The sequence below is a fragment of the Akebia trifoliata genome, chromosome 3, assembly GCF_017979445.1.
Source record: "Akebia trifoliata isolate Shusen 1 chromosome 3, ASM1797944v1, whole genome shotgun sequence".
Taxonomy (NCBI): Eukaryota; Viridiplantae; Streptophyta; class Magnoliopsida; order Ranunculales; family Lardizabalaceae; genus Akebia; species Akebia trifoliata.
In genome coordinates, this window is record NC_141377.1 from 33,025,001 (window position 1) to 33,097,089 (window position 72,089).

Below are 72,089 nucleotides of genomic sequence, written 5' to 3' on the forward strand. Positions count from 1 at the left end.
TCGCATTTTGATCGCATTTTCCACATTTTTCTTTGGATGTATTCCTCCATTCTTCTCTGCCTTAAGATAAAGAGAGAGAAACTGGAGGGGGAGTGTACCTTTTTGGATTTCCTTTTCTTTTAACAAAGAGGGAGACTAATGGATCAAATTGATGTTAATTCGAAAAGAATCAGAAATTTATTGGATATCTAAATTATAATCTGAACCCAAAATCCAAAATCCTAGTTCGATTCTTATTTTTTTGGGATTAGGTCAGGTCAGATTAGACATCGGATAAAAATTAGATCATTGCCAACACTAAACCTTTATGCTCAAATGCTTTGTATGGCCAACACAACACCCGAGTCCCCTTACTCACATACTTTGACATGATCGTGGTAGAGTTGATTCGACTCGCTTGAATTTTGAGTCCACTCATCTATAAACTTGTTTTATGCCTTGTAGGGTCAACTCAGGGACACATTGAGACAATTTGGTAACTTGACCAAGGTTATATTTATTTTTTTAGGGTGGAAAATGACATGAATGTAAATCTTAATTTTAAGACATTAATACTAATTTTAAAATATTGAAATTAATTTTAATATATAACTAGTAGGTGGGATATGCAAATGCAAAAGTATAACAAAAATTACAATCTATGCGTGATTAAGTTTTTTATAATTACTTTGAAATTTATTTAAAAATTTTAAATAGATAATCTAATTTCACATCATATTCTATCGTAACATATTATAAGAATTTTTTATAAATTAAAATATTAATGATATTTGGAAGATAACATATAAAAAGAGATATTTTTAAGTTTACAAGACTAGGGAGAACATAAGGGGCGTGGAGGATTGTAATTTTATGTTGTAATGATTTTTAAAAAAATATTATATAAGGTAATTCTGAAGATAACGTAATTAAGGAGCTTGAGTGTAATTTTATATGTTTTTAAGAAAATGACCCTTATGATCATAAGGTTAACATGGAGGCATTTGTCATCTTCCACCCATTCCGTCTTCTCTCATTATATATAATTAATATATTTATGAGTTGGATTTGTTTGACTCAAGAAATAACACACGATCTTGATTGTGTAACTACAAAATCCAATGGTTAAAAAACCAACGATATATATTATTGAGATCCGCATAAAATCCAACCATAAGCGGTCAAGATCATGTGTTATTTCTTGAGTCAACAAAACCTAACTCTATATTATTTGACTTAATCAAGTTCACTTAACTTTGTGGACCTCCGAGTTCAACCCATTGACACCTCTATGCCTAAGCATACTTGTGATTTGTTAAATTTTTTTTTTCAATTACATCATTATAAATACTTCGGTCTACATGCTCAAAATTATTTGAATTAGTGAGTTTTAATTAATTAAGTATAAGTTCCCTTTTTCATGGGCTATTGCTATAGTTCGTGAGTGGATTCGGAGTCCATTGTAAACAATATCTGATCCAAGGATGACAAATGTGTTGGATAAATGTGGGATTTTATCCTAATGTTTTGAATGAAAATGAAAGTAAAAGTAAAAGTAAGACTTAAGTGGTTTGTTTGTAAGTTGTGATGTAAAATTTTAGTCTTACGTCAGATAGAAACAACTAAAAAGTGTAGCTCTTATATTGAAGCTCTCATATAGTGTAATAAGTGTGAGAGAGATATGGGTAAAGCCCACACACACGTGAGGGCCTATAGGTTCTAAAAAGGATTTGGATCCATTGGTCTGAAAAATCTTAGTGCGTGTGCGCGTGCACGTGCGATGCGCTCAATTTAAACCTCACGTGGGTGCGTGTGAAAGAAAATACCCATTTTTGCTAAAATTTTGAACTCAATTAGTTACAACTCGTGACTGTTCTATGACACACAACCCAAGCATACTTTTCAACAGTCTTAGTGACTGTCTAGAAAGATACTTCTAATTCTATAAATTCTCATTTGTTATCTCTTTTACATTCATTCAATTTTCGAGTTCTTATTTGCATAGTGTTCTTCTGTTTTCAATTGTATGTATATACTAGGAGTGCTGTCTTGTACGTGTGTGGAGCGTTGTATCCTGGGAGACAAACGTCTAAAGACTGTTAGCGCTTCACATGGGTGAAATCTGTTTTAAGGCTATTGTGTCCAATACAAACCTGATTCATTTCAATATTAAGATAGTATTTTACGGTATTTATAATTTATTTTACATAATTTGTTGTTTATTTTATCTAATCTTACATCACAAAAATAACAAAATATTCAATCATAAAAGATAATGTGCTCTACGAATAGGCCCATGATGGCTTCAAAATCTACAATGAGAACTTGATCAAATCTAATGGTTAGGCATCATCAATTAAGAGAAATTTTTTTCTCTATAGAAGTGTTAGAGGGTGGACCAAAACGTCAACTAGCCCAAATACTATCCAGTGGTGTGTGATGAATATGTTTTTTTTGTTACAATGTGGGAAGTGTTGTTGGATAACCATCCAACTCTTAGGGTATAGGATTCTAACAATTTAGAGAATGAAAGACACTTAGGACTTCACAAAGGAGAATAGTGACATTTAAGGCCTCTATCGATGCAACAAAAAAATAGTCCACTAATCTAGAAAGGGTTTTCTCATATTCAAATAAGGTCAAAAATTATATCAAATGATTATTTTGGAGCTTCTTTGTTTTTGTCAAATAAGTCTACTATTTTGATGATTTTTCTCATGCAAGAATTAATCTATATGCAACCTTGAGTCCAAGTTTAACTCAAGTTCCTCACATAAAAATTGTGTGAAGCACATAGAGAATGGGATGCCATTAAAGGGGATGAATTTATTGTTTTTTAAATGCAAAAGGTTTGATACTGACGTAGGACAACTACAAAATTTCCCCTGGAACATGTTACTGGTGGTTTGATTTGTGTTCTGCATTGGATATCTTCCGTTGTTTGCATGAATGACGTTTGGTCGTCATGTAATAATGTTAATTAGTCAAGTAATCAGCTTTAGACTTACATGTGAGAATTAGTTGTCAGATTCTAGCTCAAAACCAATTGATACTAAGTGGAGTGGCCCAACAAATATATGAAGTCGTGACAACCAATTCACATATTCGATGTGAGATAATTCTAGTGAGCTAACATTAGTTTACTAGTTCATTTTACCTCAAACGATCACAATTATGAATGTAATTTGATGCTTCATTGAGAAGCTTATCATTGGATTGCTATGTGTCCCATTAAATGTCAGTAGCTAATTATTGAATTGTTGTGGTGGGAACCACACATTCAATACACCTGAATAATTTTGGTCCTCACATTGTAAGTTTTATATTAGAAGTTTAAAGAAACTTCTTTCCTCAAGTTTTATTTTATTGTTTTTATCCCAACAAAACCTAAACAATGTCTAGATTTTCCATCGAAAAAACTTTCAAGCAAGCAAAGTAGCTTCAAAATTTTGAAGGAACCCTAATCCTTGTATTACACGTGGCGTATTCAAGGGCTATCTCAAATATTGATGAAAAAGTAGGGATGTGAATTAAATACGAAAAGTCAGGTGTCACAAGGCGAAGAGGGTTTTTTCAAAATTTTAAAGCGGGATGCCTGCTTCAAATTCGGACTCATTTTTTACAAATAAAAAGAAAGGACAGGTACATGATCTTTTCTTTTCTAATTATAATTCACAATCTTTTAAATAATAAATTGACTTTAACACCATAATAGAAATATGAAAGAGTTGTACTAGAATAACATTTCGGGAGACATCATGGGAGATATTGTTGGCGTAGATGTGTGTCAGAACCATAGATGATTGTCATCTCGATACAAGTGAAAAGCATTTATGATTCTGTGCACACTAACGTCGTCGCCAATGATGTCAATTTCAATGTTACTTATGAAAACATCCAAGATAACTCTAACTACTTAATATAATTATTATTGGATAGAGATTCTATTGCCTCACCAAATTTTACTAACGTCACCCCAATTGGTAGATCACACGTGCTCTGTTTTAACGCACGTGCTAATTATCACACGTGATTTGGATGGGGCTGAAAAAAATTGGCCGCCCTCTCTCTCTCTCTCTCTCCAAAAGGGGCGAGAGGGAAACAGACTACTTCTCTTTCTCTCTCCTCTCCAAACAAGAGAAGAGTAATAGAAACAGCAAATAAAAGATTTGATCTTTCTTCTTCCTTTCTTCTCTTATAGTTTTTCCCCAAATCAAAAAAATCATCTAAAGATGTCTATATCCGTCCTTCAAACAACTCAAAAGATTAAAGCTCCAAATCCTCATCAAATCCCTAACAAAACCCTATCATCCCCTCATCATTCTTCTTCTCTCTCATGCCCCATAACAAACCCTAGCCTCCGATCCATTTCTCTCGATGTTTCCAGAAAATTTCAGAAGGTTCCCATCATTTGTTCCTCTTCTTCTTTGGTTGATGGAGACTCCAAAGCTAACTTAGAACAGTGCTTCAGATCCTCTCCTGATTCCAATTCTGGTTCGTCTTCGTCTTCGGCGTCTTCTGTTATGTACGCGCCTACCATGAAAGGACAACACGGTGCATTTGGAGCAGTAACCCTTGAAAAATCAAAGCTTGACATTTCGAAACCCCAGACCAAATTCACTCCTGAGGTTGGTTTATTCTGAATTATGAAGTTTTAGGAATTGTTATTGTGTTTGTTAATTATATTTTACTTTTGTATCAAAGTTTTAATTTTTGGGGAAATTTAAGTTAATTAGTTGGTTAGGTCGAATTCGTAAAATTGGAAACATTTTATCAATTAGTAATCCCTAGTTATGTGAAATTACATTGAACAGTAGTATTTCATGGCTAGAAGAAGTTACGCATTGTAAAAATAGGATTTCTTAAAGATTTTAAGATTGGATTGTGAGCAATAATTAATGATTGATGAAGTATTATGCTTCAGGTACATAAAATGCCATTCTTTAGAAAGTTTTTTCAGGTGCTATGTCATTGGCGAGAGTTAGGTTGCGCTATTAATTGGGATGCAAATGAGTATGTGAGATACACTTTAAAACTGAATTGTTTAAGTTTTGGTATCAAGAGAGTAAAATAATATTATTGTCATTAAAGCCTTATCTCAAAGCTTTGGGGTTTCCTAAATGAATATTATTCCTCCATTGAATTTTGTCCAGAGCCATGCCTTTTATTGTTAAAAATGTTTTCATACTTGCTTTCATTATCTCCTTCCATGTTCTTTTGGGTCTTCCTCTTTCTCATTTAGAACCTTCAACTTGAATACTTATTCTAATTAGGGTTTTAATCGGTCTTCATTGAACATACCCAAACCATCTCAGTCAACTCTTTTACTTTATTGCTTATTGGAGCTACACCTATATTTTCTTTTTCTTTTTCTCTTTTTGGTTTAGTGGATGCATTCATTTCTCATTTTATCTGTCCTAGTGTCTTCACTCATCTATCTCAACATCCTCATCTCTACTACGCTCAATTTATTACTGTGATGCTTCTTAACCATCCAACATTCAGTTCCATAAAGCACAATTGATCTTGTTGCCGTCTTATAAACTCTTCTTTTTTAATTTGATTGGCATCTGTCTACCATATAACACACTAGAAGTGCATATCCACTTTGACCATCCAACTTTGATTATGTGGGAGACTTCTTTCCCAATCTCTCGATCCTTATATATTATAGACTTGAGATAACAAAAGTGAATGCTTAAGGGTATTTCTAGACCATCATTTTTTATGGGTCACTCCCCTTCCTGGGTATCAATAATAAATTTACACTCCACATACGTGGTCTTGGTCATACTTATTACATAGCATTTGACTCCAACTCTGTTCTCTATAATTTTACCTTTGTGTTGATTCCTCCAATCTCATTAATTGATGCTAAATCATCGACAAATAACATTCATGAAGGTACGTACTTTTGAATATGAGCAATCACCTTCCAACAAAAAAAGAACATGAGCAATTATTTCAACTATGAGGAAAACAAATAGAGACTCAAATCCGATCCTTTATGTAAACCAATTGTAGCTGAGAGCTTGTTTGTCTCATCTTCATCCATTGTCACACTAATCACAACCCTCTTGTACATGTCCTTAAAAACATGAATCTATTCTTGTTTACCCTAGTAATATGTGTATTGGTATTCATATTTTGGTTCGTTTCAGTTTCTTTCTTACTATAATTCTAAATGTTTACTTATCCGAAAGAAAAATAGGAAACAATTTTTTTTAAAAAAAAGAAGAATTACGCACGTGTTCATTGCTGGGTATGGTACTTGGTAACTGTCTATTTAGTTTTTTCTCCAGTACCACTTTATGCGAATCAGAGTGAAGTTTACACTTGAAGTGGATGACGCCATCTTTGAATTAGGTTATTCAGTTGTTTTTTGTAAGTCATTCAGAAGCACACTTACCTGGTTTATGTTTTTGGAATACTGCAGACTGCAGTTGGGGGTGGGGGTGGAGATATTGGGAAGAAAAATTTTCATGGCGGTGGTGATGGGGGTGATGATGGTGGTGATGATGATGACTACTTTGGTGATTTTGATGACTTTGAAGAAGGAGATGAAGGTGGATTGTTTAGAAAACGGCTTGTTCATCAAGAGGTGTTTTTTCAATTCCTTTTTTGTTCAAGAAAAGATATGTATTGTCTTCAAGGAAAGCATGTTTCTTGAGTAATGTGATGATGGATTGATGATTTTGATGTACTTTCCAGCTTTTTGATCGTAAATTTATAGACGCAGTCTTGAATGAGTGGCATAAGACAATGATGGATTTGCCTGCTGGGCTTCGACAAGCTTGTGAAATGGTGAAGTCATACACCAATCTACTTTTATTGAAGACATATATAATGACACTTGACTGTAATTTGACTCCAGGGTTTGGTGAGCTCTGCACAAATAGTAAGGTTCCTAGCAACCAATGCCAGGCCAACCACTGCGAGGTTTATTTCTCGAGCTCTTCCAGAAGGAATCTCGAGGGCTTTCATTGGCAGGTAAACACATGAAAATCTTCAAAATCAAATGCCATGGTTCATAAAGCCATCAATGAGTTTACATGTACATCTTGATGTACTATATCTTTGTCCAATAATCTGCTAATAAGAATATGCTATATGGAAGTTTCTATCTATGTAATAGTATCAAACAGTCTAGTAATTGAAGAATATGTATGACCTAAAGAAACCTTCTCAAGGAATCAGCACTCAAGGGAAACTTTCTTCCAATGAAGGAGAGTCAACTCTACTACAAGTTCATGGAATCTACAACATGATATAATCATCATATCAGGAGCAGGAAATCCAGCAAAAGAAAACTTCATTCATTTTGTTCCACAAGGCAGCCATAGATATGTTGTATAGCATTTCCTAGCTCAACTTTGATTCAAATCTATAATTAAACCAATAAGTTTCCAAATAGAATACCTTGTAAACCTCCCTACTTATCTGTGTATTTGATGTAGGTTGCTCCCCTAGGTTTAACATGAATCATGTTAGAACTTCAATAGAATTGCTCGTTTGAAAATAAGAAATGAAATAACTCACAATAATACCGGGGGGGGGGGGAATAGGTATTTTGATTAATCAAGTTTAATTTAAAAATAATAATAATAAAATAATAGCAACAATAGACAAACAGAATTTCACAAACAACATCCAGTAGCAAAGTTTAGAGAGATGCAAACCACACAAGAAGCACAAATTTATAGTGGTTCGGTGACCTCGGTCCCTACTCCACTCCCAGAAAGGTCAAAATCTTGAGCTGATGTTTTTTATTCAAAACTTTCGGATTACAATTGCTTACATAGAAAAGCGACCGCACCACTCAAAAACTATGCTAGGGACTTTCACTCAGGCCGTTCAAATGATTTCTCAACCAGAAATCTTTAATGGAGAATATTCAATAGAGCAACTTTCACTCTTTCTTTAACTCAGAATATTACTAAGAGAAGGATCATAGAAGAAGAAAGAACATGTGAAAAACTCAGAACAATATCTCTCAGATCTATAGAAAATTTTTTTTTTTCTTTTTTACTTGATGAGAAGCTTTGAGAGTTCTTTCCTATTTATAGAAGAGAATAGGAGATAAGGTTAGAAGAAAAATCCTAACTGATTAGAATGAAATCTAATTTGACGAAATTGAAAGATAAGATAAATCTCAAAAGTTATGGTCGTTTGAAATAGAATCTGAAAAAGTCGTAAGACAGCTTCTAAGCGTTCGGTCGACCGAACGAGTGTGGGTCGACCAAGTGACCAAATTCAAGAGCTATGAGACTTTTTGGGTTCGGTCGATCAAACAACCTCGATCATTCGAGTGAACATAAAGCGAGGTTATCAAGTTTCGGGTTCGGTCGACCGAATGAACATAAAGCGAGGTTATCAAGTTTCGAGTTCGGTCGCCTGAGAGAAGAAAAGAAGGGACTAAACCACGGGTTCGGTCAACCGACTAAGGACACTTACACACTAACTTGAATTTCTAAAGTCCAAATTTTGACGAGAGTTGAACTTGGTCTTGACCTTCATTCTTCGTGAACTTGAGTGTCTTTTTCACTCTTGTTGAAACCTCCTTCACACTTGATCTTAAAAAAGATTTAACTTTTTTGAAACCTCCTTAGAGCTTGATCTTCAAAATAATTAACTTTGACGAACTATCTTCAAGCTAAGTACATACGATCTTAGACATTGATCGTTTACAAAAACTTACAAGAAAATCAATTTACATGAATGAAAACAAAATGTGTCTACAAAAAACATTGTCGAGATGGATGAACAACTCACAACGTATAGACCTATAATTTTCTTGAATCTCTTTATTCAATCTTATGATTTTCTATAATTAACTATGCCCTTTCAATAAAATCTTCTATTTATCAAAAATATAAAAATAAAATTATATAATCAAAACCAATAAATTTCCAAATAAAATACCTTGTAAACCTCTTACTTATTTGTGTGCTTGATGTACATGGCTCACCTAGATCTTTTTTTTTTTATATCGATAAAGATAAATTTATTGAAAAAAGAGAGCTAGGGGGTCGAGATGACCAATCCAAAAACAAAGAGAACCGACAAGAAAAAAGAAAAAGACGAAACAAAAGAAAAGAAAAACAAACAAGCGAATGACGAGTTACTCTCGCGGCAAAGAAACAAACCCTATCCCATCGCACTAGAAAATCTTCAAAGAAGACCCCTTTAAATTCCTTGTGGAGTTTACTCTAAGAGAACATGACTTCCAAAATAGAAAGAACTAATTCTCCATTGTAGAAACTTTCCCCTAAAAAATGCAACGATTACGATCTTTCCAGATACCCCAACAAATTGCAAAAGGAGTCAAGAACCAAAGAATCCATTTAGAAGTTGAGAATGATGTTCCCCAAGCCAACCACGATTTCAAAGTCAACTTGACTAAGTTGGGAAAACAACCAACTATCTCGAATAAAGACAAGAAGTGTGATCAAATGTGATTAGCCACCCGGCAATGAATGAATAAGTGATCCACTGTTTCTGTTTGGGTTCTACACATACAACACTGGTTTGGTGAGATAAAGCCTCTTCTTATCAATTGGTCTAAAGTTGCGAGTCTCCCCAAGGCCGCTAACCAGATGAAAATCAAAATCTTAGAAGGTATCTTACCATCCCAGACAAAAGCATGAGGGAAAACTGTTGTACTACTTGGAGCCATACTAGCCATACTAGCATACATAGATTTAACCGTAACTCCAAAGTATCTTCCTTAGACTCCTTTGATGTGCTATCCACTTAATGATCTTATTTCTAGCTGATTCTAGAATTGTAGACACTCATCTTCTGAAGTTGATGTCTTATTTGTCTTTTCTTCAACCTGTTTTTGGATTGATGGTATCATAAGTTTTGATTTTTCATGGTTATACCTTAAGTAGATATTGTCTGCCTGAAATAACACGTAGATGATTCCATTTTGCATCAAACGTAGCTTGTACATGTGAGATCCAATCTCGATCCAACACAATATGACAATCTTTTAGAGGAACCACTTTTCAGTCAGCACCATGGTTAATTTTTTTTTTTTACGGAATTGAACGACGAAACCTTCATCATGATATTCACAATAAATTTGATCTTCAACATTTTGAAAGGTAAAAATGCAATTACAATTTTTTTTTTTTTTTAATAAAGTAAATAAAAAGGGTTAAGAATCGAAGAAAATGGTGTTTCAAAACATCAAGAATTTAAGAAAGAGGAATTAAAAAGAATATTGAGAAAATAGGATTATTGAAGGTTTCTTGATGTAGTTAGAGGATTCTTGATGGATCCAAGTATTCAAGATTTTAGGAAAATCAAGAAACAAGAAAAAAATAGAAAGATAAGGAGATGATAGAAACGATAGTACCTTGAATCACACCAAGATGGATGGCTTTCAATCACCGGAAAAGTTGCAAAATTTCTTTTTATTCCACAAACTTGTAAAAACCAATTACAGTAACCATATATGTTCGATTGAAAATCCTAATTCTAAAATTACATAAAAATTGACGCTTAGGACCTTCATAAGCCAATCTTGTGTATAATAGATATCCCTCTAGTATTTTGGCTATAATTATTTCAAAACTAATTAGAATTGCAAAATCTTAGGCTTGTTGGATAGGTAATTGAATAACCTATCAAATGACACAACAATTGACCCAATACGAAAAGTTTTGACCTCTCAAAATAAGGTCTAAAAGAAAAATGACGTGAATGGTACTTAAACTCCTATAAGACTTTTAAAATAATTAAAAGACATCAAAAATAAAATAATCTAATCTTAAACTAATCCTACTAAAATATAAAAAAACTCTAGACCCAAATAAGTTTCAATACAAACAATTCCAAAAACTTCATTGGAACCCGTGACTATTGGCTTGATTTGCGTCCCTCATCATTCACCTTGGGTTGGAGAAAACTTGTGTTCGAGTTTTGAAATGCTTGAGGATGATCATAACAACCTGCGGTTCATTCCCTACGATTAGTCCTCGTGTCTTGATGTTGTGTTGAACCATTAATTTCAAATTGCAATTTTTTATCTTGTCAAAGTCTTCATACCCATCTAAGATGATTGAGTCAATCTAAGTTAGTGATGTTACATCTGCATCATGAATAAGAATTGTACATGTCTCCAAGTGATCTTCCTTAGGTTGTTTTGATGTGCTATCAACTTCATGATCTTGTTTCTAACTGATTCTAGAGTTGTAGGCACACCATCTTTTGAAACTGATGTCTGATATGCATTTTCTTCAACCTACTTTTGGAGACTTGGACTGATGGTTCCATAGGAGTTGATTTCCATGGATATATCTTGAGTAGATATTGTATGCTTGAAGTAACATGTAGATGATTCCGCTCTGCATCAAACGTAGCTTGTACATGTGAGATCCAATCTCGATCCAACTCAATATGACAATCTTTTAGAGGAACCACCTTTCAGTCAGCACCATGGATAGAATTTTCCTAACAAAATTGAACGACGAAACCTTCATCACGATATTCACAATAGATTTAATCTTCAACATTTTGATAGGTAAAAATGCAATGTTGAGAGGTGAAATTGTAAAATTTTGCAATTATATATTTTTCAATAGGGTATATACAAAATTGTTTAGGATTGTGAGGAAAGGGGATTTCAAGAATCAAGAATCAAGAATTCAAGAACAAGGAATTTAAAAGAAAATCAAGAAAATAGGATTCTTGATGGATTCAAGAATTCATGATTTTAAGAAAATCAAGAAACAATAAAAAAATAATAATGAAAATATGAGAAGATAGAAAAGATAATACTTTGGAATCGCAACAAGGGTTTCTTGAAACCACACCAAGATTGATGGTCTCCAATCACTAGAAAAGTTGCAAAATTTCTTTTTTATTTCATAAATTTGGAAAAATCATATATATAGGCTAGACACAAAATTTTAATCTTAAAATTACATAAAAATTGACTCTTTTGACCTTGATAAGCTAATTTCGTTTAGAATTGATATCCTACTGGTATTTTGGCCATAACTTTTTTCAAAATTCATCAGAGTTGCAAAATCTTGGGCTCTCGTTGAATATGTAACTAAATGATCTATTGAATGACACAAAAATTGACCTAGTACAATAAGTTTTGACCCTTCAAAATAACGTCTAAAGAAAAATGAGGTAAATAGTACCTAACCTCTTATAGGACTTCTAAAACAATTAAGAGTCGTCAGAAATCAAATCATCTAATCTAAAATTAATCCTAAGAAAATATAAAAAATAATTCTAGATCCAAACAAGTTGCAATATAAACAATTCCAAATTTTTCATTGGAACCCGTAACTGTTGGCTTGATTTGCGTCCCTCATCATTCTCCTTTAGTTGGAGAAAAATCTTCCTTGACTTTTGAAATTGGATGCTTGGTAACACAAGGTACCTTTACGAAGAGCAATAGACAACTCTTTTGAAGGAAGAACTAGCAATGCAACTAAATCTTCAAAGGAGTGAATTGGAATAGGTGGTGTCATAGTGGCCCTTCTTTTGGAGTATACTTGGAGAGGAGGAACGATAGAAACATGCAATGGAATGCTTAGAGAAATTGGGGCATGCAATGCTATAAGACTACTAGTAAAATCATTAGAAGAATTATCACAAAAATAAAGAACTGACAAAAAGAAAGTAACATCAATACATACAAAATATTTGTGTCAAGTAGGATTGTAGCATCTCTCCTATGTACGTAAATACCCAAGAAAGACGTATTTTATACTTTTGGGATCCAACATATCTCTTTCTGGTCCCAAATGATGAACAAAAGAAACATAACCAAAATACGTGGAGGAAGGTGAAAATGACAATTAGGAAATAAAATCTTATGTGGAGATTTAGCATCAAGAATAGGTGTCGACATTCGATTAATGAGATAACAAGCAGTAAGAACAACATTACTTCAAAAGGTTTTGGGAACATTCATTTGAAGTTCTTACGTGTGAGCAATTTCTAAAAGATGATGGTTTTTTCGTTCAGCAATGCCATTAGTGTAGAATGCAAATCAAGTCAACCGTCAAGAGTTCAGATAGAAAATTTGTGATTATTTAGGTTTTCACTTGTTTGGGTCTTGATTTATTGTTGGAGATTACTTATTTGTTTAGTTTTCTGTTTTAGGATTTTAATTTTATGTTTTTGAGGCTTATTTTCATGTTTTATTGGCCCATAGTCTTAGTATAATATTTAGGGGCAGTTTAGTAATTTTACTTTATCTTTTATTTATATTTATTTGAATTTGAAAATTTGGAGAGAAAGTTACAGAAATTAGGTTTATTTATTTGGTATTTTAGTTTGACTAGGATTCTTGATTTATTTTCTTTATATTGATTGTATTAGGATTTTTTTTATTTATTAATAAACAATGAATATGATGAATAAAACGAAAGCTTGAGCTTGATCTTCTCTACAATGGGTATGGTGTGAGGCCATTTTGAAGTGAGTCTAATATAGTATTCTTTTATTCTAATCTTTATTTTTCTTTTCAATTTTTTTGTTTTTCTTGATTTTCTTTTAGTTCCTTATTCTTGATTCTTGAAACCTACAAACCTCAACCATTAATCATTTTTCCATTTTCTTTAATCCTTTTTATCTAGTCTTGTATTTTTGGTCATTGGGATTGTGGTCATACTTGCAGAAGTTCATAATTAAATTACCATATCCTACCCAAATCCTTAACCCAATCCTAAACGAAATTCCCTAAACTCCCATATTTTTTTTCTTCCCTCACGGTCTTGCATCAATCATTCTATTGAGGTGTATGTTTAATGCTAAGAGAACGAAGATAAATACCAAAATCACCAGGAAAGTATTTTTTAGCATTATCAGATTGTAAAATACAAATTGACAAACCATATAGAGTTTGTATTTCCATATGGAAGGCTTTAAAAATAGTAAACAACTTAGAACGGTCTTTCATTATAAACAACTAAGTCATTTTTGAAAAATCATCCACAAATATGGCAAAATACTTAAAACCAAGATGTGATGTAATTCTTATTGAACCCCAAATATCTGAATGAACTAAACGAAAAGGATTACTCTCTATTACTAATACTAGGTGTAAAAGAAACATGATCGTGTTTACTTAACTGACATGCTTCACAATTAGATAGAGACTCAAGACTCAAACTAGGAATTAAACTATGTAAAATTCGAGAAGATGGATGACTGAGTCGACAATGTCATTGAAAAGATCTAGTAGATGAATTAAGTGTTGTTTTGGCAAAAACACGATCCAGATAGTAGAGGCCATCAACTTCACGCCCGCCACTAATTGTCTTCCTCAACTTTAGATCTTGAAAAGAAAGTTACTGAGTATTGTATTTTATTTATCAGCTGACTAACAGATAAAAAGCTAAAAGAAAAGTTGAGATGTACCCAACCCAACAACTTTAGAAAACACTTTGACAGGTAGAATAATGAAAAGAAGACAACCAACTTGAATTACCTGTCATATGATCTAACGCATTGGAGTCAATGATCCAGATGCCATACCTGTCTAGGCTAAAGTAGCATTAGGAGGCCTGGGACTTAGAAGATTTAGCAATGAGCCTCCACCTCGCCCCTCCCCCTACTGAATCTCTACCTTCCACGACCCCCTCGACCACGGCCTCTGTGACCTTTGGGAACCACTTAAGCTGAATGATCACCATCACCACCATCATAACTATTGCTATATGATAACGTGTTAAGTCAAGGAAAATCATTAGTAAGAGATGGGAGATCTTGGCTACCCAAGATTTGAGACCTACTGGCCTCATACTCTGGCTTGAGTGAGGATAGCAACCTAACCACATTCATATCCTCCCATTGTTTCTGCACCTTCTGAATATCATTAGTAATGGGCTGATACTGATTTAATTCCTCTTGTACGCACAGCATGGTTGCAAAAATACACTCTAGTGTCTTGCCATCTTGCTGCATAAAAAAAAAAAAATTTGTGTGAGTTTATAAATCTGAGTGATATTATTAGGTCCTGAGTACATATTCTTCACCCGTTCTCATATCTCCTTAGTGGTTTCCAAAAACATAAAATTAACACTAATTTGTGGCTCTATGCTGTTCCACATCCACATCAAAATTTTAACATCTTCTTGCTCCCATTCATCAATCACAGTAGGGTCATTAGAATTAGGCTTATCCATGATAAAGTGGTTGTGTTTCCCCTTTGCTTTCAAAAATACCTCTACTACTTTAGACCACTGTATGTAATTGCTTTCATTGAGTCTAATAGAAGTCATTTGAACCCTTACAAGGTCTTGGAAAATCCGCATAATTGTTTTCTGCTCCATAAATCAACAACGAAAAACACAGTAGCACTTCTCTACATTTTTCTAGTGCTTTTCCTCCAATAAGAATTCCGTACAATCAAGGCTCGCGAATGATCTCCAAAATTCTAGGAGGAAAATCTTTCTGGTGAAATCACACAGCCTGATAATCACACAAACAACAACAAACACCTTCTATTGCACGGAAAAACCACTAAACTTATCTGCAACAACACCAAACCACTAAAATCCTTATGTGGCTTGATCACATGAGGGCATATACACACCCAAGACAAAAAAAGTTACTCTACATGGAGGATTTAAACGCCAACGAAGTCGTAAGTTTCAATCAGATAAAGAAAATCTGATTTCCCAAAATCAAGAGGAAACACAGAAGAAAAGATGAAAAAATAGAGGAAAAATCAAGCCCTTATTTCACGATGTGCTTTGATACCATGTAGAATAAGAGTTTGAGGATTGAAGAGAAGAATGGAGTAAAAATGGGAGGAGTCAAAGTGAGTCCAACTCTAACCATCAGCACCTATATATATATATTAAATCTAATATAAAATGAAATTACACGTACCACTACTACTAGTAACTTATTATTTCTAACAAAAGTCATACCACTAATCTATGCTATATTACAAGTTTTATGACATTTGACATGATGCAAATACAAAGAAGAAATCTAAAAGGTGAGCAATGGTATCAGCATATTACACCGGATACTCTTATCCGTATCCTTGTCTTAAGTTTTAAGAAATGAGGAGTAACATTCCCATTTCACATTATAATATTTATATCAATATCCTTATATGGGCATCTTGGGATTCTGCACCGGCTATGCAATTCCTGCTAATTGAAGTTAGAGGTTCACGCTAATAAGCTTCTTAACAACGAGAAGAGAGACAATATGGGGATTGAAACTTCTTGTTTTCTCATTTTACCCAAATTACTGCAATGTTCTGATACAGGTAAATTGAAAATAACAAAAGCACAATAGATAGCTACTGACAATGGGTTGTTGTAACACATTTACATAATGCTGCTTGATTTGTATGTTTTCTTTGTTTCTTCGATATCCCAACAATTGAAGCTTACTTATGTCAGTTACTCATATTGTGCTGAGTTCGAATGCTCTATTTACTATTCGTTGTCTCGACCCTTCTTACTTTGGTTTCTGACAGAATTTTTCATCTTTCATGTAGGATGATTGCAGATCCAGCTTTCTTATATAAATTTATTTTAGAGCAGGCTGCTACTGTTGGTTGTTCTGTATGGTGGGAAGTAAAGAATCGAAAGGAAAGGTAACTATCTCTGGTTAAAGAGGAGAAAATAAAGTCTATCTTATTGTGGTACTTACTCTGCTCTGCAAATGTTCGATTCTATTTTCTAGGATAAAGAAGGAATGGGATCTGGCACTAATAAATGTGTTGACAGTATCAGCATGCAATGCTATTGTTGTTTGGTCACTCGCTCCTTGTCGTTCGTATGGGAATACTTTCCGGTTTGACTTGCAAAATACCATACAAAAGCTTCCAAACAATGTTTTTGAAATGAGTTATCCACAACGAAGTTTTGACTTACAGAAAAGAATCCACTCTTTCTTTTACAAGGCTGCGGAATTGTGTATGGTTGGATTAACGGCTGGAGCAGCCCAAGGTGGGCTATCAAAGCTGGCTGCCAGTAAGAAAGAGGAGAGGTAATTTGCATTATACATGCTTCCTTTTGTTTTTCTTGTTTTGGGTACATTTCTATTTGTTCATTCTCACAAAAGTTCTGATATTATTTTTTGTCTCCTTTACTTTGAATGGCAGGTTATCTGTCACAATCCCAACTGTGAGTGCCAATGCACTTGGTTATGGGGCTTTCTTGGGACTTTATGCAAATCTACGTTATCAGATGCTATGTGGAATTGATAGAGCAATGATCAACCATTTTGATGTCATTGGAGTAGCTCTATTTTTTAGCACTGCATTTAGGTATGGTCTTCTCCTACCAAAATCAATCATCCTTGTAATCTTAACCTTGGTAGTCATGGCTAATTTCTATATGTTAACTGTTGTCAAAATGTGGCAGAACTTCAATACCATAAAAATAACTATCTGTGTTGCTAGTCTTTACTTTGCACATAAAATGACACTATTAATTTTTATAACTAGTAAGATATTGAGATATCACACCTGTTCCCAATGATTATTTTGATTTGATTTATTTCTACTGTGGTTTATCATTGTTCTGTGCTGACCTTTGGAAATTCATTTTTTTTTTTTCAAATGTTTAATCTGTTTGCAGAATGACCATTGTTTTGCTTAATGAGAATTTTGTTGGAATATCTGTGATTAGTTGTGTTGCACACCACATAGTAATGATGACTCAAATGATTTTGTTTTTTTTACCTACTGAAGCCTACCACAATTCCATTATTCCTCATTGATTTGAAGCTGAACCTCTCAGGGATTATTTTCTTCCAGGTCATGGGCCGGCTATTAGCTCTGTCTTCCCTTTGGATGACAGAACTTCCTTTCTTTTCCATCTTTTGACCTTCTCGTCACTTCGTGGATTGAAAGCTTGAGTTGTCCCTTTTTAGCTTGTTCCCTTTGTTGGGAGCTTCTTTCTGTAGGATATTATTTTTAGAGAGCTTCTATTGCCACACCAACTTTTGGATAAGGTTTTATAAGGGTAAAAAAAAAAAAGATTTAATTCTGAAGGGTTGTATTGTATAAGCAGGAGAACTTAGTTCTATTTTTTGTTTACAAGTGAATAATACTAAATATTAGTCTATGGCCCCAAGGGACAGCAGACTGAATGATCCTTGTGATTTTGCTCTGGGCCTTCTTTGAGAGGGCTGAAATGATGTTCATTCTGGTCCACAGCCGGTGAACAAACTCATCTAATCCAATCAGCTTGAGTTTTGTTCCGTGATCCTAGTGAGGGTTTGTGTATGCCACAGGAATGGTATGATGATCAATCAAAAATTCCAATACTTAGAAGCTATGTGTAGGTGATCATCCATATTTATGTGATGCACAACTGAGATGAGTACTTTTAAACTTGTAACTTATACATGTGTAGATATTTTATAAACAAATAGTTGAACATATATGAACTTTCTTGATAGAGAGAAATAAGTCTTCTTTTATTCCACATTTTATATACTGTTTTCTTGGATTGGTATTTGATAAATGTTCCTTGTGGCATGCACAGATTAATGAATGTTCAAGTTGGTGAGACTTCGAGACTTGCTTGGCTTGGGGTGGAATCAGATCCGTTAGTTGAGTCAGAAAACCTGTTGAAGGCTTACAACAGGCCATCAGAGACAGTTGCCAGGCCTTCTTCAAACTGGCTTATATCGAAGAATTCCATTGTTTCTGGGCTTGGGCTCCTTGGCATCAAACAGGGAAACCACGATCAGGAGGAGATGGCACCAACGAAGACACGGAGGAAGAGGATTGTCAGGAAGAAAGTGACCACATCTTCGGCATAGCTTGTAATAACGTTCGCTCTTCTCACTCGTTTCAATTTTGTAACCGAAGGAAGATCCGATAAATGGTGATTCCTTGCTGCCAAGCAAAATTTGTAGTGCTCATTCAGAGAGATTTCTTGCAATAATGCTCGTGCTGCCAAGAAAAGTTTTATGGTGATTCCTTGCTGCTGTTGACTGGGGGCCAGAACAGCTCGATCTTGACAACCATACAGAGAGTTTTCTTGATTGTTTTGCGACTTTGCTTCGTCACGGTATAGCCAGTATTAGCCCATTGAAAAGTATAATTTCTCATTTGAAATGGTCATTCAGAGATCTTATAATAGTTGGGACTTTTTTTGTTAACAATTTGTGCGAACTGTGAGGTGAACCCATTTATACTTGGATCTATATTACTAAAACTGCCTTGGGTCTTGTTTGTATTCTGTTCTAAGTTTGAACTTTTATTTTTGAGTTTATGTTTGATGGATTCATATTAGGAGTTGGCACACTTTGCTACCATCCTAAAGGCAGCCCTCCTATATCTGGGCTTGGGACCGACATAGTTTGAAGGAAACACTACGTGGGTGGGTGGAGTTGAGAACACACTTTCATCTGATATTCAAGATTTGCGCTTTAAGATTGTAAATGGCAACTGGAGCTTAGATCAACCCCTAAACCTCTTATCGACTAACTAGATGGCCTCGACCTGTGTTTGGACGTAATATATTTTAGATTAGGTTTTTCTACTACCATTTATAGGAGGATCACATGGATATTATTTTGGACAATTAAACTGAATGTTTTGAGTCATTTTCATTTTTCACTATGATAATCATTGTAAAAAAGATTTAATCAGTTATTTATTATTTATATAAAAGTGATCTAAAATAATTGTTAAATGAATGGTAGAGATCATTCTCACAAAAAATCAGCCCATTTCAAAAACTTTTAACAAGCACTTTACCAACCCAACATTGTCCTTTATAGTGCTTAAATTATGTGATGATCCTAAGGTAAGGATAATTCAACGTACTGTTGGATTTTGTAGCCCAGAAGCTCTAACTTGATATGGTTTCAAGAAGTTCAAAATATTTAGAGAATAATAAATTGTTATTACCCATCTCCATCAACAACAAATGAGAGTTCCCTATGTTGAAGGAGTAAATCCTCTACATTTTCTCATGTCGAATGACACACTGGGTATGCTAATGCAACCCCCGTCATAATCTAAAATCAGATGTCTTCAACCTAAGAAGAGAGAATTTCCCTAGATTCAATATTTCTAAATCCTTGAAATGGCAGATAATCCCTTTGTTTCGGCACAAACAACAGGAGGATCTAAACAACTTTTAACTTTTGTTTCATCCTCTCAACTGCTGACCTCAGGGTTTCCTCATCCTTGCAGAATGTGAACCTCACCAAATTCTTTCCATCTTCTGGGTTGAGATAGAAGACACTCGTTGGAATTGCAACAACACCCACTTCCTTAATCAGATACTCACAGAAAGCAACATCATTTTCCAACCCAAATGGAGTATGATCTACGACAACAAAGTAGGTTCCACTTGAAGGATACACCACAAAACCAACTGCCTTCAATCCCTCCACTAATATTGCTTTCTTTGCCATGTAATCCCTCTTCAATTCCTCAAAGTAAGATTCTGGGGCTTGAAGAGCTGTCGCAGCTGCCCATTGCATGGGAGTCGAAGTGGCAAACGTGAGGAACGAGTGTGCTTGCCTCACTCCCCATGTCAAATGTGGTGGAGCTATTGCCCAACCAATTTTCCACCCCGTCAAGGAAAACGTCTTCCCTAGAGAATTCATGGTCACGGTCCTCTCATACATGCCGGGAAGCGAAGCCATAGAAATATGATCGGCTTCAAATGCCAACTTGTCATAAACTTCATCCGTGAAAACCAACACATCATTTTCTATGCAGAGAGATGCGATCACAACAAGCTCTTCCTGACTAAACATCTTTCCTGTGGGGTTATGTGGTGTATTTATAAGTATTGCACGAGTTTTCTTTGATATGGCCAACTTGAGCTCATTAATTGGGACTGAGAAATCAGGTGGTCGAAGGGTGATCGATTTTACTTCTGCTCCAGCCATTGAAAGAGTAGCTTCATAAGAATCGTAAAATGGGGCAAAGAGGATCACCTCATCCCCGGGATTTATCAAGCCTAACATGGTGGCAGCAATCGCTTCAGTGCAACCTGATGTAACAGTGACCTCTTTTTCAGGGTCTACCACCACCCCCGTGTCTTTCTTGAACCTAGCAGCCACGGCAGAGTTGAGGCAAGGAACACCATATCCCCGGGCATATTGGTTCTTCCCATCTTTAATAGCTTGGATGGCAGCTTCTTTCACAAATTCAGGACCGTCAAAGTTGGGAAAGCCTTGGCCAAGGTTTATCGCTCCATGTTTGATTGCAAGCATGCTCATTTGCGTGAAAATTGTAGTCTTGAACTTCTCCAACCGCTTTGCAACCTTATAGATAAAATGGATAGAAGGATTAAAAAGGTATTCCTTTCTAACTATGGAAAGAAAAGTCAGATCAATACCCACAATCTTAACCAAATTATCATTGTTCTACTTTTGCACTTACACTCTTAATTCATCGACCTATAATACATCATACACATAGATCACAAAAAATGATATGCATAAGAGGGCGACAAAGATGAGATGAACTAGAACCAAGTGAAGTGTGGTGTCTAGGCTTTATCCCCTCCAAATCACATTGCATATTATGCTCAAAATTATTATGATAGGCAATGAAAACATTAAAGAAATAGTTAGTTTCATATTACAAGTTGAGAACAAATGGTGAGACAAATGAGTTCCCAGTAACAATTGATCCACATCAGGGATCGTCTTCGAGTCCATATTGTTTGATCTAGTTATAGATAAAGTAACTGCTCATATTCAAAAGCAGGTCCTCCGGTGCATGTTATTTGCAGATGACAGTGTTAGTTGATGAGACTAGAGAGGGACTCAAAGCAAATCTAGAATATGGTTAGCTATGTTGATGTGTAAGGGCTTTAGAATAAGTAGAACCGAGACTGATTATGTGACATGACAACTTCAGTAAGGACATCAATTGAGAGGAATGTCCAATAAAAAATTATTGTTGGAAATATCCTACACTTGTGAAAATGCAGGACCAACCCCAATATGCAATAAACTAAGAGAAAGCTAACTGGGATGGTAACAAAGGCCGATTCAACCGAGAAAAGAGCATGAGGGAGACCCAAAAGAAAGTGGATTGAGGTTGTAAGAGCTTTGATATGTACACAAGAAGTTACAAAAACATAAAACATGGCTCAAGCCTGAATGAATGAAGGAACATGATTCATTCAGCCTACCCCAACTTTTGGGATAAGGCTTCAATGATGATGATGCTTCAGTTTCAGATTACGAGTGTGTAACTTGCAGCTATACACAACAGCCATACACTTTGACAAACTTATACGGACTAACACACCACTCCAAAAATAAAAATTTCATTAATAAGGAAGCCACATTGAGATGCTAGATAGGAGGTAGAGAAAACCTACGTAGCGGAGATGCAGTCGAACTAAAGAAAAAAGCAACCAAAAGCACCCACAAAGTAAACACCCCCAAAGATATTCAAATACGGCCCAAACCTATGAAATCAATGACTCCATCTAAAGACAAAGTCCTCAAAGGATGTTCCTTTGAACTCAAAAAGCTTGGAACACAAGTGTAGGAGAGCTTTGATTTGAATGACCACCTCACTGTTGCTACTTTACTTACCTTCAAAGGCTCTAGAATTTATATCTTTTCAAATATCCAACAAACTGCAAAAGGTACTAGCCACGAGAGAATTCTACCTATATCATTGAAAGCATAAGAAGACCAACCTTTAAAAAACAACCAACATGGATGATGGGATGGCCTAGAACAAGTAAAATAAGGAAAGGAAATGAGACCAAACAGCAACCACTCTGGGGCAATGAAGAAAAAGATAGTTACATTTTTGCCACTTTTCTTGCAAAACGCACAAATGGAATTGATCAATTCTGTTTTTTTTCTTAAAGGCTCAAATGACATAACCATACGCTTTGACGAATTCAAGCTTAATATCATTTCACCACAAAAAATTACAATGTGTATTGCATGAAAAACCAAGAGCATAGAAGTATTTGAGGTATGCTTGAATATATTGATCATCATCATTTATAGTTCATCATTTAGAAGACCCACTCAGTTCCATCTATCTATAGCTCAAAAATATTGATGATAGAAGCACAGTGAAGCAGGTGTTGAACTATCCAGAACTCTTTGTTTTGATGGGCACTAAATCATTATGCAGGGATTTTAAAATTCATGAAAAAAAATTTACTGACCTTGAGATTCTTTCTTTTGTAACTTGAAAAATTCAACTTATACAGAGGCTGGAGTACTAGACGAACAACTTCAGAACTATGTTCTCACATGCAATGATGCAAACACCGATTATGATATGAGTGATAACACTTCATCATATGACTATGCATAATGTTTTTCACTTCCTACACAATCTATAAAATGTAGTGTAGTCAAGGCGCGCCGGAAGGCAGGGTGCACCGTAGGCACCTTGATACATGTGAGCAAGGCAGTGTAAGTGAGGCACAACAAGGCACAGTCAAGGCGCATCAAGCGCTCACCACATTAAAAACTGAATAAAAAATGTATTTTATTTTATTTATTGGTCTCTACAACTTAATAACATGCACATGCAACATAGTCTCATCTATAACCATTAGAGGTTAAATAAGACATAAATTTCTTGATTGTATAATTTTTTTTTTTTAAAAGAAGATTTCTTTGGAAAGTACAATTTTTTTTATCATTATAGATGTGTTGAAGTTTACAACTTTAGTCATTTTTATTCGGCTTGAGCTCGTTAGGGTCGAGTTAGGGTTTAGTCAACTTACGTCAGTGACATAGAGCTGGTCTAAGATAGAGCCCACCTTTTAGGTGTTAGAGCTTGACCAAGCTGGGCCCGAACCCTCTCATTGGCAACCCTAGTTGTGGTTGTGCAGTAGCAGCAATAACACATGTTTTTGCTAGCCTGTTTCTTCTTTTTCTCTCCTTTTTCTGTTTCTGCTGATCATTATTCTTTTTCTTCTTCTTGTTAAGTATTAAATATTTAACTTGTCTATAAAACTCATATTTATACATTTTCCTCTCCTAATTTTCACAATTTAATTTTTTTATTTTTGTAATTATTTGATAATTTTATTATTATATAATAGTTTTATGGTGTCTCACTTCACTAAGGTGTGCGCCTTGGGCACTAGGAGGCCTTTTGCCCTTAAGTACACTGACAAAATGTCGTACATGAGATCATCATCGTCATCAGCAAAGACTTATCCCAACATTTTGGGGTTTGCTAGAATGAATCTTGCTCCACATTCAACTGTCCAAAGCCAAAAAAGGTTATACATGATTGCTTCATATTAAATGTAAAATTTAGACGAGGGGAGAAATTTAGCAAAACTTGCAGAAGAATAAGTTCTCATTTGGTTTTGTGCTACTTGTATACATAATTATTATACCATAGTTAAGTTATCCCATTAATTGTGCATCACATATTGGTTGTTTAACTGTTTAGACTCGGGGTTTTCTCAAGAGATTTACATTCTTCACCGATCTTCATTATTGTCCTAATCAACTGATTGGCCCAACTTTACTTTTCAGGACCAACATGTTGAGTAGAAGATATTAGCGAATAAACCACGTAATGATTTTCCAGTTACTAAAAATGAAATTTATAATCTAATATACTGCAAAAGGTATGACATATAGCATACACTCTTTTCCCAAGGAGTAGATAGGCACGTAAGAACTTTACTAAAGGCAAGAGTCAAAAACAAAAAAAAGTACGATGATTATTAAAACTGGCTACACTTGTCGTACACATGTATGAGTGTGTCTTACCCGCTGAAAAAAGTAAAAAATCTAATGTTTCTCTAAAAGAAACAATATAAAATGCAATCAGGAAAAAAACATTGCACAAGGAGTTTGTAGATTGGAAATGGAAGGGGTCCTTACTAACGCCTAAGCATATAAAATTTGACAGTCCTTTATAATGATGGTGTATTTGTTTACTTATTTTTGAGTGTTCCTGGCGGTAGATTAAAAATAATAAAACACAAATTTGGGTAGTGTTTGGCAATGCGTTCAGAATGCACTTCCAGCATTGAGAAGAGCTTTTCCCTGCAAAATAGTGTTTCAATAGAGAAATGGGATGCACTTCTCGTGGAAGCATGAATGGAAGTGGAAAGCAGCTAAGACAAGATGCAGGCCAGAACTTCCCACGTTCTTCATCATCCCATCAAAATATCAATATTTTCTCCTCAAAACATTTTAGAAAATGACTGTTATGTTCCCCACCTCTTAAAAACGAACAAGAACCCATTTTCTCTCGGTCAAACATTATTTAACTAGCATGAATCATTGATGAGCCTTTGTGGTTTATAGTGTATAGGTATTTATAAATTTCAGGTTTTAATTCCATAGGAAATAGGTTTTCAGGTTCGGGGTTAATGGTTTAATGGTCAGGGTTTAGGTTTTGAGGTTGAGGTTAATAAGGTTTAGGTTCTGGGGGGTTGTAGGAATAGGGACAGATTGTAGGGGGTTTAAAGGGGTTCAAGTTTATGGAGGCTTGTGGTTAAGGTTTTAGGGTTATGGGTTTAGGTTTTGAGGCTACAATTAATAGGAGGGGGAATTAAGGTTAATATGGTTTGGGTTTAAGGTTGAAGTTAATAGGGTTTAGGGTCAAAAAGGGTTTTAGAGTGAGGGTTTGGGATTTAAGGGCTTTAGGTTAATACTAGGTTTTAGAGCTAAGGGTTTAGGTTTTAAGTTATGGTTAAAATGGTTTTAGGATAATCGATTTAAGGTTAAGGTTGATAGGGTTTTAGGGTGAGGGTCTTATGGGTTTTGGGGTTTGGTTATATGAGTTTTAAATGGTTTTAGAGGGTTAGGATTTAAGGGTTTCAAGTTGGGGATAGACTTTAGGGTTATGGGTTAGGTTTTGAGGTTACGGTTAATAAGGTTAAGTGTGAGAGGTTTTTAAAGTGAGGATTTCTTGGTATAGATTTTAGGGTTATGTGTTAGGTTTTAAGGTTACGGTTAATAAGGTTAAGCGTGAGAGGTTTTTAAAGTGAGGATTTCTTGGTATAGGGTCCAAGCGTATGTTTTAGGGTTAATAGGTGTGGGTTTGCCAACAGTCATTTAAATCTATAATAAATTTTTAGTATATAGGTTTTCATGTTAGGCTTATCCACTTTAGGCTTTTAGGTGTTGGGGTTAGAGTTAGGATGTCACAGTTATTTTAAGTTTAGTTTTTTCCCATGTTTGTTTTTTGTGAATATATTTTTAAGTCGGTATGTTATTGTTAGATGGAAAGCCAACATAATGAGGGGAGAATGTATCCTATAATGTCTTTGACAAAAGAGGTTGTGACACTCTCTACCTCTCATAACAAAATTTAATCAGATAAGTCATTGTGAAGTATACAAGAGCCAAGACGAAAAATCACAAGGATAGAACTAAGACCGGGTGGGCCGACTGGTATAAGTTGTGGAACAATAGGGCTCCTAAGAAGCAAACAGTCCAGGCTAGTGATGAATGGTGAGCTAACTGGATAAAGGTAATCAATTTATGATATGCCCGTGTGCCCATTTTATTTTGTTGATTACATATTTTTAGCTTTCATGTCCATGTACAAATATCAAAAAGACCAACAAATTCGGCATGAGGGCTATCAATGGATAGTCGGTTATCCAAATTCGTTATGAATAATCAAATGTTATTCAAAATTTTTGGTTATTACATTCAAATTTACCCCAACCGATGGCAAAATGTGGAATGGCCCAAAGATATCTTTCCTACTAGAAAATAAGTTATACCTTCACCCACAAGGGGAGACTCAACCGACATTGAGATAATCCAGTTTATCTGAAAGAGAGAAAGAAAATGACCCCAAATTTAAGAAGCAAAGGCGCAATGAATTAAGATACGATTACCCGACCGTCCACTTGATTTGTAGAGGTGACAAAAGTTAGGACCATGGAACTCCCTTTTCAACAAATTGTCCCATGTTAGGATTTTTTCAAAAGAAGCCAACCAAATAAAAAAAAAAACAAAGCAAACTAGGAGAGAACCAAAGGTGACAAAATGGATGACTCTGGGAAAATATGAGCGAGAGACAGCCAAAGGGCATTGATTTAGAGTATATGTCGGATTTCGAATTCATATTTGAATATCATAAATTTTTTCGGATTCGGATGTTCTTGTATTTGATCTGATTAATATCTTGACAACCTTAGGCACAAGGGACTTGAGCACGTGCATGATCTAGACCATCATCTTTGGATGAATGATAGCTATAGAAGATCTTGCTTGAACAACCACACAAGGGGGTTTACTGATTTCCACCATGACTAAAGAAGTGGTCCAATACAAAATCTTGATGATGATAGTCTTGATTTCGTTCTCAAGTCCCAACCAATAACAGAGATGTCACCCGTTAGAGCCAATGAGGAGGAAAACGAGCCAACTATGGGTACTGATTGCACCTTTGGAGAGGAGAGCAAGGCGTTCAACTGAGCCCCCAACACAACATCAAAAGCTTTTTGGTGCTATGCGATTGTGTAAGCTACTATATTGCATTTGTGATGTTGAATCGATGACTAGCACATCAAGTCAATGTTGTGTTGAAACTATTAGCCTCAACAGTTTGTATTTTGGGAAATGAGGAAAGGTATCCCTGTTTATACTTCACCTTTTGGCTTTATGAGCAAAGCACAATTTTTTTCTTTTGTAGTTGTATCATGTCAAATGTGATATAATTCTAATGCTGCAAAGCGTTTTTACTTGTTATCATATACTATTTATATATTTTTCTTGACAAGAGAAACGAGTGAATTGTTCTGAATTGAGAGTAAATAAATATTTAACAATATAATTAAGAAATAATAGATTGCATAGAAGTACCCAGGTAGTTTCCAGTATCAATATAGACTTAGGGTATGTTTGATTGCACATGGAAAATAGGGTGGAAAATCAATTTCCATGAAAAATGACATTTTTCAAGTGTTTGATTGCACATGGAAATGGAAATTCATTTTCCACCCCATTCAAAAAGTCCACTAAATCATGGATTTCACTTTCCCACCCATATGGGTGGGAAAATGAAATCCACCCATATTTTCCATCCTCAATTCTTCCCTACCACCACCACCACCACCACCATTACACTAACCTCGCTGTCATTGTCATCGCCGTCGGCTCCGTCTCTGACCACCTTCTCTCTCTCTCTTCTTCTCCATCCCTCACCTCCTCCGCCACCACCACCACGACGTTCTCCCCCCATCTTCCTCACTTACCTCTGTCGCCGCCTCCACCGTCGTCGTCATCACCGCCGCCACCGTTGCCGTCATCACAGCCGACGTCGCCACCGTCGCCGCCACATCCTCCCCCCTCCCTCTTCCTCGTCATCTTCTTCTTCCTTTCCCCCTCCTCTCATCTTCTTCCTCCTTCTCCTCTTATTCTTTTTTCTCATATTTTTCCATGATTTTATCCAAGTGAAATCAAACAATGGAATTTGATTTTCCAACCCTACCTATTTTCCACAACTAAATTTCCATGGATTTCAAATTCCATGGAAAGTGACTTTCTATGCAATCAAACATACCCTTAGTATCATAAGGGACACAAGTAATTGGGCATATTGAAGGAACTCAGTCTCTGATGTAGGACAACTACCTGATGTAGAACGGATTTCTCTTGAGAAGAGAAGAGAATCTTCATGGCCAAATCAATCTATCCAGATCTGACCGAGTTGACTCGGTTTGACAAAGTCAACTCAATTTGACCGAGTCAACTTAGTTTGACCAAGTTGGATCCATAATCAACCCAATTTTTATTTTAGTCACGTGTCTTTAGTTTATTTCAATTTTAAGCAATTTAGAAGTCGTTTAGTTAGTTTCTATTTCAACTTTAGAAAGTTTCAATTTTGTTTAGTCTCTAGTTTGTTTTTAGGTTTCTATTATTATTATTATTATTATTTTTAAATTCATTTTTATTCTTTAGGCTATATAATTAGAAGTATCCAAATTGAGTTATGAGGATTAGAAAGTTAGTAATAAGTTATAGGTTTATTAGAAAGTTACTTTTTAGTATTTTAGAAGATTTCTAAGTTGTTATGATGAAATTATCTATATAAGGAGCTTCAAAAATGAAATCCAATCAATTCAAACATATCAACACAATTCTCTTTTATCTCTTAGTTACTTTCTAACTCTTTGCTCAATTTTCTTCCAAGCTATTGTTTGTTTATCAATTGAATCTATTAATTCAAATTGATTTTGTGTATTCCATTGAACACACTTTCTCAATTTCTTTCAAATCTATAGATTCACACACTGATTCTACATTAGTTTCATAGTTGGTGATCATTTAAAGGGTACCTAATTCTTCTTTCTAACACTAAAGGTGCCTTACAAATTATTGAGAGCTAAGCAAAGGAACAATAGAATAATAAGAAAAGAGAGAATTGTAATATAAAAGTATCCAGGTAGTATCCAATAATGGTATTGGAAAATTGTAGGTGGCGGATACAAGTATGTTGGGCATGTGGAAGCATCCAGGTATCATAGTTGGTCATCATTTAAACAACACCCAATTCTTCTTTTTGTCTCTCAAGGTGCCTTGGGCCTTTAGTTTTCCCAACTAAAATATATAAATAGTATATTATGAGAAATTTTTTACTGCAAAAATCTTAACATTGTATCTATAGGCATAGACACGCATTGGAAGGAATCTAATATCCCTATCCATGATGAATTTGAAAAAGAGAAAGAAAAAAAAAAAACTTGTATCCTCATTTGTCGTACCAGTGTTCTTAAATGTATATGCATATGGGCATCTTAGGTTTCACACCTACAAATTTGGATATAAACCAAGATCCACCCAAATAAGACCATGTACATGACCAGCTTCATGCAAAGGATTTAGGCTTATATTCAAAATTTGGTGAAATTAAAAAAATAATAATAATAATCAGTGTAGTTAAGGGCAAAAGGCGCAAAGCTTCCTAGTACCCGAGGCATGAGGCGCATACCTGAGTGAAATAAGGCACAATAAAATTAAAAAGATCATATAAATAAAAAACTAAATAGTGAAAGTAGGTTGAGCTACTTTATAAAATTTATAAATATTCTACAATTACAATAAATATAAAATTTATATTTATATACAAGTAATTAGTATTTCAATCTCTATAAATAGGTTAGGTTAAACCACAATAAGCAAGTAAAAAACTAAAACTAAAATCAAGAATGAATAAAATATCATAAAAATAAGGAACTACGAACCATAAATTAAATTGAAATTTAAAACTTAAAAGTTTAAGGCACAATCATAAAATCTCATTCAATATTCCTTGTACCAAGAGTATGATAAACTAAAGATAAGTTTCAAAATTCAAAAATATCAATATATATATATATATATAAATATGCGTGTGTGTGTGTGTGAGAGAGAGAGAGAGAGAGAGAGAGAGAGAGAGAGAGAGAGAGTGTGGCTCATCATGATGTAACTTAATAGGTTACATCAATCAATTAAAAGAGATTTACACCCCAAAAAAAAAAAAATCACATTTTATTTGATATGTAAGTGAGGTGTACGCCTTGCCTGAGGTGCAGCTCAGGCGTGTGCCGCCCTCCACCTTGAAAAACCTTCCCAGCCTTACCTATACTAAGGCGTTGATTGTGCCTTGCCTTGGTAACACCGAAAAAATTATAAACTGGTACGAAAATTTAATCAATGGCCTTATAAATCGAAGCAAAATCTTATCTTATTATCCTTCGCCCTATGATTTCTTAAAGAGAAACAAGAAAGAGTAATTAATTCCCTTTCTCAATGGGAAAGAGTTTTCTCAATCCCTCTCCTTCCACCTTCCCTTCTCTCTTTCCTACTATCCCTCCCCCCTCCTTCCTTGGTCCTTGCACCCACCCTCTTGTTTCAACTACTGGGCCATAATTTGGGGATTTTTTAGATGATCTAAAAGGAATTTTGGGAATTTCAGTGAAATATACTCTGTTTCCATGCCTCACAAAATGATCCTACTCCAGTCATTCAACAAATTTTATTTGATTCCAATTTTCTAGATCGATCAGAACTAAAAATCCTCATCCAAAACTCTTACTTGACAAGGGTTTTATCACTCCAAACAAGAATCTAAACAATTTTAACACAACTAAATATAAAATTTCTTGAAATCAAGTTATCTACAATAACTAAGCTTAAATCGACAATCAAAATCATGAACATGAAGAAACATAAATCCAATCCAACACTATATTTAGAAGCATCAATGAATCCTAATCAACAAAAACCAAAAACACCAACAATGGCATTGATGATAATCAAACGAAACTAAACTGGGGAGGGGGACCCAAAACACCATATTCTAGGTCAATCTGAACTAAAATCCCCATCCAAATTTTTTAGTTTACAAGGGTTTCATCACTCCAAACAAGAATGAAAACAAATTTAGCACAAATAAATACAAAATTCACTCAAAATTCCTTGAAATCAAGTTATCAACCAGAATCGAACTTAAATTGACAATCAAAATCATGAACATGAAGAAACATAAATCCAAATACAATACCATATCTAGAAGCGTCAATGAGCCCTAACCAACAAAAACCGAAACACCAACAACAACATTGATGATAATTAAACAAACTTAACTTGTGGGGGACCCAAAAGACCCAAATCAGAAAATTAAATTCTAGAAACCAAAATTAAACAAGAGAGACCAATTAAAATTCCTTAAAATCAAGTTATCTACCATAACGGAACTTAAATTGATAATCAAAATCATGAAAATTAAGAAACATAAATCCAAATCCAACAGCCACAACACCCACACCAGAAGATTAAACTCTAAAAATTCTCAATAAAAAAAAAAAAAAGGAGAGAAACCCAATTCGAGAAAATGGTGGGTTACTTTTTATACCTGTACGGCGGGTTGAGAGATTGTTTGGGTGATGGGTTCTTCAGGATTTGAAGCATCATCTCTCTCTGCAGAAACATTTGTTGCTGGTGGTGTTGTTGATAAGGTCGCCATTAAAGAAGGGTATTTGGTACAGTTTCTGCTTCTACTTTCGAAGCTTTTGGAAAGAGAGATTAGCGTTGGTTTGAAGTTGATCAATGGGCTTTTCAGCATTCCATGAGATACATAACTCGAAGAAGTCGTGAATGTCTGCAGCATCGATGACCGAACTTATGGAGAAGCAGATTTAATTTTTAAAGAGAACAGAAAGACAAGACTAAAAGAGAGAATCAGCATTTTATTTCAGAGTTACTATTTTCACACCAACTTTTACTAACACCACACCAATAGGTGATTTAAATAGGAATAGGTGGGGGTATTAGTAAAAGTTGGTGTGGCAATAGCATCTCTATATTTTTGGTGGGTATTGTTAATATGTTAAGATGGATTAAATAGACCTCCAAAATTTATTTTCTTGCCCTTAATTTTAAAAAATATACGTTCTTACTAAAAATGCCCTTTTTCCTATCAAATATACCCTCAAACTCAAATTCAAACTCAAACTCAAATGCTTATTTCCAAGGTGTATTTAATGGGAATAAATCCTCTCTAGTCTTTTTTATTTTTTTTTGAGTCACGCTGGAAGTGACACATGATTTATTGTGATTCTCATAATTCTATGGAGATGCATACATAACCGTAGATGATTTTTACTCGTATTGCGAGAAAATACATCTACGATTATGTGGACATCCCACATCAAACTTTGTGAGAATCGTAATAAATACCCTGTGTCATTCCAGCATTTTTTTTGTTGTTGTTGTTGTTGTTATTGTTATTGTTGTTGTCTAGTTCTTTGTAGCTAATACCAATTATTGAAATTGTACCACAAATCAAGAGGGTTACATCCAATCGTTTAAATTTAAGAATTTATCCTTTTTCAAACACTAGATGTTAACAAGAGTATTTTAACTAATAATTCCACAACTGTCTCATATCTCTAAAAATGAAGTTTTTAAGCTATATAATTAATAAGGCATTTTTTTTACTATTTGCAATTGTCTAAGATGAAAATGCCCTTAGCATTCACTAGTTACTAGTTGCCTCTCTCACGGACTTACTTCTTTTTTATCTTTCACGAAAAAAAAAAAAAGGGAACAAAGTTCAAAGAGTGAGGACTCTTTCTCCTTCACCTGTGGCACGATCTACACTCTCCAAACCTAATTAGACAACTCAAAGAATTCACATTGTGCTTCTGGATGAGTTTCATTTATATGTTGCTTGTAACAAGAAACATAAGATGTTGTATTTCTTGCCCCTTGTAACTAAGCATGTTGCATAAAACATATGCATATCTAATGTCGTTAGAAAGTTACAAATTGCCCCATTTAAAACCACCATTTTAAGTATTTTTGGGTCCCATCAAAAGCATATTGAATTTTTCAATGCTTTAATTCCTTTTTAATAGTTGTGGAATTATTAATTAAAATTCTTTTTTTAATAAATAAATACATTTTTTATATATTTTTTTGAGTCTTGTAGGTCTGGCTTTAAAATTGGAGGTGTGCAAAGAACCATAAATTCTTTTCACTCATATCTCGATGAAAAATATTTATGATTCAATAAACTTCCTCGCTGGCAAGTGTGAATTAATGTGAATTTTAAAATCACTTCAGAATTAATATTCAATTTTTTTTTCAGATTTAATATACGCCAATCATGAGTACGAGAGATCTAAGTTGTCATTAATATCTCACTTGATTTGGCTTATTCGATTCAACTCGACTTGAACAAGTTAAACTTGTAAATTAGACCGATTTAAATATGGTATAGAAGAATATGTGCATACCATTAAATTTTTTATTAAAAAAAAATTAAAACTGATTCAAAATGAAGAACTTGGTTGGCGGCTTTGAGTTTTGTTCCAACTTCCAACTAGCCCAAGACAACTCCAAATTGGTCGTGTTTCATGTTTTATAAGAGTTGGGTGACAGCAATTCTCAAGCAGGTGCCACCTCAGTTACTGATCTCGTTGAAAATAGGAAACTGCGTGGCAGTGGCAACATCAAAATTTCATAGAGGTGCTATTAGCACACCAACTTTTACTTATAACCCACCAACCCAAGTGATTTTTGACTCACAACCCAACAGCAGTTTGACATGTGGTGCAAATGACATCAGCAATGAGAGCTCTCTTTGCCCATGGTGAAAAAAAAAAAAAAAAACCTTTCTGATATGATCACCTTGTGACATTAAAAAATATGATCCGATGCAATGGAATTGTAGAGGATAAAGTTTATGAATTTTTATAAAAAAAAATAATATATTTTTCACGGTTAAATTTTATTTTTAAATTTGGGTGTTCGATTGCTATCCATTTTAAACACCTACGATCAAGCTCGAAAAACGAATTAAATTTTTTCTTTTTTTTTTAATATGAATATTTTCATGAAATCTAGAAGGCTATGTTGTTAGATTGTTAATGTGATAATCAATATGGGACTAACGCCCTTTTTTAAGATTTGAAATCTTAAAAAATAAATCTGTGGGCAAAAGACGTGTGGGCAAGAGAGAAACTTTCTCTTTGTATTGATGTCATTTGTGCCACATGTCAAACTCTTGTTGGGCTGTGAGCAAGAAATCACTCCACCAACCCATATGTTAAAAAACTTCAAAAGGATTCATGTGTTTTAAATAAGAAAGTTAGTGCGATAATAGGATTCTCAAAATATAATGATTTTGTAACTTAACCTGACAAGATGGCTCAAAAACTCAATTGACATGTACCTGCAAGAATCGTAGATTTTTCCTTCGAGATATATAATGGCACATTCGCATAAAACATGTGCAATTGTGTATCCTGAGGAAAAAAAAATCTATGGTTCTTGCATTCATCACGTCAATGAGTTTTTGAGTTACCCTGTTAGGTTGAAATACAAATCATCACTATTTCTCAAATTTTACACTTGTAAGAACCACTTTCGTTATTGATCTCATTTAAAAAAAGCTTGAAACATAGAAACACCAAAATTTTACCATCTAGGGTTGTGATGGCTTATTGACTTGCTTTGTTGCAATATAAAAAAAATTAAAATTAAAAAAGAGAAGATAATTCTTAAGGATAAATTTTTCACGAGTTTCGCATAATTGAACCCAAATCAAAATCAGAATAAAAAATAAGTAGAGAAGCCAACCTAAAACATGATATCATGCTCCATGATGAAGCTTCAAAGGATTCCAACAATAGTGTAGATAACACATAATCACTAAACATGCATGACACAACATATGTCAAAATATCTGGAGAAGCAATCTCGAAACATGATGTCAAATCATATATACGCTTAGGGAATGTCATGATCATAAAAATGAGATATTTATCTAGAAAACTCCAAAAACCTATTTTAAAAAAAGGGCTTCGATGTAAGAAATCATCTCTCCAGCCAAAGTTTTGTTTAACTTCAAATAATTTGGCCGTAGGAATGTTTGTAGAAAGAAACATATGAATTAAGGATCATCGAGGAGGAAACTAGGTTTGAATTGAAGTTCAATTCATCCATAACTTTCATTTTTGACCCTCAATCACAACAATTATGACTAAAGTTACAAATAATTTGACCATCAATCACATTTGTTCAATGCTTCACCTACATATATATATATATAATACATAAGAGAAAGAATAATGGGGGTAGATCTTTTTTCTCTGTCCCACGACAAAAATATGAATAATGACACATGAGGCAGTTAAGACTGTAGTGACATTTTGCCAAAATGTTTGTCACTGAACATTTCCCATATATATATATATATATATATATATATAGAATAAAAGATAGGGGCCTAGATATGTCACTACAGCCTTAACTGCCTCATGTGTCATTATTCATATTTTTTTGTCATGGACAGAGAAAAAAGATCTACCCACATTATTCTTTCTCTTATATATATATATATCTATATATATATATATATATATATGTGGGAAATGTTCAGCGACAAACATTTTCCAAAACATGGGTTAGAGGTTTTGGAATGGGCTGATTTTTGGTGAGGATGATCTCTACGGTGAGGAGATCATTATCACCAAAAATCAGTCTATTCCAAAACTTCTAACCCATCAAAAATGATTTACTAAAAATGGATGGTCCACGATTTTTCAACTTGTAAACATGGGGCTAGAAGTTTTGGAATGAGCTGATTTTTTGTGAGGATGATCTCCACACCATAGAGATTATCCTCACCAAAAATCAGCCAATTCCAAAACCTCTAACCCATGTTTTGAAAAAGTTTTGCCAAAATGTTTATTGCTGAACGGGACACTATATATATATAGGGTCCCGTTCAGCACCAAACATTTTGGCCAACATTTTAGCCAACCACTTTTGTCCTACATGGGTTAGAAGTTTTGAAATGGGCTGATTTTTGGTGAGGATGTAGAGATCATCCTCACCAAAAATCAGCCCATTCCAAAACTTCTAGCCCCATGTTTACAAGTTGAAAAATCGTGGACCGTCCATTTTTTGTAAATCACTTTTGATGGGGTTAGAAGTTTTGGAATGGGCTGATTTTTGGTGATGATGATCTCCTCACCGTAAAGATCATCCTCACCAAAAATCAGCCCATTCCAAAACTTCTAACCCATGTTTTGAAAAATGTTTTGCCAAAATATTTGCCAAAATGTTTGGTGCTAAACATTTCCCATACATAATATATATATATATATATGGGTCCCGTTCAATTGCAAACTTTTTGGCAAAACATTTTTCAAAACTGAGTTAGAAGTTTTGGAATAGGTTGATTTTTGGTGAAGATGATCTTTACAGTGAGGAGATTAGCCCATTCCAAAACTTCTAACCCATGTTTACAAGTTAAAAAATCGTGGACCGTCCATTTTTTGTAAACTATTTTTGATGGGGTTAGAAGTTTTGGTGATGATGATTTCTACGGTGAGAAGATCATCATCACCAAAAATCAGCCCATTCCAAAACTTCTAACCCCATCAAAAATAGTTTACAAAAAATGGACGGTCCACGATTTTTCAACTTGTAAACATGGGTTAGAAGTTTTGGAATGGGCTGATTTTTGGTGATGATGATCTCCTCACCATAGAGATCATCCTCACCAAAAATCAGCCCATTCAAAAACTTCTAACTCATGTTTTGAAAAATGTTTTGCCTAAAAGTTAGCCATTTGAACGCTACCTTATATATATATATATATATAAGAGAAAGAGAGGACAAACAATGGCAAGACTCTAAATGGGCCGATGCTATTTAGGGCTGCAACTTGAGAGGGCAAAACCCGAACTTGGGTAAGGTCTGGGCATAGTAAGTTTGGGTTCAACCTCAGGTTCGAGCAACAAAAAGAATTGCCCGACTCAAATCGGGTTGGGTGTAGGCATAAGTATCTGTCAACCTAATTTGCCCGAACCCGAACTCAATATGATTATAATTTAAAAATATTTCTTATCTTTATTTTTTTTTACACTCATAATTCATATTTCAATATGTATGCTTTTGTTTATCTATATATCAAAACTAATGTGGAATTATTTTTATTAGATAAATAATTACTTTGCTATTAAGACTTTGTTTAAGTTTAATTTTATATTGTCATAAAATGATTATATTACAACTTTAAATGTTTTTCTTTTCTTGAAAATTATGATTATTAATAAAAAATAATTACTTAGTTAATCTTATTATTTTTCTTCTCCTTTTAAATTTTCTTAAAATTTTATGTATATAAACTTTTGAAACACATTTTTAGGAAAAATAATTGTAAATTTTAAGTTCTTTTACATGCCACTTATCTTTATATAAGCCCTTATTAGTACTAAATTATCTAGTATCAATGAGGAATGAATTACCCCACCAACCTGACTTGGCTAAGGTTCAAGTTGAGCATCTCATGCCCGAGATCCCGTTGGGCAAGGTCGTGGGTTGGTATTTGTCAAGTTGTGTTGGGCATGGGTTGGTACCTAACCCGGCCGAGTTGCAACCCTAATGTCATTCGAGCCTCAAAAATCCTAAATCAAGCACGGGCAATCGTTAGCTGCGTTGCATGCAATATTTGAGCCTTTATGGGTTGAGCTTCATATTTATCGTAAATAGAATTGTAATATATTATTAAATATATAATATAAGTTATCAAGTTGGACCAAACTTAATGGTCGTATTAGTACTTTTAAATTATAAAAATACACTTGCATTATGCTAAATGACGGTAAACTCTAAAGCTGTAGTATCTATTTGAAAATATTAGAATAATCTTCCTTTTTTTATTTTTATAATCGGGTATCCCTGTAGATAGTGGACTGGGATCATGGTCTTGTCCAAGAATTGGTCCCAAGGCACATGCGACACGCACCAGGTAAGTGAGAGTGCACCGTCGCGGGTGGCCTCTGAGGAATTAATGCTCATACTTGGTATTGAACTCATGACCTATGGGCATTAACCGCTTATCAGTCTGAAATTGCCCATGAGCCAACCCCTCGGGGTTAATAATCACTTAAATTAGTTAAAAAGACAATTGTTTTTTTTTTCTTTTACATGGATACCAATTTATTTTTTATAACTCTACGTGCAAAATCACATATCATAATATAAAGTAGAAAAGTATGATCTTTTACTTGACAAGTTGCACATTAACCTAAAATCATACTAAATGACAAAAGTATTTTATTATAAAATAAAATAATATTTATATCTTTTAATTCTCTGATCATGTAATTAAATGTTCAGTGGAAAGAGCCCATGATTTTGGGGAGACTTTAACTTAATATAATACCAAAAAAATAAACATAAGTAGAAGACGAGTACTAAAGAATAACAACAATATTTTAATAATGATATAGCATTAAAACACACGATGGATCTAATTACAATGGACTAGATAAAATTCACAATACAAGACACTCAAAGAAAACTATTACGTGAAATTCAGCATATGTGGTCCATGTTTTCTCCACATGTTTAAAATCTTAAATATCTAATTGCATGTTTTTTAATTAATTGGACCAATCATAATAGATATTAAAGCAAAATTGATTAACGAACGATAGGACAGACCGACTTTTAGTCGAGTGGACCAATACCTACCCACTTCCAAATCTTATTGTACTTGACTTTCCTACCTTAGATTTAAGTTAAAAGACTTATCTTTATACGGAAGAGTAATGATTTTTCGAAGTCCCCCCTTGAGACATGCCCCCTAATGTGGCACATGCTAGAACCATAGATTCTTTTTCTCCAGATACATAACTGCATATATTTATGGAGATGTACAGTGTGTATCCCGAAAGGAAAAATCTATGTTTCTAATCCATGCCACGTCATGGGACATATGGGTGTGTGTGTTAGAGAGGAGGGGGGGAGGGGGGGGGGGGGGGAGGAAAATCACGACTCTATACGAAATTCAAAGAAAGATTTGATTTTTGGATCATAAAATTTGGTATTGACTCCAACAATCCCATAGGCAAAAATATTATAAAAAAGAGTCATGTTGGAGTGACCTCAAGATTGTTCCTCATATTGCACATTCTGACGTGAAAGTTGTAGGAACCATAGCTACTTTTTGACTTGTATCTCGAGGAAAGTATCTATGGTTTCTACACACTTACATGTTAGGATGTGCGATATGAGGTAAAATCTTGAGGTCACTTCACCATTATTCTATAATATAAAAAAAAGACCTAACACGAACTAAATTGGGAAAGCTCATCTGACTCCAAAGTGAGGCCCGTACTCATACCCTCTAAAGCCCTATTTTAATAACCAAACTAAAGATTGAGTCGAAAATTTGTTAATGGTAGGAATGATTTTCATTTATCAAAGAAAAAATCCCCCATCAATTGGGGTAGATGATCAACATACTACTGAGATGGGAAGGTATATATTCTTAAGAATTCCTTACAAAAATGAACCTAGGAACCTTAATTGTCTTCCCATCTGCTTCAAACAACATTCACAGTTAGAAAAATTAAAAAAAAAAATTAAAAATTTAAAAAAAAAAAAATTAAGAAAGAAAATATTGATCTCAAACTTAAAGCTGATATCTTTAGGAAAGTGGATTCTTGGGAAATGTATACTTACGGCTAATAACTTGTGTTTTTTTTCCTTCCATCTTAGCCATATGTTTCAGTCTTGCCTCAAAAGTGGATTGAATCTAGAAAAACTTATTAAAAATTAAAGATAAATAAATAGAGGGTGATTTAGAGATACCCCTCCATGTTTTGCTGAATATTTGAGATACCTGTGTTTTCAAAATGATGACGTACAACCCTTGACCTTGGTCTATGCTATAAGACTAATAAAAAAGGACTTAAATGCCCCCATCCAAAAACCATTGATGTTTCTCTCAAAGATTTGTAATCTTCAAGTTCTTGAACCTCTTATAGGATAAATTATATTTAACCTCTTACGAAAAAAACCCTTGATTTTTCTACCAAAAAGTTCATCATCGTTGAAGAAAAAAAAAATCTCAAGGAAGGTGTTTAGAGGAAAGAAAATCAGTTTGAAAACACAAGGGTGCCTCAAATATTCACCCAAACATGGAGGGTTATGTCTAAATCATCCATAATTAAATGAAACTAAACCCCTCATTTTCCTTGTAGCTTGCCTCCTATCTCTCACCGGTCCCAACCAACTGCCATCCTTAGCAATCTCATTCTTTTTGTTAGTCTTTCCTTCTATCTGTCTTTCTCTCTTCTTTCTTGCTTGGAGGAAGAAACGGCAAAGACCATTTGGATGTGTATGTACAGAGAGGTATGTATGCGTACGTCCATCCGTCGTAATATAATATCTAATTTACTATGGTTTGCTACATTTCAAAGAAAACTATAGTTAAGAGGGACTTTATGTGTTTAAATCACCTGTTTTTGGAGTATGTTTTTGCCTTCCATTTTTATTTTATTTTATTATTATTATTTATTTTGGTTCCATTTCTTCAATGTATGTCCCGCAACAATTTGAATTTGATTTCTCATCACATCATATTTCACACGTCTCTAACATTGTGCTAAACTTTTCAGAAAGAAACCCTTCCATCAGGGTTTTTTAAGTAATTTTCCCTAATTTATAAGGGATGCCTTTTATGGTGGTGACTTCTTTCAGAAAACAAAAAATAAAAATAAAAAAAGGAAAGAAGTGAGAAAAAATCAGGAAAAAATGTATTCATAAGGTAAATTATAATACATTAGACATTTATTTTAAGTTTACAAAATATTTTTAAGCGAAAAAAATATTAATAAATATCAATGTATGATAACATGTTCCTACACATAATTATACATTTTATGATGATAAAAAAAGAGTCTAACCATCAAGTATCTTTTGACCCATATAACACTCTATTGAATTTTTTTTTTTATAACATATGACATTTTCATCAAATCCTACATTAAACAATGAACCAAAGTACAAACGATCATTAGACCATAGAAATTAATCATAGACCTGCAAAAAATTGGTTATTTTAGTTTTTATTTTATTTAAAAAAAAAAACACGTTTAAAACGTAAAAGTCGTGTATAAAACATTAAAATGTATTTTTTGAAAAAGTTGAGTTATTTTATTTTATTTTATTATTTTAATCGTTAGAGATATGAAATGTGTTTTAAATGAGACTTTTTGAAAAAATGGCATTTATTGTTAGGGATAATGACCGCAAAGACCTATTTTTTTAAAATATGTACCAAAAAGTCATTTCTAAAAAAAATATGGACTCTTTAGTTCTCTTTTTATTAAATATTTGTCTACAAAGGATTTTTGAAGCGAAAATACCATAATTACCTTTTCAACAATTTTTTAGGTTTAAAGAAATGCGTTTATTTGAGAAAATTTTAGGCACTCCTATGTTTTAATATTAATAATAAGCCCCTTGACTATAGTCTTTTTTTACAGAACAATGAAAAAAAAGATATAAATGAAAAAAAAATCCTTATTTTCTCTTCCCAAAACAAGTAATCTATTAACTCACATAGATGATGATGATGATGACTACAACAAAGATGATGATGGAGATGAGTATGGTCGTCATAGAAAAATTGTAAAAGAGATTTGTCAAGTCTCATAATGAGAGTTTAGCATATATTTATTTTAAGTAATGTGTGAATAGACATTAATGTCCTTACATAGAAATAAATAGAAAACTAATAATAAACTACATTATTCCAATACTTCCCCTCTAGCTCAGGTAAATATATCAATCAAACCCAGCTTGACAATGTGAGAATTAGTGACAGATGGACAAACAAACTTCGTAAGCATATCGGCAAATTGATCTGAAGAAGACACATATTGTTTGAAGAGCATCAGATCAGTGTAGAAACTAGAGACGGGAAATCATAACTTTATCAACAACAACCAAAGCCAAATAAGCTCACATGTGTCAAGGGCCATACCTTGATACTCAACTTTAGTAGAAAAACGAGAAATCACACTTTGTTTATTATTTTTCCACGATATCAAATTACGACCATGAAAGGTGTAGAAATTAGAGGTAGATATGTTATCTGTAAGAGAACCATCATCAGTGAAGTGGGACAAATGAGGTTAAGTAATAGACGAGTAGAAAAGTCCAAAATCAAAACATGACTTCAAATAACGAAGAATGGGATAAACATCGTCAAGATAGAAATGCATAGAGCATGCATGAACTGATTGGCTACACTAACCACAAATGTCAAATTCGATCTAGTGTTAGACAAATCAAACGGTTTACGAATCATTGATAAAAAAATGATCATATAATATAGATCGTCAGATTCTGCATGAAGCTGATGATGTTGATCTATAGGAGAGGAAGCAAAACGACAATCAAGTATATCAGTTTCCTAAAGAAAATCCAATGTGTATTTGTTTTGAGATAGTGAAATACCACGACGAGAGCGTACCACTTTTATCCTTAAAAAGTATTTGAGAGGATCCAAGTCCTTAACCTCAAAAGCATAACCCAATAACACCATTACCTTGTCAATCTATCGTGTATCATCTCTAGTAAAGATAATATCATCTACATAAATCAGAATAATGGCACAACAGCTATCCAATCCTTGACGTATAAAATAAGTATGATCTGAGTAGCATGTAGAAAACTCTATAGATAAAATGACCTTAGAAAAACATTGAAATTAGGCTTGCGGAGATTGTTTCAAGTCATACAAAGATTTGTAAATGTGACATATTCTTCCTAAAATACTTCTTTTAAAGACACAATCTAAGAGGGTGGTCCATATAGATAACCTCAGTTAAATCACCATTCAAAAATGCATTTTTCACATTGAATTGGTGAAAAGGCCATGAGTGACATACAACTAAAGAGATAATGATGCGAACGGTGGTAAGTTTAGTTACATGAGCAAATGTAATGTCAAAATCCTTCCAAGAGTTTGCGTAAACCACTTAGCAACAAGACGTGCCTTGTATCAATCAATAGTACCATCTGCGAGGTACTTAACAACGAAAACCCATTTGCAACCAACAGTCATCTCCCTAAAAGAAAGAAGAACAAACTCCTAGGTATGATTATTCTACAAAACATCAATCTCAATAATCATGGCTACAGTGCACTGAGGATCTCGTAAAGCCTCTAAAATAGATCGATGAATTCGAATAGAAGCAATGGTAACAAGGTATGCTTGATAAGAATGAGAGAGTCCATAATAAGAAACAAACTGGATAATATGATGATCAGTAATACACCCCCGTTTACTTTGTAAAATGCAATAGGTAGGTGAGAGTTAAAGACAGAAATGAGAAGAACAAGGGTAAGAGAAGATATATTTGAGTCAAAGGGAGAAGTTGGCAAGGTTGGAGAGGGGCGAGGGCGATTAGAGTAAACTTTAAGTATTGACAAAGTTGGAGAGAAGACCGGAGAAAATAACATTATAGGAGAATGAGCATAAGAAGAATCTTACAAAGAAAATGAGTCTTGCAAAGGAAATGAGTCCCATAAAGATGTAGCATGAAAGGAGGGGAACATTTAAAAAAAAGTGACTTCCATAGAATGTACTACACGATTAGAAATAAGATTATAACATTAATACCCTTTCACATAGATGAGTAGCCCAAGAAAACACATCGAATAGTTTTGTCATCTAACTTTATGTGATGAGGGGTACGGTCCTGAACAAAGCAAGTGCATCCAAAAAGTCTATGTATAATAAAAAAGAGAGTGTTATTAAGACGAAGAACATGAAAAGGTACATGTCCCCCTAAGGTACAACTTAGAGCATGGTTAAGAAGAAAAATCATAGTAAAGACCGTCATATTTCAATATAACTTAGGAACATGAATGCCTCAAAGAAAGCAATGAACAATGTTCATAAGGTAGCAGTTCTTACGTTTTACCACCATGTTATGCTCAAGAATGTAAGGACAAGTCCACGGGTGGAACATACCATGTTCATGAAGGTAAGAGTGATCCCATCAGAGATATATTTACGTCCATTATCAGACCGAAGAGCTTTAACAGTAATATTTCATTGGGTTTAAACCATTTTAAGAAAGTTAACAAAAATATGAAGCACTTCAGATCAAGAGCGCATCAAATAGACACAAGTACAACGAGAATAATCATCGATAAATATAACATAATATCGATGACTAGTAAAAGTAGTAACAGGGGATGACTCCTATACATTAAAATGAACTAAATCAAATATATTATTAAATTGATGCATGCGAGGGATATATGAAATACGTGTATGTTTAGAGAGCTTACACAAATAATTTTTAAAAACATGAAATAAAGAACATAAGTGCTGAAAATTAACATGCCCTAAGCGAGCATACCACAAATCTAAGGATTGAAAAGAAAAAAAATATGACTCCTGAAAAAGGATAACACAAAAATTAGGGTAGCAGTATGTAGAGATAAAAAAAAGTATAACCCTTTCCTCTCATATCCCTTGTCAAAAATCTTCCTCGAAGTCAAGTCTTGAAAAGTACAGTGAGTAGGAAAAAAGTCACTAAGCAATTTAGAAATTTGGTAATACTACTCATAAACAACAGATTAATAGATAAGTGAGGAATATTGAGTACATAGTTAAGAGAAATATTGGATGATAAGGGGATGGTACCCTTGCTGTGTATATGTGTAAAAGACCCATCAGCAATGCGAACCTCCCTATGAGTATCATAAAAAATAGATGAAGTGAAATGGCTAGACTCACCAGTCATATGATCAAAAATAGATGAAGTGAAATGACTAGAATCCAAATAAGACTACTCTTTCGACTACGATTACGTCGGCCACGATAAATATTAATAGTACCCAAAAATCATCTAAATTTGCCTTTACCTTCCAAATAGAGTTTCACGAATTGAGACTAAATCTGATGTGATGTCATAATTCTCAACAACAATAATCAAATGTAGAAAGACTACAATTTTAGGGAAAAACATGTAGGGTCAAATCGACATACACTTAGGGTGTAAAAATCAATAGATTATTAGAAAGTGGAGGTAAGAAATAATTCAAGGCAAGAAACTTAAACTCACATCAGCCTCACAACAGAACACAAAAAATAGTGGAAGTCTTCCTCAAAGTCGAAGAGCAAATCATATAGTCAAAGATTTGGCTTGAAGGGAGGTCTGTTGCCAATCCTAAATCCAATGTGCGATTATCAAATAGGAAGAAAATAATAGGTATGTGCATAATAGCCACACACATGAATCCACAGTGGCAGTTACAGAGTAGGTATGTGCACAACAACACCCAAAAGTCTTATCGCAAGACAGAAATGCAGTTGTAAGGCAAAAAAACAATGCAAAAAACCCTAGAATATGATAGAATAGATCTATATAGGCTTGTGCACATCTTAGGACTTTCACATAAACCCAAAACAACAACAGTACAGTCGTAGATCCATTGCATAGACCAAAAGCAACAGCAACACAGTCTAGACAGCACATCCAATAGCCCTATTGCACACCTTAGGGTTGTTGTGTTGATCCTAAACAACAATAACACGGTTTAGGTAGCCTAGCTTGCAACCCAACAACCCTATTACACACCTTAGGACTATCACACAGACCTAACACAACAACAACACAGTCTTAGGCAGCCCAGTTAGCAACCCAATATCCCTATTACACACCTTAGGACTATCATGCGAACCTAACACATCAGTAACACAATCCTAGGCAACCCAATAGCCCTATTACACATCCTAGGGTTGTCGCACAAATCTAACACAACTACACAACCTAGACCTCACAACCTTATTGTAACAGTCACGTAAAAATCTGGTTGAAACCCAACAAATTAGTTTTTTATTATCGAATAATCATCCTTATCGCATCATGCTATCAGGGTATTCCAAACCAAAAAGAACCCTCGAAGGAGAGATCCTCTAACGAAGTTACTACTAGATTAGTTTGATTTCAAAGTCTAAAAGATAAATGGGAGGAGAAAAAAGAGGAAAGGAAAGGAGATGAAACTTCAAGATCCCAAAATGGAAGTAAAGGAACCCAATGAGGAGTCGATGGGTCCTCTAAGGCTTTGATAGTAGGAAGAATTGTAAAAAGAGAATTCTCAAATCTCATAATGAGAGCTTGACATATATTTATATTAATTAATGTGTGAATAGACATAAATGCCCTTACATAGAAATAAATAGAAAACTAGTAATAAACTATATCATTCCAATAATCATTACCATCAAACATATTTGATCTACGTATGTTAGATTTATTAAAATATATAAATAATTTTCAATAATTAAAACATAATTTAAAAACTTGACTTGAATGTTCATCGAATTGATTCTACTAAAAAATTAACAAGTCGACTTAAATGAATAAAATGAAATTATATTGAATTTATGAATAGCTTTTAATAAATAAAAATATTTATTTTTTATTTTTCACAGAAACATTAATAACTAAATAAATTGGTCAAGTTTTTTTATTTGACCCAGTAAACTTTTAAAAGGGTATTTCAGGTATTTTTCTTTAAAAAAAAGCTTCAAAAGATCCTTAATAGGTTAATATTTTAGTAAGTGGGGTTTAAATGGTCCGTATTGTTTAGTAGGGGACTATTTGGTACATATTCACAATAAAGAGTCTTTCATGATCATTGTCCCTTTTTGTTACGATGATCCCACCCAATCAATTACAGTCTCTACTATGATTTATTAATTTATTGTCGAGCTCACCACATAGTGATGACAATAAAATGTTGAACTCAACAATAAAAAGTAGTGAACTCAACAATAAATTAAAATATTAAATTCAACAATAAAAAGTGGTGAATTTGACAATAAATTAAAATGTTGCACTCAACAATAAAAACTAGTGAACTCGACACTAATTGGTGAGCTCGGCAATAAATTAAAATGTTAAACTCAATAATAAAAAGTGGTGAACTCCACACTAAGTGGTGAGGTTGACAATAAATATGTCCAATTGTGTATCTCGAGGAAAAATATATCGTTCTAACACATGCTCCGTCAGGTGAGCATGGGGGAGTAAGTCCGAGGAGGAGAGTCAAAAAATCATTATTCTAGATTTTTATCACTATGTTTGGGGATTGCATAAACTGGTAAACATAATTAATACTGAAAGTGAGGTCTGGTTGTGCGAGTGTCAACTGTCAAGTACTAAAGAGAGAAGTGATTCTTCTCTGTCCAGAGCCATCTCTTCTATAGGAAACTCCACTATTTTTTTCATTATTTATTTTTATATTTCTTCTGATTGAATCTAGGGAAAAAAATTAAAGCAATTAAGAAATCCTTACTAACTTTGCAATTTAAATTTTACAAGCTATGTAAAATGCATGATTAACAGTTTTGAGATAAGAGGATGAAAAACCTAACCTCATTTTTTTGTAATTAATTGGTAGAAACCTAACCTGTTGGTATTCATGCTCAGTAAAAATGGAGAAGCTCCACCAGACTATACTCTTGGCAACCATCCTTATTGTGTCTTTATTCCAATTTAAAACTGTGTCATCTCAAGGACAGTGTAAGTTGTAGCTCTAATTAAGATCATGAACTATTTTAGTTTTACATAATAAACATGTTAATTCATTCATTCATTCTTCCTATAATTCAGTGGAAGAGGTGTTTAGCTACCTTGCGGGGAGTGAGAAGGGTCCTGAAAAATGGGGTGAAATCCACAAAGAATGGGGGGCTTGTGGTAAGGGAAATATGCAATCTCCTATTGATTTATCGAACAAAAGGGTAGAGGTGCTTCCTGATTTAGGGAAGCTTAACAGGAGCTACAAACCTTCACCTGCATCACTTGTGAACCGTGGTCATGATATAATGGTAAAGAAACAATCACTTTAGGGAGAAGCTTACGTGCATGCGAGACTTCGATAGAACGTTAGAAATCTATAAAATCATATGTTTTTTTTTTTTTAATATATTTTCTTTTAAAAGAATTCTTTCTTTAAAAATATCTATTAATACAAAAAACCGGAGTTTTATTACAGTTGGGCAATGATATTTTTATAAATATTTACAAAATTGTCATTGCACAATTACAATAAAACTCTTAATTATTTAATAAAAAGTGAAATGAACAATTTTTTTGTGTGGAAGATGTGGAAAATGAAGGGTTTTAGAGGTTGTTAACTATTATAGTAATATGTGTTAGAGAATAAGATGCATTGTGGAGCATACAATGTAGGATTTTGCGATTTAAATGAAATAACTCTCACTAGAGAGATTTTAAATAAGAAAAAAAAATGGAATTGTGAGACATGAATATGTGAACTTGGGAGATTTGTAGAGATATGGAAGGAGGTACATTTTTTATTGAACAAAATTTTAAAAATTAGTAGAGGGAGGAAAAATGAAAAAAAAGATTTAGGTTTGACGATAGCGCCATCGTTGAAGAACAGCTACATCAAGATTGATGTGCTTAGTGGTACTTGAGCATTGATACCATGAAGAAATCTAAATTTTATTGAGAATTTTTGGATGATTCATACATGAACCTTAATAGGGTAGTTATAGAGATTACATCAATCAAGATATATAAAAACTAGCATAATATAATATTCTAGAATATCCTCCATCATAACCTTCCATTTGTGATGAGATACATTGACAATGTAACAATGTATCTCATGCACCTTAATACAATGCATCTTATTCTCTAAGATTAGCATATGATATAATGTAATAATGTGTACTGCGATACACCAAATCAAAAATCCATTTTAGGGCATTGTGTTTTTAATCAATCAAGTTATCAAAGAATAAATCTATGTCTCATTATTTTACATCAGCAATTACCTTTGAAGTCTTGGACGATAGCAATATTCCCCATCAGTTAAAATAAATCAATCACGATTGTTTTTTTTCTTCTTCTCGTAATTCCATTTTTGACCTTTATTTATGTTGGTATATCTACAGCTTCAATGGGCAGATGGAGCTGGTGGAATTTATGTTAATGGGACTAAATACTTCCTCAAACAATTTCATTGGCACTCTCCTTCAGAACATACCTTCAACGGTGTGAGGTGGTTCTCTTTTTCTTTCTTTCTCTCTTTCAAATAACTAGTTTTGTTAGTCAAGATAGAAAAAGTTTTTTATTTTTATTTTTTTATAACCGGATATCCCTGTAGACAGCGATATCCCTGTAGACAGCGGATTAGGCCCGTATCTGGGCTTTGTCTAGTCCATAGACCATGTTATTATCCAAGGATTAGTCCTAGGGCACGTGCAACGACCGCATATCACATGCACCATATAAGTGAGGGTGCACCCTCACGGGTGGCCCTTGAGGAACTAATGCTCAGACTGGGTAGCAAATTTATGACCTACAGGCACTAACTTATTGGTGCCAACCCCTCGGGGTTAAGATAGAAACAGCTATGTCCCTGGTATTAGTCTTCTAAGGTTACCAAGAGAGTACGTTTGGTAAGAATTCTAATTATAATTGATTTGAATTTTGTAAATAATTATAACAAAAAAGCTCATTATAAAGAAAAAAATAAGGTAAATTACATTTTGACCATTGTAGTTTGGAATAATTTCATTGACCCCCTAATGTTTTGTTAGTTGCACCTACCTCCCTTATAGTTATCTAAGGGGTTCACTTACACCCTTTTGTCAACGTAACTGTGTTAGGTTCCTTTTATAAAGATCATTTTACCCTTTTTAAAATATTGTTCCATAAACATTTTAATTTTTGTTTTAAATTTTTTGAAGGCATATTCTTCTACTTTTGTTGTTGTTATTATACGTGATGTATTATTGTCCGATTGACCATTGATTTGTTGTTATTCTCATTCTATCACATAATCTTTATTCTCATAAAAATAAAATACAATGTCATGTTGTCCGAGATTTATAATATTTTTTATTTTTATTTTTGTGAATAGTAATTAGATTTTTACTGAAAAAAATATTATATTAATTACATATTTATTTTTTTCTGCCGCCCCTTTTTCTTATATCTTTTACGAGTCTCTTCAATGATTTACATGTCGACCCATTTTACGATTTATATGCAGTAAACTTTTTTTGCATTTAAAATAATCTATTTTCTTGTTTTTAATTCTAATATAATTTATATGATTATGAAAACATTTACTAAACACCATTATTGCCTCTCATAATCAATTATGAGGTTGATAATTGTTTATTGTTTATTTTCTTGATTTTCATTGTAAAATAATTGATTATGAAAAAATTCACTGAACATCATAATCAAAGTAGTTTTGCAATGTGTCAAAGCAACTGAGCTATGGATCAAAGCCTACGAAGCATATTACTTCTCATAATCAATTTTTAGGTTTATAATTGATTATCTCCCTCGTGACCATTTACGAGAAGTGGTTATCAAACGGTGGCCACGTTTTAAAAACTTGTTGAGTCTACTTAGTCCTAAAATTCATTGAAACAACTTGTTGACTCAATTCTAAAATCCGATTGAGCTTACTTCTATGCTGGTTCAGTTGGATTAAAATATCAAGTAACTTTTAAAAGGTAGAAAACAAAGCAATTTTTTATTCTTTTTTAAAAAGTATCGATTTTTTACTTTTTAAAAAGAAATTTTGAAAGTAATCTAAACGAGTTTTTTAACTTTCAAAAGTTAAAAAAAATTCACTTTTTTAAGATTCAGTTAGCGTAGAAAGTGAAAAGTAACTGGGATACAAAGTAGTTTTCAGATAAAGTAACTTTTATAAAGTAGAAAATTTTTCTAAGATTAATCAAAACAAACATTTTAACTTTCAGAGATATAAAAGTTACTTTTTTTTTTAAGTGTATCCAAACGAGTTCATAGTATTTTTAATTTTACTTCTCAGAAAGCAAAAGAAATATACTTCGATATCTAAATTAAGTAGATTGGGCATGTCAAATAATAAATATCAAATTATTAATGATTTAATTTTTTTTTTCATATCTTAAACTTAATAATTATATCTATGATTTGTTTTTTGGAAGAAAAAACAAACCATTAAATATGGTCATAAAACTCGGCTAAGTTTCTGAACCAAATGGACTTGATCAAGTTTCTAGTTGAGTTGATGAGTTGGCTCAAATGAATTTTAGTTGTAAGTCATTTGGAAGTTCAATTGAGTCAGCAAAAGTCAACTTGGACAAGTTCTGAGTTTACAAGGTGGGTTTTAAAACCTAAAACTACGTGAAAACTAGAAAATTCAACAGATCAAGACCCATGAATTTTAGAAATCGAATTTCGACGGTCAAGGACATTCAAAAGATTCTATGTTCCCTACATTCAACGGCTTAGAGCCAGCGAATTTCTCTCATCCTCCATTAATTTGATGATTTTGGCCAGTTGGAAAAAAAATACTTAACAATGAAAATTTTGATTTGATAGCCTTGACCGTCGAATATAAGCTTTTTTCATGTGTGTAATAAAAGTGTTTTTAAGAAATTTAACAAATTTTATATACATTTAGTTAGCATAGCTGAGTTGACTTGTAAGTTATCTGACTTAGTCGGCATGCGAGTTGAGTCAAGTTTTCGAGTTTTAAAATATAACCCTAAATCATAAAATTAGATGTTAGCTAAACAATGACTTAATTCACAAGTTTTGTACATGAGTTAATTGCATTATGATTTGTCCAATTGCAGATATGCTCTAGAGGGCCATATGGTTCATGAAAGCATTGACAAGAAGAGAGCAGTCGTTGGGATCCTATATAAATTTGGTCGACATGATACTTTTCTCCTCAAGGTATGTTTTGATATTATTTTTAGTCTCAAAGAACAATTTATTAAGTTTATTCTAAGAATTTTAAAATAAAATATATATAAATAGATTTTATTAAATAAAAGATGGGTACTTTAATAAATTATTGGGTTTAATCTTAATCCTGCTTACAATAAATAATGAAGTCTTATCCCAAAAATTTAGAGTTAGCCGAACAAATCTTGTTCCATCGTTCAATTAAAATCTCTCTGTAATGAAGGATCAAAATTTAAGTTAGGTGGAATTTTGATAAGTGCAAATGTAACCGAACAACTTGGGGAATTGAATCAATTTAGTAAAAATATTATATCAATTTTAAATAAAATAGGCTTAAAATTTAGAGGGACAATGCAAAATTGAGCACATATGATTCCAATATAATTGGCCCATACACATTTTAAAATATTTATTAAAAAGATGTATTTCCATTTTGGTATTTATTAATTTTATCAAATGGGTACCCATCCATCATCACATTACAATTATTTGACTGAATTTATCCATAGATACATAAGGTTTATGGTCTAAACTCGTTAGTACGTGGATTTGGGAGTCGCCACTAGTCAAAGATTTTAAGGTACGAATGAATATCATAAAAAAAAGTTTTGAAAATCAATTTTTTGAAGAGTTGGTGACTCAAATCTAGTTTGAACCTAGAGGTTCGGTTGCAAGATGGGAAAAGTGTTAAGCACCCCATCTTACCCACCAAGTTGGTGGTTACCATGTTATTGGCCAAAAGTGAAAACCAAGACTAGATTTTGGAAATTTTTGAGTTCGTTAAATGATAAGGATGCATGTATGCATGAGTTTATATGTACGGTATCTTAATGTATTTGTGTGTTCTTAGTGTGATGTAAATGGAATGTTCAACTTGCTAGATTTTTTTGTTTGCTTAGAGTTGGAGCATAAATCTAACAAGATTTCACTTTTCACGACCCAAGCATTTTGATGATGATACCTGGTGTGTATGATGTACTCAAAATGAATTTAATTTTTGTTGGTGAGGTTTTATAAGACTTTCCCTTAGTTGGAGAGCGTCTTTGGAACCTTCACCTTATATGGATGCATGATTGGGTGTGTGCAAGGATGAATACATGTCAATGTTTCCTAAGGAACTTATTATGAACTTAGAGAAAGAAATTATCTCACATGGAGGAATTGCTCTCTAACCACCTTTGCCACCCAAGAATCCTTACACTACTATATGATGCATGCAAAGGTTGAAAACAACTTATAATTAAATGGGCTTATAAATGGAGATGAACATCCCTCAAAAGGATTAACTCTCAACCCATACTTGCCAATGAAAGAAATATTATACTACATGGTATGAGATGATGAGTATACAAATAATTTTAAGAAATTTATATGGATTTTATATGGTAAGGATCCTCCCATAAAGGGGATTAACTCTCAACCTTTACTTATCATTGGAAAGTAAACTATACCACATGATTGTAATAAAGTAAAGTTGAAAAAAAAAACAAAGTAAAGAAATTAGAGTGAGAGGGGTAAAAGAGGGATTGGGGGTATGTAAAAAAACAAAAACTAGTACTCCCACCTTCATCTTCTTCCTTCTTTTCTTTTTCTTCTTACATCTTCAAAGCAATTGAGGAGCATTTGGACAAAGTTTTGGGGTTTTATGTGGTATCAAGAAGAGAATTGAACAAAATTTTGGGAAGATAAGATATTTTTTTCTTTTTTGCCTTGGAGAGATTTTCTATTTATAAGTATTTAGAAGACTCTTGGGGATATAAAGGCCTAAACTCCTCAAGGTCAACTTAATTTCTATAAAACCTCACTAAATAGTCTTGTTTATCGTCGATTAAAAAGTCTTTGATGGTCTTTTTTTACCTATCAATGGGCCTTATTAATCCTGATGATCAAATGGTAGAAATGTAAAAACATTCAAAGTTCTAGAGAAGTCTCTTAGAGTGAAAGGGCATCCATACCCTTTGAAAAATAATAAATCGGATGAAAATTAATCACAATGGCATATGAGTAACATCTAAGAGAGGGTCTTAAGGACAATTGCTTTGAGTTGAGTCTCAACAAAATTGGGGGTAGGAGGATAAATGCTCCTAAGTTCTAGAGAGTTCATTTTTAGGGACAAAATGATTTTAATCTCTTGAACTTGGTCAATTTGTAAAAAATCTTTCAAGGACGAACTTGAATTATGCTCAAGAGGGTGGTCTCAATGGTCAATTACCTTGTATTGGATCTTAACAAACTAAGGATGAGGAGGTGAATGTGTTTTAGGAGAGCCAATGGTCAAGGCTTGAAGACTTGCTCAATTACTAGAAAACCGAAGGTAGTAAGATTAATGCAAGTTTAATGAGAGGGTGAAGTAGGAAATTCACTTTATATTACCTTGGAAAAAGAAATATTAGAGAGGGTTAAGATATAAAAATACCTTAACAAAACTTATAACACATGAGTTAGAATTCTAAGAAATAACAAAATTACAGTTTGGTCTTTGGGTGATTAGGGGACCAAGCAAAACTATATTGATCCTTGGGTGACTGAGGGACTACGCCAAAATAACCTTCGGCAGTTGGTTGGTGAGAGACCAAGCCAAAAGTAGTCTGGTCCATGGTTTACCCACAACCAAGCTAAAACTTGAAATTTTTATAAGGCTTTTAAAGTCTGTGGTTCTCTCTTAATAGATCTTTGGGCTTTTTGAAAAGAAACTTGGGCCGAGCCTTTCTTTGCTCAGTTTTGGGAGCTCTCGGACTCAATCTAGACAAAATGGGGTGTCTACATTACCTTTATATAATCATTTTGAATAATACCTTTTATTTTATGTTCGAAGAAGGGTATATAAGCAATATCATGAAACGGGTATACTTTTTGGTAAAAATAAATAAATATCAAAATGGGTATATGTCATTGTTAATAATATTTTAAAATTTTGTTTGGGCCATTAATTATGGCTAAATGTTCACCCATTTTTACAGAACACCCTAAAATTTGTACTTAGTTAAAAATGATGAATGATCATTAGAAGGATCTGAGAGAGAGCATTGCTATTACTTAGTTTACTGAATCTTGGTAAATATGACAAGTCGTGAGTATTTGAATCTTCAATGAAGAAAAAGTTTTACTTAGTTAAAAATGATGAATGATCACTAATTAGAAGGACCCCGGACAGAGCATTGTTATTATTTAGTTCACTGAACCTTAGAATTACATATGACAAGTCATGAGTATTTGAAAGATTTGAAGAAAAAGTTTTCTAAAAATAAAAGAGACAATTTACTCGTTGGGCCCCATTAGGCTATAATCTAATTTCTCGTATAGGTTTGACCAGACTTAGGGTTTGTTAAACAAATCTTGTTCATCCATTTCACTGTCCAAAGTCAAATTTTCTGTTATTGAGAATAAGTTTTATATATATATGTTTTCATTGTCTCCATTCATGTTATTTTAATTAATAAACGTACTTATTTTATAGTCGTACGGTACTATTTATGTGCAGCTTATGCATCATATCCATGCAATTATTCATAAAGAAAGCAAAGAGGAAGAAATAGGAGTCATCGATCCCAAGGATATCAAATTGGGGAGTAGAAAATATTACAGATACATGGGTTCTCTCACTATTCCACCATGCACTGAGGGTGTCGTATGGACGATCATTAAAAAGGTGCGAGAAAGCGCAAATTATTCTTTAGGTATCATTACTTTGAAGGGAGTTTGTAACTTAACTTATTAATTATTTGTTGTTTGTAGGTGAGGACTGTATCAAGGGAGCAGGTCAGGTTGTTGAAGACTGTGGTCCGCAAGGTGAGTACAAATAACACACACACACACCACCAAAAAAAAAAATTATCGAACCACACCAATTTAAAATATATTAAAATTCAAATTTGATTTATTTATATAGGTTAGTTTAACTTTAAAGTTTAAATCTAAACTAAAGTTCAAATTTATAAATATATAAATCTTACTACATTAGAAAAATTTATACAAAATAGAGTATATGCCAATTATATAAGACATTTCTAAATATTTTTAACTTAAAAATCTAAATATTTTACGGGTAGAGTACAAGTATCAAGTATTTTACAGGTTGGTTACAGGTTTGGACCAATTTTAGGTCATAGAAACCGTAACTGAACCAAGTAGAGTTCGGTTCAGTTCAGGTATGTTCAAGTTTGAGCTGGGTTTCGGGCATGTAACGGGTATTTTGTACACCCCTACTATGTCCTTGGTGTCTTATATAATTTTAGAGAGATTCTATTGGCACACAAACTTTACTTATACACACCAATTTATACGTAAACAAGTCTTTAATTTCAAAAGGATCGGTGTGAGGCATAAAATAAAGGGACAATGACAGGGAAAGTCTCTTAATTGAAAAGAGTCGTTCTACACTGAATTCCCTAGATACTACATTCGACACTGGTGTGGATGTGACAATGTGCAGAGAACTATAGATTTTTTTTCTCAAGATACGAGGAGAAAAATCAATCTATGGTTCTCTATACACTGTCACATCAATCCAGTGTTGAACGCAGTGTCCGAGAAAGTCAGCTCAACAATTTTCATTTGAAAATATGTAGAGTCAAATCCCTTCACTTCCATTGTACTATTCCACAAGTAAAATTTTGATGTAATTGAATTCTCAATGGATTGCCAGTCATTTTGTGATTTGTTAGAAGAATAGTCCTATATCCCTGTAGGATCTACTCTTTCATGTGTGCTAGTTGCAATACCCATAACAATTACCATCTAAGGGTTGGTGAGATGGCCAAGACCACACCTCAAGAAGCGGAGGTCTTGAGTTTGAATCCCCCCTTGAAGGACACTCTCAGGGATTTATCCCAGAAATTACCTGGTGCATGTTTGATAGGAACTCATTTGTCAAAATATTTGGTTATGAATAATGATTTCCTGACTCTCGGATTTATCCCAAAAATTACTTGGTGCATGTTTGACAGGAACCCATTTGTCAAAAATATTTGGTTATGAATAATGATTTTCTAACTCCCCCTCCCCTCTCCCCCATACTCTCTTGACGTGTCATGTGTTAGAACCATGGATTTTTTCCTCAAGATACACAATTGCACATACTTATAGGGATGTACATGCCACATCAAGAGAGTATGTCAGAGGGGGAGAGTTAGAAAATCACTGACTCTTTGGTTATATATGATTGTAAATTCAGGCTAGATCAATTTATGGATTTTTGATCTCTTAGTAGTATCCTAGTGATACCAAGAATACCATAAGTCCATCATAAATATCTTGGATATGGGTTGGGTCAGCTCTACTCTACATTGATCCAAGATCCGATCCATTACGAAGTTAACTGTGAAACATTCAGCTGGCATTGTATGTCCATTGTGGTCTAACGTGAGGTTACTTAATTTGGAAGGAGTACGCGAAAAACGCAAGACCTACACAGCCAACCAAAGCTCGATTGGTGAGACTTTATCGGCCATCAAGCACATGAAGGTTACAATTGAAGCTGATGCTTTAATCTTTTATTTATTATATGTATGTATCCATAGATAGGAAAATGTCCTTCCAATTATTTATTACTAGGGAATGATTGTGCCATTGGCACTTGTGTGACACGTGCATGTGTTTCTTACACGTTAAAAAATTAATTCCCAAAATATGTATTCATCCTTTTTATAACCTATAAACTCGTGAATTCGTCACTTTTAATATCCACAAATTCGTAATTATATATACCTATGAATTCATAAATTACAGAAGTGACGAATTCACTCGAAATGAATGTTTTGGGAATTAAAATGAATAATGTACTGAAAGTGAAATTTAGACACAAATTGTGCACGTTTTGGGAAAAATCCAAAAAATAAAATAAAATATAAGAGAACTTCTATGGGCACCCCTACTTGTAAATATTGACAGTCATTTACTTGCTTTCTTTATTTTTAATTGGAGTGTAATAAGTAAAACTTGGGATGCCAATAGCAGCTCTTTAAATTTAATACAATTAACGTCATTTTTGTAAGGAAAAAAAATCAAATTGCAATCCCACACCCCTCTAATCACATTGGTAGTTTTCAAAATCCAATCAAATTGCAATCCACACCCTATTTTCATGTTGGTTTGTTGTTGAAGTAATCAACTTGGGTAGTACTTTCAAAACCCAATCAAATTGCAATACACTCCCTATATTCATGTTAGTTAGTTTTATAAAATTACAAAATAATAATAATAATACTAATAAATCTTCTAATTTTATTGAGAGAAGGCCGAGTAGACACCAATATTCAGAATAAAAAATATATCTTTATAAATTGAATGTAGAGTGTGTACCTTATGACACAGTAACAAATCCATACAGACCCATTCCTCCTCTTCTAAATTGACTATTACATCCATCTATGTTGTGTTGGGTAGTGGGTACATGAGATATTAAAGAGAGAGAGGTAGAGGTGGTGGTGTTACTGTGAAGGTCTACAAAATGGGCATTGCAAGTTTGATTATTCTTCTATTTATAATTGCTTTTTATCCTTAGGAGTTCTTTTGGATTCTCTCTTTGTTTAATTTATATTTAGTCTAAATTTATATAATCTGAGACTGCTTAGTCAGTCCAAACTCAGCAAAGAGAGACATATAGAAAGAGGAGAAAGAGAGAGGGATAGGTAATATTTAAGAAGTTGGGGAAGCCAGAGAGAACGCGGGGGGGGGGGGGAGAGAGAGAGAGAGACGTTTAAGAAGTTAGAGAGAGAGAAAGACGAAACTTAACATAACGTAAAGTTTTGTGGACGTATTTTCTCTGTAATACTTTACAGAGATTTCGTTGTAATTTTAATTAAGTTTTGTGTTACTTTACGGTGGGATCCACCAGAATTTTAGCATCCAAGCACCCCACATCTCGCAAACAAGCAGGGCCTACAATAACATAAAAGACGTAAAAAAATGAATTGTTTTCCTTTAGAGTCAAGATGTAGAATCGTATCCCATTCCCATACTAACATAAGGCGTGTATGTGACAAGTTTTGGTTGGATTTAAATATATAGGACTGCATGTGCGGCTTGGTTAAGAGTCCAATGTGTTTTAAATACCAATCAATTCTTGCCACATAGACACTTTTCTAGATCCTACTTTTTCATCTATTTTATATGAACGTGAAAAAGAGGAACGTGACTTTTTTAGGAGGTGATATAGACCATGAGATCTTGCCAACCCCATCTTACACTTGTAAATATATGGGGGGGGGGGGGGGGGGGGATAAAGATGTGTTTTATATAATAGATATTTTAGATTTCCTATCTTTTGCATATGTATGTCTATGAGCCTTAATAGAATAATTATTTTCATTCCTTCACAAATATATTTGGCATCTCTAATATATATGAATAATGATTTTCTCACACCTCTTCTGACATACGCTCTCCTAAGCCCCCACCAGAGAACCATAATTCATTTGCCTCGGGAGAGAGAGAGAGAGAGACGTTTAAGAAGTTAGAGAGAGAGAAAGACGAAACTTAACATAACGTAAAGTTTTGTGGACGTATTTTCTCTGTAATACTTTACAGAGATTTCGTTGTAATTTTAATTAAGTTTTGTGTTACTTTACGGTGGGATCCACCAGAATTTTAGCATCCAAGCACCCCACATCTCGCAAACAAGCAGGGCCTACAATAACATAAAAGACGTAAAAAATGAAATTGTTTTCCTTTAGAGTCAAGATGTAGAATCGTATCCCATTCCCATACTAACATAAGGCGTGTATGTGACAAGTTTTGGTTGGATTTAAATATATAGGACTGCATGTGCGGCTTGGTTAAGAGTCCAATGTGTTTTAAACACCAATCAATTCTTGCCACATAGACACTTTTCTAGATCCTACTTTTTCATCTATTTTATATGAACGTGAAAAAGAGGAACGTGACTTTTTTAGGAGGTGATATAGACCATGAGATCTTGCCAACCCCATCTTACACTTGTAAATATATTGGGGGGGGGGGGGGGGATAAAGATGTGTTTTATATAATAGATATTTTAGATTTCCTATCTTTTGCATATGTATGTCTATGAGCCTTAATAGAATAATTATTTTCATTCCTACACAAATATATTTGGCATCTCTAATATATATGAATAATGATTTTCTCACACCTCTTCTGACATACGCTCTCCTAAGCCCCCACCAGAGAACCATAATTCATTTGCCTCGGGATACGCATAATCAAAAATATTTTCTTGTGTTTCTCGAGGCAAATGATTTACAGTTTGGTGATGGGGCATAGGGAGGTATATGTCAATATAGATATTTGTATTGGTGGTGGGTGATGAAAGAGTATGGCGAATGAGAAACCTAGCTACTTTGGATCTAGTGAAAATAATAATAATAATAATAGTTGGAGAGTAAATTAATTAATTGTTTAAAAAAAATTGATATTTGCGAAGTTGATTTAAGTATGACTCTTGATATCACAATCTAGGTTCAAAACCGCCTTCATCGATTAGTTACAAATCACTAATCTACCTGTTTATCAAAAAATAAAATAAAAATGAAATAATTTTGGGGATGGAAGTACTTAAACCATCGTGAACGTTAAAACTAGCTACTAAATATGCTCTTTGCCGTTCTCCTGCTTACATTGACTTGGATAAAATGGAATTTCATTTAAGGATATAGTTTACTATTTTGAGAAGTCAGATAATCTCGTGTCTACGAGCATGGCCATCCTTTTTGGGGATAGGGGTAGAAAGGAAAGTCAATAAAGTTGGAGGGATTTTATTGGAAAGAGGGGGCTGATGAGGAAAGGAAATAAAAAGATTAATTCAGAAAAAAGGAAGACAATAAATTGGAAGGGTATTATTGAAAGTTTCATGTTCGACAGCCAACTATTTGACCAATGTGTTTTGTCTTATATGGGTTGATTTTAGGCGAGGATGATCACGATGGTGAAAAGACATTCCTTACAAAAAATCAGCCCGTTTCAAAACTTCTAATCCCATCAAAAGTGGTTTATAAAAAATAGAAGATCTACACTCTTCAACTTGTAAACATGGGGTTAGAAGTTTTAGAATTGACTGATTTTTTGGCGAGGATGATCTCCTCACCATAGAGATCATCCTCACAAAAAATCAACTTATTTTGAAACTTCTAACCCATTTATGACAAAACACGTTGCCTGCCGAACAAGACCCTTATTGAAAAGCAGGGGAGATGACAATAAAGTTGGGTGGGGGGAGGGATATTATTCATCCAAATTCTTGTTGAACTTCACATATCATATATCAATTCCTTGACAAACCTACATAACACCCTAACCAGAAAAACATCTTTGAAACCTTCCCTTCTTAAACAAACTTGCAAATCATGGAATAAATATCCCAAAAATTGTCTAGATCCTTCGAAATGAACATATAATTCCATCCACTCCCATGACTCATGTAGGCCATGAGCCCACATGTGGGCTTTTTTTGTTTTTTTTTTCTTTTTTCTTACAATCTATCTTTTTATCCAAACATATTTAGTTTTGCAAGAATTTCTTTGTATTTTTCACAAGTTGTATTTTTCTCTTCAAACTTCATTTTCGAGTTGTTAATATTGGATCATATCATACTTGAGACCCAATGTATTCCAATCCCATAACTTTATACATGGATCAAGGATTTTGAAAACCTGTTGGGAAAATTATGGATCGATCACGTCCTAATTCGACATGTCGCCGATGCAATGAGTGTGAGAAAGTATATTTAAATTAATTATATTATGGTTTTTTTTTTTTTTAATTTATGAAGTTTATTCATTTCTGTATGTCAAATAAGAGGGACGCATTCGAAAGCCCTAAAGAGAGCCAACCATTGTGCCAAACATTTTTTAATATATGAGCTAGAAGTTTCAGAATGGACTGATTTTTGGTGAAAATGATCTCTATGATGAGGAGACCGTCCTCACAAAAAAATCAGACAATTCTGAAAGTTCTAACCCCATCAAAACTGATTTACAAATAATCGACAGTTCACGATTCTTTAACTTGTAAACTAGGGTTAGAAATTTCAAAATCTGCTAATTTTTTGTGAGGATGATCTGCACACCATCGAGATCATCCTGACAAAAACCCATGACATTATGAAACTTCTAGCGTGTATATTGAAAAATGTTTTGCACAATGTTTGGCTCTTTTTAGGGCCTCTAAATGCTCCCCCAAAATGAATTTGATGTTTACCATTCATAAGTTTACAGGAATGGGTCTAAATGCAAATGATTCATTCTCTATCAATTGGATACGCCGTATTCTAAATTTTTATCTCATGGTGGAATTGAAATCCACCCATGTGCATGATCATAAACTTACAAAAAAAAAAAAAATTTGAACACACACACAAAAGAGAAGCGTGGCGTTCTTTTTTGTATACTCTCTGACCTGGTAATTCACAAAACCATAAATCTTTGTCCTTGTATATCCCGAAGTAAAGGATCTATGATTTTGTGAAGGAAACGTACAAAAAAAAAAGCATCAGATTATCACTCTTAAAAAAAAAAAATTGTATATCCTCGAACTCCGTGGAGTATATTATCCTTTCTCTTTCCCACTCAAACTTATAATTTTTTAATTTTTGTTTTAAAATAGTATTGGCAAGATGACCTATCCAACTCAACTTGCAACCTTACCACATCCCTTTCCAAATTTGACATCAAGGAAAACCAAAATAATAGTGGGGCCTAAGACTAGCGCTTATTGATAGATTACACCTTTCTTTTGTTTATTCTTTATTACAAATGCACCACTACCTCCAACTTGATTTGGTCATCTAATGAAGTTGAGTCTACTATAATAATTGGAGTGATTTAGACATAAACTTCCCTCCATACTTTTGAAATTAGTTGAGTCAACTCGAGTGATCAATTGGATTTCATATTACTTAGCATCAAAACTCGATGAAACCAATTTATTGAGTCAACTCCTCAATTTATTGACTTACTCAACTATTTAATCCAATTAATTCAAAAATCTATTGAATCAAATTAAAAACCCCACCAAGTTATAAGTTGTACAAATTGGGTAAGTGTAAAAGCTAACTTTCGATTTATGTGGATTGTCATGTTGGCTAAATAACACCTTAAACCTCTAAAATTCAAGATCTAGATTTAATTTATAAAAATAAAAACAAAAAATTCTTTAATTTAATAAAAACTTTAAATAAATGATCATTGAATGGTCAAATTTTAAATTCAACAGTAAAAAATTACATTTATATATACATATTTGTTGTTGAAAATTTTAAAATCTTGTGTGGTAGATGTCTACATCCCCGATTCGATCATATTTTTATACCACAAAGAGGGGTGGTGAGGTAACTTTTCTAACTTAATTGGGAAAGAATTGTTCTATAATATTTTGTGAAGAACAAAAGTAAAAAAAAAAAAAAAAAAAAAGGGGGGGGGGGGGGGGGTAATTTAATCATTTTTAATGTATTTTATTTAACTCGATGGGTATTCGAGTTGAATAACTCAAAATTTAAAAGTATTAATTCGACATAATAATAATAATAATAATAATAATAATCCTTGAAAACAAGAACACAAGAGGAATAGTGGCAAAGCAGTGATTAATTGAATAATACGATCCTACTTTGTAAAATCAGAGGCAGTCCAAATAGAAGCAGAGAGGAGACGCCGAGTTTTCCATGCTAAAATGAGCCTATTGTTACCCAACTCCTCCACTCTGTATCCATCGTTAAATAATCCCAATAACAGCTTCGCCTGACAATGATTAAAAAAACTTATTCCCACTGGACGATACCCTACTCCACTCATCCACTTTACCCAACACCCATTTTCCTCCACCTCCTCTCCCTCCACTCCACGCGTACGATAGATTCTCGCCACAGATCCTGCTATCCTGGGCCCTAGAAACACTTTCTCCACCAACCCACGTGCCCTACTTTGCATTGGAAACCCTGCCTCGAACGAGTCGTACACGGCCGAGTAATGATGAAGTGAGTCCATGAATCGTCCCACAAATCCACCATCACCTATGGGCCCCACCTCTTCCTCAACTAACGTCACCAACCTTGGATTCAGTGCTTTGCTGCCGGTTAAGAAAGATGCCACAGAATCCGGCGCACGGTAGCAAGAGTGTGGAAATTGTAGCATGCAATTTACTACTATAGCCTCCCCTTTGACTAACTTCAAAACGGATGGTCGAAACGTCTCGTCTGAGTCCAATCTACACTGATGAAAAGAAAATGGTTGACCGATTGATGCTGCGAAAGCGATCAATCGTCTACCCGTCTCTTGAACGGTCCCGATTGATTTTCTAGCATTGCCACCACGGGTAATCGCTGTGATCCGAAGATGAGGAGAAGGTGGTCCATCTTTTCTTGATACAAAGGCTTGCATCAAAGAGGCCCATTGTATGCCTTCCATGATGTCGTAATCAATTATATGAACTCGTCTATCGTGCGCCGTTGCTTCTAGGATAGCTTGATTGGCTGTAAAATGTCCAAACTTGACGTAAGGTGACATGTCTTGTAAGAGCTGGAACGCTGCAAGGACGTCCGTCTGATGCTGACTTTGATGGTGATCACGATGGTGGTGGACCCCACTACTTATAAGAGAATTATGATGCTTACCATGTACACCGGCGCCTTCTAGCAAACCCATTAAGGCTTCGGTAAAATACGCCGCTAAACGTTCCATATTAGTACCATTTGTAGGAGAAACTAACTCCTTGAGCCGAACCAATATCACTCGAGCCAGATCCCGGCTCTTGTTCCCACCCGTCAACGCCTCGGCTGCAGCCATCAAGAGATGGACTAGCCTCAATCCTTTCAAATCCTCACCATTGCTTTCTTCCTCGAGCATCGCAACAGGCGTAATCGATATTGAATTACTCCCATCTTGAACCCGAACTTGATCCGGTTCGTCATCGACCATCATCATCGATTCAATTAGTCCTCGAAAATCATCGTGATCAACCGAAAGAGCATCCCAATCGACAACAGGAGACCAATCACTCCAATTGCATACACCATCATCATCAGTAGTAGTGGTAGTGGTTGTGGTCGTGCTAGACACAGAGAAATCGAGGTGTTTGATAACTATAACATCTTCCATGGCCATAGCCATAGCTCGAGCTTCTTCTCCTTCTTTTAACTCTATAACAAAAGTGAAATTGAGCTTGTTAAGTGGGAGAGTAATTATTCATATAAATGGGGTTTAGAGAGGAGAAAGAGTTGAAACAAAGGACACTTTAGGTTAAGTAATTGAGATTAAGGGGAGATTAAGACTTAGATGGCCAATCCCAATGTTAAGGTTGTTTTTATATGGTGAGGGTCTTAATCAGAGAGAAAGTGAGAGATTGATTAATTAACATTATTATTATATATTATTATTATTATATATTATATGGTTTTGAACTCTTTAATATCTTAGCTTAGAAATTATCAAAATGAGTGCTCGGTTCTAAATGGCTTTTTAACCTTACGTAATAACTCACTCATGTGGCAGTTACGATTCAGTTATTGGAAAGCGTTCTAGTTGGTTGACTGGGCCTTTTGTTTTTACCAACTCAGCACAACTACCACGTAATGTTGCCGGCTCAACCGGCTTGAACCGTCACCACTCACCATGAGAAAATTTTAGCTGTCCTCTTGGATATCAACTTTAATTTTAAGTATGTGCATGGGATGTACATTTACAACACCGAAAAAATGACATTTGTCACCTCGAGATATGAAACTGTGCAATGTAATGATAAAATAAAACAAGTATAAAACATGGAGGTCGAGATCCATCAACTGAGAGGTTAAACTCAATTTCAGAGTCTCAAAGTCGAACTCGACATAAACTAATGACATTCCCAAAATAACTAAATGACAAAGGTTAGAAACAAGAAAAAATATATATAGGCAATTTCAAACCATAATCATTTTACTAATACACTCGATAAGTATCCCCACACTCAGGTAAGACTAATCTTACGATCACACGAATCGCCCCTTCGGAAAGTCCTATGTGCAACTGATTGAGTTGAGTGTTCGTGGGGTTTTGAACACTTGACCTACCATTCATGAGGAGTTTATTAAGATTCTGCTTGCCACTAGGCTAACCACTTGGGACCACTGTTTCGGAGCATAACCATTTAACTAATACATTATGAGCCATGATTTTCTAACTCCCCCTCTGACAAACTCCCCCCTAATTCTCCTAACGTGACAAGTGCAAGAATCGTAGATTATTTTCCTCGGGGTATACAACTGCACATCCCCATAAACACGTGTAGTTGTGTATTCCGAGGAAAAAATCTATGGTTTTTGTACATACCATTTCAGGAGAGTTAAGGGGGTGGGGAGTTAGAAAATCATTATTCACACACTATTAAGTAAAAAGAAATATATGAAATTTTACGAACCATGGAGTGAATATTATATTGGCTACTGAAAAAAAAAATACAAAAGCAAAAGATTTAGTCGATAAAGTTCTAGTGCGAAGATCAAGATATGGAAATCATCTTGAGGCATTGATGATAATAGGATGATTTGCTTAATATTAAAGGTTTTAAAACTCGTTTTGATATCTAGTTTCGGACGAGTTTTTCGATATGTTTGAGTCGTCTTGTTTAATAATGAGAAAAAATGAAGTGTGATTTTAAATCTCATCCAAAATGTTTGACTTGTCTATCCATCTCATTCGTTGATGATACCGAGGTGTATTAAACAAGTCGTCTCGGTCTCGAACAAGATTTAAAACTAGGGTATAAAGTACCATAGATTTATGGGTCATCAAACAGATCTCCAAATACATTTATAATCAGTTTGATTATATGATCTAAGCCGTTCCATTTCAACCATAAATATAGATACAGACAGCACTGATGTATCAGGTAGTTGATTCATAATGAGAAAAGTCTATAAAGTGGATGGTCAAGATGAGTAGTTGAATGGGAACATGTTTATACTTTATAATACAAGAAAAGTAATTAAAATAAGGGGAATGACGTGGCTCTTTTTGAACTCTTGATTTGGTCTACCAATTCTTTAATCAAAAAACGACCGCCTTGCATTACACAAACATGTTAGTGAGAGGGAGACATAAATATTGATGTTTCTGTTTAAACGGCCACAAAAGCAAACAAAGAAATTAAAAAAAGAAAAAAAGAAAAAAAAAAGATTTTATGATAGTCCTAAAGTACACGATAAGAATCTCTGTCTCTATGGGTAGGTATTGAAGCAAATATAAAAATTTAAAGGAAAATGCTATAATGACACAAAGGTGACAAAAAAAAAAAAAAATTTGATGTGGTGGCGCGCACACAACCATAGATGATGTTCTTTACTTGTATCTTGCATAAAAGTATCTACGGTAATGTGTGCAACACCACATCATTTTGTCACTTTTGTGTCTCCGTTTGTATCACCCCAGCACGACTCAAATTTAAATAATGTATAAATATTAATTTTTATTCACACTTGCCACACCTACTAGTAGTTGATAAAAGCAAATAAACCCGAGAGAATAAAACCCTAATACCAAAGACCTCAAGAGAGATGATATGGGATTAGGTTCAGATCAGATCGTGTCGATTTGATACCTAAAGATCAAATTGAATCCAGAACTAAGGATTGGATCTCAATATTAAGATCGATTGTTGACCAAACCCGATTTGATGCACAAAAACTATACAAGCTTAGTACAATATAATTTATATAATTTCTAATATTTTCTTGGATCGAGTTCTTATTGAATAAGGACATGTTCAACCCAAATCTCATCTAATAAGATATCAAATCAGAACCTTATTGAAATCTAAATCATCGATCCAGATATGAAGTTATCGAATCGCAACAAATCAAATTTCGAGTTTGATCCAATCCATTGACCACCCTAATTGCGACATTGACACATAAATCTCTACCTACGTCTAGCTCCGAATCATTGGATAGTCCTAAATAGATATACTATTCATAAATTTATAATTAGATATGATTTCTACATGGTTAGATTCATTGAACTTTTTCTTTAAAAAAAAACTCTATAATTACCTCTTACCTAAGACTACATAGAGTTTTCGAAAGGTACTTGTGAAATTTACCTTTATAACCCTTGGTTTTAAAAAATTACATAGCCGATGTTTTAAATCAAAGGGTCTAAATACAAATTCACTACAAAAAGATTCTACATAGACAATAAAATTTATTAGTAAATATTTCAAAATCGTATCTGATTACGTAATCCAATCAAAAATTTTATTCATTTATAGGGTTTAGCCAATTTTAAAACCATGATCCATATTAGTCCATCAAGCAATAAGAGTATCAAAACATTCATGAATGATCGAGATTATCAAAAAACATGTTTTTTTTTTTTTTAAGTCCATAGATATCACACTTGAATATGTGAAGTGGTTGATCGCCTACAATAGTTGCTCAAATGTCTTATTCTTTTGTCTTAGATGCCTCCTCATCCCATAACCATCCAATCACCAATCACCAATCAGAATTTGATGGTGATGAAAGCTTGAACACTAAACATTTTCCTACTCAAGTCAAAACAATCTATAATTGGCCCAAACTCATATTTTTAAACTAAAAGACATTATTTTATAATTAACTTATTTGAATAATTTGAATTATTATTATTATTATTCCTAATAAGTAGGCTGAGAGACTCTGAGTAAATATATTAATTTTTAAAGTTGAGATTCTTTTGTTTATAATGTAAATTACAAGATTCTCTTCTCTCTTGTGTCCTTGATAAATAAATAAAAAAGATCAATTTTTTCTACCTCCTTAAAGAATTCACAATTTTTTAGATGAGGGCTTCATGACGACTAACGCCAATGATGATAGGAATTAGAAGTGTACTGGATTGTACTACAGGTCATGTTCATTGTCTTTCTTATTTACAAATTTAAAATAGAATGATTTAGATGTACCCCTCCATATTTTTGTTAATATTTAAGATACCCATTATATTTTCAAACTTCTCCTTTGATGTAAAATGATGTAAATGCCCTTATCTTGACCTTTATATTTTCAAATTAATAACATATCTGCCTTGACCTTGGTCTTTCTTATAGATTAATATAAAATGACCTAAAAATCGTAATTTTCAACTTTTGGCCAAAAAACCATGATTCTTCTTTTTTAAAAAGGTCATACTTAATCAATCCATTGGACAATTTTTTTTGTTTTTTTTTTTTTAACCTCAACTTCAACCTTCAAGGCTTAAAAGCAAAATAGGATTTTGAAGAAGTAGAAGACAATGAAATTTTGGGTAAAAAGTGCAAACTTAGCTAAGTTGGTAAAATCTTGAGGCACACTGATCCTAAGACCTAGGTTCAAATCGAGTTGAACTCACCTTCATCTCTATTGACCACTAAACACTTACTTGGTTAGTTAAAAAAATGATGAAATTTTGGATAGAATATTAAATGGGTTTCTTTCTACAAAGGATAAAAATGATGTTAAATAGATTAAAAATAATTACAATTTCATTGTAGAGCTTGAAAATTACAGATTTTTTGAAGAAAAATCCTAGTATTTTCACTAATGATTAAAGATGGGGACATTTACGTAATTTTTCACTAATTTATAAGAGAAAACTAAGCTCAAGGTACATGTCATCAGTTGAAAACATGCGAGCATCTAAAATAATAGGAAAAACGCGGAGGGTGTGTCTAAATCAACTTTTCAAATATAGTAAGTATGTCGAGAATGTATGAAAGGTTTGGCACAATTTGATAGTTACCGTCGTGATTATTATAACGGTGTTTATAATTATGCCCCATAAAAGTGAGATCTACAGTTCTTATTACAAAACCAAAGGAAAAAAAATGGTTTTAAGAAAATTGATCTAGAAGTTTAACTTTTAAACCAATATTTGCTATTGTTTGTATAAAATAAGATAAAAAATCAATATCTTATGTGAATTAAGAGTATGGCAACCATATTACCATAGTTTTAAAATTTGTCATCTCCACTTGAAGTTCGACTGAGTCGACTTGGTTGAAAAAGTCGTTGGGTCAAGAACTCGACGGTGTTTTGAGTTATATTTAATAATTTTGTGGAGAACAAAATGAATATTATAACCAAGGTTTAAAATCTCATTTCGATTGGTAGTTTCGATTTTATAACAAATGATACCAAAACATTTAGAAGCATTCAAAGATGAGTATTTTGTTATTTAAAGAAGTTTTTTAGAGGAGATCAAGGTCAAGGGGCACTTTATCAGTTTGAAGACACAAGGGTATCTCAAATATGTATAGAAATATTAAGGATTTTGTCTAAATAATTCAGTCTTCAAGAGGCGACTGAGGTCAAGGGCATGTTTCATTTGTCCAAAACGTACAATGGAGAAGAAGAAAGAAAGGAGAAATGATGAATCTCTCACTCTCTCTTTGTGTGTATGAGAAATATCGAAACATTCAAAAGTTTCGATTCCAAACTCATTTCGTCTCAGAATGTTGAAAATCCAAAATATCTCGGCCAATACAAATCGAAACGAAATGAGATTTCGAACCTTGATTATAACTTATTCTAAAATATTAAAAAATATTTATTAATTTGATATAGTTTTATTTACCTTATCTTATCGGAGTTGACTTAAGTATCATCAACTTGACTTCATGGACATTTGAATCTAGCCAAGTTTTCGAGTCTTAAAACTCTAATACCGATAACATGTATTTCAATTCCCACATGCCAATATTGGACTTCACAAGATTTTGTATCATTTTGGTGGCATGGCCAAGTTGCAAGGCAAAAAATTGCAAATTCCTCATTCCAAATCCGAGTGTCTTGTGATCAACAAAAACAATCATATAAGATTATATTTCATTTGTTCGACGACTTCATAGAGATTCTCGACATGTCAAGTCCTAATAAGACATCTACTCTAAACTATTTTTCTTATTTTTAAAAGTTTAACTAAGCGTAAGAGTCGAATCCCTTCATCACATGATTCGATGAAATATTATAAATTAATTAATTTCTATGCAACACCCACCAAATCAATGTAAAGTAGAAGATTTATAACACCAAGTGTTGTAGGTAATTTATGTAAAAAAGAGACAAATGTGAACTAACTTGTTTGTTTTTCTCATTGTCTTGTGAACTTAAATCGACCACAATGTGGGACTTAAGAAATAAACAAGTGGGTGATTTAGAATAATTTATATTACCTAAAATAGCTAAGAACCAATAGTTTAAGGATTAAATAGTGGTCCATTTCTCTTTGATTAAATTACTTAATTTATAATTATTATTTTTATTATTATAATAAAGTTTCAACAACCATGATTAACAAGGGATGAGTGGATGCCACGTACACTCCCACGTTAGTTGCTAATTGCAATTATTGTATTTATTAGTGCTTCATTAATACTATTAGTATTAATCAAGAGAGGGACTAACCTACTTGACCATTTTATTTTATTTATAATATATTTAAAAAAAACACATAAACAAACATGCAATCAATGGTGGGAATTTATCTTAGGGATACGTGATGTAATGTATCTCTCAACAATCAGTTCTCGTATTAATCTTAGCGATACGTGATATATCATCATGTTGCATGTTTTTTTTTACCAAACATGCAATTTGGACTGTTAAAATAGAAAATCCAATGGTGGCACAAATTATGGATGGTGAGGGGAGGGGGTCATGGTTCCACGTGTCACTACCCCATTGGAACAAAAACCAAAAGAGATTGGAGCTATAAAATATTTTGAAGTCAAGGTTGTGGTTGACCTAGGGGTTGGCCTCCCCACCACCATTTCTAAAACCCTTAAAAACTCAATAAATTATTATCTGACCTTTTGACCTTAGAATAAAATTGTTTATGATCTTTGGTTAAGTATGTTTAATGAAGAGAGCATATTCTTTTGGAAGATTACTCATAAATTAATAAAAGATCAGACTTAGTATAAGAAACATTTAAACCCTAGGTCGGGAACAGAAACCCTAATCGGTCCAATGATATAGTACGTCGGCCAGTTATCTTCCACGTGGCTTGATAATTTCTACTTCTCATGTCCCTTTTCAGGCGTGCCTTCGCCGCACACGTCACATATCTCGATATCTTCCATTATTGGTCATTAGCAAGCCGGCTTTGATCGATATAGAAGAAGAAACATCAAAGTCTACCTCAC

General features: G+C 33.7%; 4 protein-coding genes across 4 annotated transcripts; 2 read left to right on the forward strand and 2 right to left on the reverse strand.

Moving 5' to 3' along the window:
* Positions 1-4,068: 4,068 nt before the first annotated feature.
* LOC147406454 (uncharacterized) lies at positions 4,069-19,172 on the forward strand. Its single transcript, XM_086434496.1, has 8 exons — positions 4,069-4,607; positions 6,416-6,580; positions 6,691-6,783; positions 6,854-6,969; positions 16,472-16,570; positions 16,660-16,965; positions 17,081-17,245; positions 18,471-19,172. The coding sequence occupies exons 1-8, from the start codon at positions 4,212-4,214 to the stop codon at positions 18,748-18,750; spliced, it is 1,620 nt and encodes a 539-aa protein (XP_086290622.1). The 5' UTR covers positions 4,069-4,211; the 3' UTR covers positions 18,751-19,172.
* Positions 19,173-19,792: 620 nt separating this feature from the next.
* On the reverse strand, positions 19,793-32,081 carry LOC147406455 (Pyridoxal phosphate (PLP)-dependent transferases superfamily protein). Its single transcript, XM_086434497.1, has 2 exons — positions 31,772-32,081; positions 19,793-21,219 (listed from the first exon to the last, which is right to left on the reverse strand). Exons 1-2 carry the CDS (start codon positions 32,024-32,026, stop codon positions 20,068-20,070), a joined length of 1,407 nt encoding a protein of 468 aa, XP_086290623.1. The 5' UTR covers positions 32,027-32,081; the 3' UTR covers positions 19,793-20,067.
* Positions 32,082-40,419: 8,338 nt separating this feature from the next.
* LOC147406456 (alpha carbonic anhydrase 7-like) lies at positions 40,420-57,561 on the forward strand. Its single transcript, XM_086432781.1, has 8 exons — positions 40,420-40,575; positions 47,685-47,777; positions 47,868-48,082; positions 49,178-49,284; positions 51,869-51,971; positions 55,465-55,632; positions 55,719-55,772; positions 57,367-57,561. The coding sequence occupies exons 2-8, from the start codon at positions 47,690-47,692 to the stop codon at positions 57,442-57,444; spliced, it is 813 nt and encodes a 270-aa protein (XP_086288907.1). The 5' UTR covers positions 40,420-40,575; positions 47,685-47,689; the 3' UTR covers positions 57,445-57,561.
* A 5,919-nt stretch (positions 57,562-63,480) lies between these two features.
* LOC147406457 (GRAS family transcription factor) lies at positions 63,481-65,262 on the reverse strand. Its single transcript, XM_086432783.1, has one exon. The coding sequence runs from the start codon at positions 65,060-65,062 to the stop codon at positions 63,560-63,562; it is 1,503 nt and encodes a 500-aa protein (XP_086288909.1). The 5' UTR covers positions 65,063-65,262; the 3' UTR covers positions 63,481-63,559.
* Positions 65,263-72,089: the final 6,827 nt, after the last annotated feature.

Coding starts and splice junctions, on each gene's coding strand:
- LOC147406454 (XM_086434496.1), top strand. CDS start 4,212: ATGTCTATATCCGTCCTTCAAACAACTCAAAAGATTAAAGCTCCAAAT. Junction 6,970..16,471: donor TCGAGGGCTTTCATTGGCAG/GTAAACACATGA, acceptor TCTTTCATGTAG/GATGATTGCAGATCCAGCTT. Junction 17,246..18,470: donor TTTTTTAGCACTGCATTTAG/GTATGGTCTTCT, acceptor TGGCATGCACAG/ATTAATGAATGTTCAAGTTG.
- LOC147406455 (XM_086434497.1), bottom strand. CDS start 32,026: ATGCTGCAGACATTCACGACTTCTTCGAGTTATGTATCTCATGGAATG. Junction 21,220..31,771: donor TCTCTCAACCCGCCGTACAG/GTATAAAAAGTA, acceptor TTTATCTATAAG/GTTGCAAAGCGGTTGGAGAA.
- LOC147406456 (XM_086432781.1), top strand. CDS start 47,690: ATGGAGAAGCTCCACCAGACTATACTCTTGGCAACCATCCTTATTGTG. Junction 48,083..49,177: donor ACCGTGGTCATGATATAATG/GTAAAGAAACAA, acceptor GTATATCTACAG/CTTCAATGGGCAGATGGAGC. Junction 49,285..51,868: donor CATACCTTCAACGGTGTGAG/GTGGTTCTCTTT, acceptor GTCCAATTGCAG/ATATGCTCTAGAGGGCCATA.
- LOC147406457 (XM_086432783.1), bottom strand. CDS start 65,062: ATGGCTATGGCCATGGAAGATGTTATAGTTATCAAACACCTCGATTTC.